Source organism: Pleurodeles waltl, chromosome 9 (genome assembly GCF_031143425.1).
Source record: "Pleurodeles waltl isolate 20211129_DDA chromosome 9, aPleWal1.hap1.20221129, whole genome shotgun sequence".
NCBI classification, from domain to species: Eukaryota; Metazoa; Chordata; class Amphibia; order Caudata; family Salamandridae; genus Pleurodeles; species Pleurodeles waltl.
The window spans coordinates 9849756-9920550 of NC_090448.1; the positions used below are offsets into that span (position 1 = coordinate 9849756).

The following is a 70795-nucleotide window of genomic DNA, read 5'->3' on the forward strand; positions in this document are numbered from 1 at the left end:
CCCCAGGTGGAGCTATCGACTTCAAGGAACTGTATTTTTTAGTAAATCTTGCATAATTCATATTTTTCTTACTCTATGTTGGATTCTTATCGTATTTGGTCTTGTTGTATATATATAAATATTGGCTATTTTTCTAAAACTGGTGTGGTGTCCTTTTGTAGTGTTTTCACTTATTACTGTGTGTTATGTGCAAATGCTTTACACATTGCTTCTGAGATAAGCCTGACTGCTGGTGCCAAGCTACCAAGGCGATGAGCAGGGGTTATTTGAGCGTGTATCTCCCTTATCCTGACTAGAGTGAGGGTCCCTAATTGGACAGGGTGCAAACCGACTGCCAACTAGAGACCCCATTTCTAACAGTTTGAAAAAAAAAAGATTGGAAAGTTAGAAATAAGGACCTGCTGTAGGGCAGAGAGAAACAGATATTGTCTTAGTGCAAACCCGTTTCCTTCCATTTTGTCCGTTGTATGGTTAGTTAGCTTCTGCAGTCCCCACTATGATGGAGGCCGAAGCTCTTTCGACTTCCTGGCTTGGGTAGACTGAATTCCCTGCACACATTTCCATTTCTGATATACTAGCGCCTCTGCTTTGTTTAGAGTGCAGACAGGAAACCCAGAAGAGGGCATTCTATTAAAAGAAACAAAATGAGTAACACAGTCTTAAGTGTTGGAGGTTTAAAGTGCACTCTTGCGGACAATATATGGTATATATGGGGATGTGCAGAGTGTAATATGCTGTTTATTACCCCTGTTGAGTGTGAAGTCGCTTCTCTTGGTGTCAGTCCTGCTCTCCACAATGTTAATAAAGAGAATGTTACGTATGGCGCTGCTAGGGAGCAGGGCCGGACTGTGAACCAAAGCAGCCCTGGCACTTTTGTCAGACCAGCCGCCAGTAAGAAAACAGGCCCCCACCGCTGAAAACCCACCCCCCACAGCTGCAAAACCAGCCCACAGTAAGAAAACCCACCCCCCACTGCTGCAAAACCGTCCCCCACTGCTACAAAACCAGCCCTGACCACTGCAAAACTGGCCCCCCCACTGCTGCAAAACCCGGCCCCCAATGCTGCAAAACTGACCCCCCCACAGCTGAAAACCCACCCCCACCACTGCAAAAGTGACCCCCCACTGCTGCAAAACCAGTCCCCAGTACGAAAACCCACCCCCCACTGCTGCAAAACTGGCCTCCCCACTGATGCAAAACCGCCCCCTCCTCCCGCACTGCTGCAAAATCAGCCCCGGCACTGCTGCAAAACCGCCCCCCACTGCTGCAAAACTGCCCCCACTGCTGCAAAACCAGCCCCCACTGCTGCAAAACTGACCCCCCCCCCCCACTGCTGCAAAACCCGGCCCTCACTGCTGCAAAACTGCCCCCTCCCCACGGCTGCACAACTGGCCCCCACATCTGCAAAACCCAGCCCCCACTGCTGCAAAACCGGCCCCCACCCTTCCAGCCTCCCGGGGAAATGCCCCCTGCAGCCAGCCCGGCTCTGGAAGAGTCACTAATGTGAACAAGCGGCCAGAAGGCTACCCCCTTACTCTTCTGCCCCTGTGTGATGAAAGCAGGGAGACATACATAATCTGCCCCAGTGTGGTGAAAGCAGGGAGACATACATAAAGTTATAGATGAGTATAAATTAAATTATGGGGATGTTTTTCACCTCAGGACTCCGAGTGACAGAAACAACCTGAGTTTTGAGGTATTTAAACGAAAATAGGATAAGTTACATTTGTAATGCCTGGTGAAAGCACATTGAAGACACCCAGTGGCACTGTTTTACTGTATGTAGTATTTGCTGCATGCCATCTGCATGGAAGTACAAATGGTGGTAATAAACTGGAATCTGACATTTTCTTTGAGTAATGTGTGAATGTATGTTTAGTTGTAAAGTTGCTGCAAATAACGTGCGATTGGGCCTTGTTTAATTTCACTGACATTGCATAAACCACGACTATATCAGAGCGGACTTTTTATAGAAAGAAACCACAGGTTGCAGCAGAATTCACAGAAACAGCTTTAGAAAAAAAAGGGCTCCCCCCCCCCCCAACAGCCCGGTGCAGGAAGCGCTCCTTGCAGGTTATACACTCACGTGCACCGGGGTCGGGCACTGGTGTTTCACAAACGTGCAAGCTCTGGACAGTCAAGACCATTGCTCAACCTTTGAAGAGAAGCTGTGGTGGGGCCCGTGCCCACAGCACCCCTTGCAACACTGCCCGGGCGTGCAAGGCGAAGGGAGGTCTGTTGTGCAACACCCAACTGCCAAAGTGTGGGTGGGAGCAGACCAGGGGAGGCGCCCAGCGGTGCTTCTGGGCGCTGTATGGAGCCTTATTGTGGATTCTTGCTCTCTCTGTTGCACATGCGCCTGTTTGCACAACCTGAATACTAAGATGTCACAACGTCAAAAGTAATTCATGTAATTCAGAGACATTGCATCTTTGAAAACTATAGTTATAGGCAATTATCTTCCTTTAACTAGCCACACCTCCTTAAAGGAGAGCCAGATCGCATGAAGGTACCCCTCATTATGTGGTACTGCTTTACCATCAGCACTGCAAGTGTTGTAACTCTATCAAGTGGATCAGTGTGTGCATGAACAAAACACATCACCACAAAGTGTTGTTACACCATTCAACAGTCACAACACATTGTCTACGTCCAGAATAACGTAACATCCAAGGTTAGCAAGAGTCCGGGCAGGAAGGGCGTGAACCTGATCCATCCTCCATAGAAAGACTTGGAAGTGTGGCCCACGATGGAACAAGGTCACTCTCAAACAATGGCTGGTGATGCTAACCCACAAACCTTGTCTGACCCAACTTCTAGGCGACATGACATGCAGTCTGGTGCTGCGTAGCTGCTAAGAATATCAGGATCATTCGGACACCCGTAATGAAATCAGGGTCACATGAGAGGCATGCTGGTCCTGCAGCAGCAAGCATGATCAGAAATCCAACATCATTTCAGCGGAGGGGTTGGAGAGCAGCGTAAATAGCTACAGGCATGTCGACTGAAAATGAATATGCACCTAGAAGAGCTCAGAGTAGAATGAGACACTCCATTACAAATTAGAGAAATCAGTTGGCACAAGGGCAGATGTCCCTACTGCATGCAATTAATCATATTTTGGAGAGGCCCAAGTGGCAGCCAGTGTCTGGGAGGCCACTCACTATCCTGCCTAGAAATGGTCGTACACCCCACCACTGCCTCCATCTACTATCTCAGTTCTAGTCTCCTCGGCAGAAATCTCAAGACCACAGACACGTAATATGGACTTTCTTCTGGAAGACAAAATGGTACCAAAAAATAAACGCTTAGACATGTCTATAGAACAGTGTGTTTATAAAGTATAATAGTGTTACCTCTTTTTCTGTTTCTTACTAAGTGTTGTAGAGTTTAACCCCCTGGGTGCCTGGGACGAGCTGGTCTCGTCCTCGGCCATGGCTCCCATGTTACAGGGACAAGACCAACTTATCCTGCACCCAGCCCACAGACCCCCCAGGGGAGGCCCGCGATCGTGGAGCAGGAATCCACCACTAGGCACCAGGGATGTTCTCTTTATTTTGGGGAGCGACCCCTTGGGCAAGGGCCGCGTCCCTGGGGGCATTACAGTTTCAGTGTTTCGGCCTTCCCTGGGGGCTAGATCGGCCGTTTGTATTGGCCGATCTGCCCCCGGGGTGTCAAACCCACTAGGAACCAGGGATTATGTTTATTATAATGTTTTAGGGCAGTGACCCCTTAGGCAAGGGTCGCTGCCCTGGGGTTAATATTTTTTTTAATATGTTTAGGCCCCTCCCCGGGGCTAGATCGTCCAGGGTCGAAACCCACTAGGCCCCAGGGATTGTGTTGCATGTGTGTGTGTTTTTTGTGTCTTGGGGGGCGCCCTCCCAAAAGGGGCACATTAGTAATGGCCATTTCTGCCCCCCTAGGGGCAGATCGGCCTATTTGTTTTAGGATACTTCTACACTGGAGTGCAGTTGTTCAAGGAATTGTTCAGAGTGGACACTGTTGGTTGTGGCACAATCCGTTCTAACCGGAAAGACTATACAAGGGAGCTTGTCTATAAAAAACTTGAGGGGACAGTGCAGTGCCTTGCATAATAATGAGCTGCTAGCTCTGAAATTTGCAGACATGATGGATGTGTACATGCTTACCACCATCCATGAGGAGTACTTCTCCTGTGACTGGGTCAGGTTGCGGAACTCCGCAAACCTGCGTGCATTCTGGACTACAATAAGCACATGGGTGGTGTTGTTAGAGAGTAGATCAGAGGTTCAAACCTTACACTGGTCTTCGTAAGTCTTACCTGTGGTATAAAAAGTTGGCTATCCACTTGTTTCATTTGGCAACTTTTAATACTTTTATTGTGTTCAAGGATTGTTCCCCTGAGTAAAGGATGACATTTGTTAAATTTCAGGAGTCAGTGATCGAGAGCCTTATTGTAGTGGAACAGGCAAGAGTTCCTAGAGTATCAGTGGTGGAGGATGTGGTGAGGTTGAAAGATAGCCACTTTCCTGATCACATTCCTCCCACTCCGAAAAAAGACTTGCCCGAAGAGGTATCCAGAGGGACAGCCAGATGTACTGCCTGGACTGTCCTTCAAAGTCTGGGCTGTGTTTGGCTGGCTGTTTCAGGAGTTACCACACACAGAAGAATTACTGGGAACTACCGTGAGTGACAACTGCCATTTTATATTTTCAAATGTTCAATTTCACGGTTGCCATTACTGTTATGTATTCAGTTGGAGCGTTTGTTTTTGTAGTTTTGTACTTATTTATAATTAGTTAGCGTTTTCTTTGTTTTTTACAAACAGAAATTAAGTGATGGCGGTGTGCGTGGAGTGATGCTTGGCTTGCAGTGTGTGTGGCGTGGCGCTTGGCTGGCGGTATGCGTGGAGTGGCGCTTGGCTGGCGGTGTGCGTGGCGCTTGGCTGGCTTGCGCGGGAGGGCACTTGGCTTGTGGTGTGCATAGAGTGGTGCTTGGCTGGCGGTACCAGCCAAATGCCAGTCCACACACTCCCATCAGCTGGTGTGATTGCTATATCAGGCATGTGGGCGTATGAAAGTGATGGGCCCTTGACTGGCACTGCCTGTTGAAGCGAGTGCTGTAATGTGCTGGGCCCACGGCTGGCGGCGTGAATGGTCTTGTGCATGTCATGTATGAAAGGTGTGTGAATGGATGGTAAAGCGGTTAGGGCCTTGACGCGGCTTTACAGCTCATGAGCTGTGAGTCATTGGTTCAGTTTTTTGGCCTTCCAGTTATTAACATTGCATTTCATTTTTGTGAAATCCTTTAATAAAATTTGATCTACTGAACCATCACTCGGCTTTGTGCCAAATCCAACCAGTATGTGTGGTAAAAACGACAAAGCCTGCTCTGCTGTAATCAGGCGTCGCAACACACCTGTGACTTGCTAGCTGTCTTTTTAACATAACCTAAATGCGTTTCTTTTCACAATTTTTGTATTTGGAACATCACAGAAGTACATGGACACACCAAAATTATCTATTACAAAACTACCTGTGTTTCAGACGGGGGTGGGCACCTACGTTTTTGGTCCCGGGTGTGGCCTTCATCCAGGGAAACCTACCAAACCCAGACATTTTTTGAAAACTAGACACCCGGAGGAGTCCAGGGAGGTGTAGCTTGCGTGCATTCCCCCAACATTTTCTTACCCAGACTCCTCAGCAAACCTCAAAATTTGCTTAAAAAAGCATACTTTCCTCACTTTTCTTTGTAGGATCACTGTGCCGGCACAAATTTCCTACCGCCCAGAGTTCCACTCAGTCTCCCAAGTAAAATGATACCTCACTTGTGTGTGTCCCAAAGCAGTCAGCCTGACTATGTATAAAAGAAAAAAATGTGCTCATCAACTCGCTGTGCTATCCCCTCAATCTCTAAACGTTTTTGACCTTTTCCTGTTGCAGGCAGCTGGGCCACCCACACAAGTGAGGTATCTTTTATTGCCAGACCGAGGGGAACACTGGGTTGTAGGAAATGTGTACCGGCACAGAGATCCTACAAAGAAAAGTGTGGAAAATTTGATTTTTTTTGCTATATTTGAGGTTTGCAGAGGAGTCTGGGTAAGAAAATGTTAGGGGATCCATGAAGCAACACCTCCCTGGACTCCTCTGGGTGTCGTTTCCAAAAATGTCTGGGTTTGGTAGGTTTCCCTAGATGACCGCTGCACCTTTGACCAAAAAAGCAGGTGCCCACCCCCTGCAAAAACAGGTAGTTTTGTAATAGATCAGTTTGATGTGTCCACATTTTTTGGGGGGCATTTCCTGTCGAGGGGACTAGGCCTTCACACACAAGTGAGGTACCATTTTCACCGGCAGACTTGGGGAAACGCTGGGTGGAAGGAAATTTGTGGCTCCTTTTAGATTCCAGAACTTTCCATCACCAAAATGTGTGGAAAAAGTGTTTCTTTTGCCAAATGTTCAGGTCTGCAAAGGATTCTGGGTAATAGAACCTGGTGAGAGCCCCACAAGTCACCCCATAATGAATGCCCCTAGGTGTCTAGTTTTTAGAAATGTCCAGGTTCGGTAGGTTTTCCTAGGTGCATGCTGAGCTAGAGGCCAAAGTCCACAGCTAGGCACTTTGCAAAAAACAGGTCAGTCTTCTTTAGAAAAATGTGATGTGTCCGTGTTGTGTTTTGGGGCATTTCCTGTTGCGGGCACAAGGCCAACCCACACAAGTGAGGTATCATTTTTTATCTGCAGACTTGGAAGAATGCTGGGTGGAGGGAAATTTGTGGCTCCTCTCAGATTCCAGAACTTTCTGTCACCGAAATGAGAGGAAAAAGTGTTTTTTTGGTCACATTTTGAGGTTTGCGAAGGATTCTGGGTAACAGAACCTGGTCAGATCCCCTCAAGTCACCCCATCTTGGATTCCCCTAGGTGTCTAGTTTTCAGAAATGCGTTGGTTTGCCAGGTTTACCCAGGTGCCTGCTGAGCTAGAGGCCAAAATCCAAAGGTAGGCACTTTGTAAAAAACACCTCTGTTTTCTGTGAAAAAATGTGATGTGTCCACGTTCTGTTTTGGGCCATTTCCTTTCATAGGCGCTAGGCCTACCCACACAAGTGACGTACCATTTTTATCGAGAGACTTGGGGGAACGCTGGGTGGAAGGAAATTTGTGGCTCCTCTCAGATTCCAGAACTTTCTCTCACCGAAATGAGAGGAAAAAGTGCTTTTTTGGTCACATTTTGAGGTTTGCGAAGGATTCTGGGTAACAGAACCTGGTCAGATCCCCTCAAGTCACCCCATCTTGGATTCCCCTAGGTGTCTAGTTTTCAGAAATGCGTTGGTTTGCTAGGTTTACCCAGGTGCCTGCTGAGCTAGAGGCCAAAATCCACAGGTAGGCACTTTGTTAAAAAAAAAAAAACTGTTTTCTGTGAAAACATTTGATGTGTCCACGTTGTGTTTTGGCCCATTTCCTTTCGTGGGCGCTAGGCCTACCCACACAAGTGAGGTACCATTTTTATCGGGAGACTTGGGGGAACACAGAATAGCAAAACAAGTGTTATTGCCCCTTGTCTTTCTCTACATTTGTTCCTTCCAAATGTAAGGCAGTGTGTAAAAAAGATGTCTAGTTGAGAAATGCCCTGTAATTCACATGCTAGTATGGGCACCCCGGAATTTAGAGATGTGCAAATAACCACTGCTTCTCAACACCTTATCTTGTGGCCATTTGGGAAATACAAAGGTTTTCTTGATACCTATTTTTAACTTTTTATATTTCAGCAAATGAATTGCTGTATACCCGGTATAGAATAAAAACCCATTGCAAGGTGCAGCTCATTTATTGGCTCTGGGTACCTAAAGTTCTTGATGAACCTACAAGCCCTATATATCCCCGCAACCAGAAGAGTCCAGCTGACGTAACGGTATATTGCTTTAAAACATCTGACATCGCAGGAAAAAGTTACAGAGTAAAACGTGGAGAAAAATGGCTGTTTTTTTCACCTCAATTTCAATATTTTTTTATTTCAGCTGTTATTTTCTGTAGGAAACACTTGTAGGATCTACTCAAATGACCCCTTGCTGAATTCAGAATTTTGTCTACTTTTCAGAAATATTTAGCTTTCTGGGATCCAGCATTGGTTTCTCACCCATTTTGGTCACTAACTGGAAGGAGGCTGAAAGCACCAAAAATAGTAAAAATGGGGTATGTCCCAGTAAAATGTCAAAATTGTATTGAAAAATTGGGTTTTCAAATTTAAGTCTGCCTGTTCCTGAAAGCTGGGAAGATGGTGATCTTGCCATCGCAAAACCTTTGTTGGTGACATTTTCAGGGAAAAAACCACGCGCTGCCAACCACGCGCTGCCTTCTGCAGACCTTTTTTCCAATTTTTTTTTTAAAAACTACATTTTCGCTGTATTTTGGCTAATTTCTTGGTCTCCTTCAGAGGAACCCACAAAGTATGGGTACCTCTAGAATCCCTAGGATGTTGGGAAAAAAGGATGCAAATTTGGCGTGGGTAGCTTATCTGAACAAAAAGTTATGTGGGCCTAAGTGCGAACTGCCCCAAATAGCCAAAAAAAGGCTCGGCACAGGAGGGGGAAAGGGCCTGTCAGCGAAGGGGATAAGGTTTGGGCTGTTTGCTTAGGAGCTACCATTCAACTCTAACTCCTGTGCGGCTGCTTCATAGAATGCTCACACGTGTGCTAGGCTTTTTTCCAGTGTCTCATTTCTACCCTAGAGGTCCCCAAGATGGTGCTGTTTTGCACCACCAAAGGAATCTGTTAGGCGTGGCACGGCCTGACAGAGCACCCAGAGATATAAGGAGGAGGAACTGCCACCGGAGGGAAGTCTTCCTGCGGGGGTTGACAGGATGCTCACCCAAGTTATTTCTAAAGCTCTTGCGTCCCTGCAGAAATAGACAGATCAGCTGATTAGATACATAGGGAATAGGGGAAACCAGAGACTTAGGCGCAGCACCTAGTGGTCTGTCTTCCTCGGGGTCAAATAAGTCCCAAAAACATGAAGCGGGCACCAAGAAGGCTAAGACAGATTGAGAGAAGCCTTCAGTAAGCGTGCATGTGTTGAAACACACCCTAGTCGGAGCGGATCATGGTGCCGGGGTTCTGCCGCCCCTGACACTATGGATGGAGAATCTAACCAAACAGACATGTTTGAACCGCAAGGTATTCACCACTCTAGGTCGTCGGAATTAACCCAAGATCAAAAAAAGGTGAACTATGTAGCCACCAAGTTGTCAGCCCCTCAAAAATTACATATCGACTGAAGGCGTGGTGCCCAGACCCTCACTAGGTGGTAAGTTGGCGTCAACTCCCGAAATAGACACAAAGATGTGCACCTTTTTTAGTAAATACATGAACGACCTGAAGGGCACTGACAGCTCCTAGAGGGAGAGTCAAGATAAATAACTGGATGTTGCATAACCCCTCACCAAAAAGCTGAACTTGTTGAGCAATCCAGTCAGGGACCCCCAGGCTGACATTGTGGGAAGCTGGGCCCAGATGACGGTCTGTTTCGCAACACAAAATGTGCGTTGTCAGCTGAGAGGTGTACGTCCCTTCTCACAAAACTCAATGCTAAGTTAGGAGAATTAGCCACCTCTGATGCAGTGGCTATATAGTTCAGGGAAATCTCTTCGGAGAACCATTCGTAAAGGAGTTGGGCAAGTTTGTTGGCACGTTTTCTGCACAAATTTGAAAGACTTCAAGGGATGGTGGTGTACTGTCACTTCAATATGGAAGGTATCCATCTTTTGAGGGCTATCCTCTTGGCAGAGGATTGGACGGTAAGGCTGGACCTAAAGAATGCGTATTTCACTGTCCCCATACACCCTCTGCATCGAAGATTTTGCCATTTGTATTGGAGGGGACAGGTAAACTGGTTCCAAGCCCTCCCTTTTGGCCTATCATCGGCCTTGCGATGCTTCACTTAACTCCTCTAACAGGTGGTATAGCTTCTCAGGACAAAGGGAGATATCTACCTGGATGACATCCCTCGGATGTATCAACCTCAGCCCCAATTGATATTGAACTTGAAAATGACTATTGCGCTCCTACAGGACTTGTGCTTCGTCATCAACTAACAAGCCAGAATTGATCCCGTCAAAGAGAATGACATTCCTAGGGTTTCTTATAGACTACAATTCAGCTACTCTGAGTCTGCCAGAACAGAAGCTATCCTAGACAAAGAAGGAATTAATGGAAGTTTGAGATGAGACAGGAACTCTCTGCCAGTTATCCAGGACTGTGGGACTATTATTCTCGTCGATCCAGGCCTTTTTCAGGGGTCCGTTATACCCAGTGCCTGAAATGGAAAAATAGAAGTGCAGGTACTCTGTATCAGAGTACCTGCTTGTTTCTGAAAAGTGACGGTACTCTCCAATGAAAAGTATTATGTTTTTCTTGAGAAGCGCAGGTACTCTCCCTCTCAAAATAAAAAAGTGCTGGTACTCAGTACAGGCCCATTTAAAGCACTGGTTAGACCACAGAGTACTCCAGCAATTTAAGGCAATGCACCTCTGGAGAGGCCTTATCCGGACCAGATTTCTCTATTGCGCAAGACCAAGTCAGAACTCCCCTGGTGGATAGATCACATGTAGGCTTGGAATGGTAGGACGATGTTCAGATCCACTCCAAACTAGATTATAGAATCAGATGCCAGCCGCTAGGGCTGGGGAGCCAGATGTGGCAACGTTTCCATGGTAGGCAGATGGACCGAGGAAAAGCTGAATTTGAACATCAATTGCTTGGAGTTCTTTACTGGATCGTTTGCAAACAAGTACCTCACGAGGGACAACGTTTCATGCTGCATTCTTCTGCCAATGGACGTGTCAGCAGTCCTACAGTACATCAACTGCTTTTGGGGAAATACATTTGTTCAAGAGCCCTGCTAGAATTAGCGTAGGACTTCAAGCATTACTGTCAATGTCAGATTTCAGTGACAGCAGAGTACGTGCTTGGGATCCAGAATACAGTAATGGATTGGATTTCTATATCAGGACCGGAGGCGAGGATTATGCAGTCCTTTCTTCACTTTATTAACAACAGCACGTTCAAAGTTCAAACATGTTCAAAACCAATACACTTCAAACCCCATGAAGCCCACAGGTAACCATGACAACCCATAACCAATCCACTGTCCATAACAAGGAGTATATATATAACTGATGGGCGAAGTCCTTCCTTTTTCTTCACTGCTGCACATCAGTTAAGTCCCCGCTCCTTCTCGTTTTTTGGGGGGATCGGGGATTGACTTGTGCTTTTGTGTGCTTAGCGTTTCGGTTTCAGTGACTTGTGCAAGGAACGCTTCTCGCATTCGACATATTTTCTCTGTGTTAATGCGAGGAACGCACTTGCATTCCTCGCATTCTTCTCAGTGTATTTCCGCGAGGTAGGCTTTCGCCCGAGCACGTTGTGCGGTTACGGTCTGTCACCACTGGGGGGGGGGGGCGCATATCGCGCACATGATCGGAGAACGCAGCGCTTCGCACGCTGGGTTTTTCCAATCGTTTTGAGCCTGGCAGGTGCCTGCCCTCAGGGTTTCTTGCCATTTTGAGGCTCCCAACCCTTGCCGACACCGCGTGGCGGTAAGAGCAGGTCTCCTGCATTTCTATTTTCCCTTTGGGGGACCCTCTTAGGGGACTATGTTTATACAAATATAATTTGTGCTGACATTCCATTTCTGGAGCAGGGCAAGGGGGCTGCCGAGTTAAAGTAGGTTAGGCATTATCAGTTAGTGCTCTCACCCCTTTTCATTGACGCCCCTTGGTGGGGTAAGTGGTGCTTTTGTTCTGACCCTGGGTCCTTCCCCTGTGCTGTTTTTAGTGCCGAGTTTTGTTATTTTTTGGGTGTGATGTCTTCATCTACCCCTTCAGTGGATTCTTTCCTGGACCATGCCTACGCCCCATCCTTGGGGTCGGAGGAAGTTTGGCCTCCTCAGCGCCATCTTCCTGAGGGTATGGACAGTCTAGTTTCGCAGGCGGTGGCGAAAGCCTTGGCACCCCTGCAAGATAGGGTGGATAAGCTGATGCATAAAGTGTCCCACTCAGCGAGTGTTTTGGGGGATATGGACCCTCAGGCCAGTACCTCTAAGGCTCCTTCTTTCTCCAGGAAGCGTGATGCAGGGCACCTAGAAGGTTTCGCCCAGTTATGGGAGGCCTTCTCCAAGAGTGTGCGAACGCTAGTTCCTGTACCCTGCCGGGAGGATGTATCCCCCAGAGAGCATGGCAGCTCTGCTGCCCTGGCACTGGATCCCTTCGTGGGATCACCCCATTCGGGGGGGGGGGGGGAGGGTGACTCCGATGACGAGGGCACATCAGATGAGGGTCTCATTGTGGGTAGACCTTGGCGCCCATCTGCGAACACCTCTAGTGTTGAGGAAGCAGGTTGGGACTCAGATATGTTTGAGTCAGAGGACATCTATCATCCTCGGTCCTCCGAATGGGTCCCCAACCCCAAGGTGGCAGCTTATGTGGCTAAAGCTATCCGCCATCCTTTGGAGCAAGAGGTTCGGGCCCACTTGCGGGCGGAATGTCCCAGGCGGGCGCTTGGAGACAAGGTGGCGGCAACGCACGTGTTGGACCCTAAGCTATGTTCTTTCTTTTCAAAGTACATGCGCGACCCTAAAAAAGGGATCGATCGATCGTTCTTGGCGGTCTTGCCAAGATAAACTTTTGGATGCGTTGGGTCCTTTGACCAAGATTATTGAGTTGGCGGATTCTGCCAAGGCTTCGGGGGAACCCTTGCAGGCGGATCTGGTTGCAGGATGGGCACAAAGAGCGATTTGTCTCTTGGGCAACGCCAATTGTGCCATCTCTACAGAGAGACGGTGTTCTCTCCTAATTAAGATTGACCCTAAGTTGGGGGAACTGGCAACATCTGAGGCTGGCGCGATAGCTCAGGGCAATCTCTTTGGCGATCCCTTCGTGAAGGAGCTTGGGAGATTTGTATCCACTTTCTCCACCTTGGATAAAGCACAGTCTTCCAAGCGCAAGATATTTCCCAGGAAGGTTTTTGGCGGGGCCGGAAGAGGAAGGGGTCGCTCCTCCGGCCGCTCTCAGCAGTCAGGCCCCACCGGAGCATAAGGCAAGCGGAATAACAGCTGGAATGATGGCTGCCAGGGAACCTTCTTTCCCAACAGAGGTTCTGGCCGAAGGCGCTCCTCGCGGTTCCGTCCGGTGATAAACCTCAAGGCGTTTATCGTCATTTCAAGAAGGAGGGAATCCATCTTCTCAGGGATCTTTTGTGTCAAGGGGACTGGATGATCCATTTGGATCTCAAGGATGCGTATCTTACGGTGCCCATTTATCCTCCTCACCGCAGGTTTCTGCAGTTTCCATGGAGGAATCAGGTCTACGAGTTCACGTGTCTCCCATTCGGCCTTTCGTCAGCACCTTGGTGCTTCACGAAACTGCTGAAGCCGGTGGTCGCGTTTCTGCGGACTCAGGGTGTAAAACTGATTATTTACTTGGACGACATCCTTTTGATGGACTAGTCCAAGTCGCAGCTGTTCTCTTACGCGAACAGGACTATTACATTGCTGCAGGACCTGGGTTTAGTGATCAATTCAGAGAAGTCCTCTCCGTGCCCATCTCAATCCACAACGTTTTTGGGGTTTGTGGTGGACATGACGTCCGCAACGCTGAAACTTCCGGAACACAAGGTCTCCAAGATCAAGAAAGAGATTTCCAAGGTGATCCGCAGGGACAGGACCTCCCTCTGGCAGATTGCCAGGATTGTGGGGCTTCTTTCGTCTTCTATCCAGGATATATTTCCGGGTCCCCTCCATTACAGGGCCCTGCAACGTCTGAAAGCTTTCATCTCCGGAAAGGTCATACCTATACAGCTCTGGTGGAGCTCTCTTTGGAGGCCCGCTTGGAGATGCAGTGGTGGTTGAGCCACATGGATGCATGGAATGGCAAGCCAATTTTTGTTTCTCTCCCCGACCTGGTGATAGAATTGGATGCCAGCAGACTGGGCTGGGGAGCCAGGTGTGGTCAGATCTCTATGGGAGGTCAGTGGACTTCGGAGGAGCTGAACCTGTACAAAAATTGAATGGAGCTTCTTGCGGGGTCGTTTGCGATTCGATCTTTGACACAAGACAAGATTTCCTGTTGTGTCCTTCTTCGGATGGACAATATCTTGGCTGTTCAGTATATCAACAGACTGGGGGGCACTCTGTCCAAGGTCTTGGCGTACCTAGCAAAGGATTTCTGGAATTACTGTCTTCAGAGACAGATTTCGGTTACAGCGGAATATCTTCTGGGGATCCAGAATCAGGTGACGGATTGGAATTCCCATTACCTCAAGGATTCCAGTGATTGGCGTCTGGATCCGGAGATCTTTCGGTCTCCGATGGATCGTTGGGGTCCTTGCTCTGTGGACCTGTTTGCCTCCCGTGGAATGCTCAGCTTCCGACTTACTTCAGTTGGAAGCCCGATCCAGGGACGAGCGCAGTGGATGCATTCTTGCAGGACTGGTCAAACGATCAATGCTATGCTTTCCCTCAGTTTCTGTTAATCTCCAGAGTGGTGGCTCAGGTCAGACGCCAGCAGGCGCCGCTGATCCTGATATCTCCGATCTGGAAAGCTCAGCCGTGGTTCCCCACTCTTCTGGAGTGGTCTTGGATGGCTCGTCTCAGACTTCTGTGTGTGTCTGGAGTGATCCAGGACCTGCTGGGTCCCCATCATCCTCTGGTGCTTCAAGATCACCTTGATCTCATGGCTTGGAGGATTTCAGGGGACGCTCAAAAAAACACCTGCCTTTCACAGGAAGCTACAGCCCTTATCAGACAGTTGTGGGCTCAAGGTACTATCAAGCGATATAGATCGGCCTGGAACAGATGGGCTCGTTGGTGTCTGGAGAGGGAGGTGGATCCTGTGGGGGCCCCCATTGAGTTAGTAGTCAATTTTTTGGCAAAACTTTTTACATCTGGTCTGAGTTACTGTAGTATTAACTCATTTTGTTCTGCGATTTCAGCGGGACATAATACCATCAATGATGCCCGGGTGGGGGAACACCCCTCACCCCTGGGTAAGTAAGCTCTTGAAAGGGGCTCATTTATCCCGACCTCCTGAACCTCGAGACTCAGGGTTATGGGATGTTAACAAGGTTCTCAATTTTCTCTGGTCTTGGCCAGACAATCGTTATCTATCCAGAAAGCAGATTTCTGCTAAATTGGTGATTCTTTTGTGCCTTGTTTCTTGCAAACGTGTTTCCGACGTGCGGGCTTTGGATGTGTCAGCCCGGGTCTTCACCCAGGAAGGGGTTACTTTCACTGTTTCCAGACGGACCAAAACAGGTACCAGGTGTGTATTGTATCCTAGTTTTGATTCTCATCCTAAGTTATGTGTGGTAAGATGTTTACAGACTTATGAAGCGGTCACGGAGGAGGGTAGGCCTCCCGGGGAGAGGCAACTTTTGGTTGCTGTCAAGAAACTATTTAAGGCTGTGTCTTCCCCCACCATTGCTAGGTGGGTTCGTTGGGTTATGTCAGAGTCTGGCATTGACATTTGGCGTTTTGGGGCTCATTCCACTAGAGGTGCAGTGGCTTCCAAGGCCATTATGGTCGGTGGGGGATTGGAGGACATCATGAATTCAGTAGATTGGTCCTCGGAGTCTGTTTTTCAGAAATTTTAAACCGCTCCATGAAGCTGCTTCGTTGGTGGTAAGTAAGCTTTGAACTTGCATAATCCTTGCCTCCGGTCCTGATTTAGAATGAAAAATGTCGTAGCTACCGTGAAAGAAACTTTCAATTCTATTAAGGACAAGGAGGCGAGGATCATCCCTCCCTTATACTGTAACAGTATCATCCACCCGAGGTTGAGCTACCTGTTGTTCCTGTGCGATCCTTCTTTACAGGTCTATGGTATTTTTCTTATCTGTGACGTTTGGTTATTTTATGCATTTTTCTGATGTCTCATTTTGGCTGCTCGTTATGCATTATGTTGCTTTATGTATTTTATTGTTTATTAACATGATTGGACACTGTGGCATGAGTAGTGTATGAAGTATGTCTGTTCCTGTGTCTGATCTCTTTCTTGTTTTGTAGGAGGTGACTCTTAAGGAGATTGAAGTCACGAGTTCCTTAACTTCCTTCAGTGAAGAAGAAGGACTGCGCCCGTCAGTTATATATATTCCTCGTTATGGACAGTGGATTGGCTATGGGTTGTCATGGTTACCTGTGGGCATCGTGGGGTTTGAAGTTTATTTGTTTTAATCATGTTTGAACTTTGAACCTGCTGTTGTTAATAAACTGACAAAAGGACTGCATAATCCTCGCCTCCGTGTCCTTAATAGAATTGAAAGTTTCATTTGCGGTAGCTAGGACATTTTGAATTCCAGAAACATCAAGGAGAACAGCGATTGGCAGGTGGATCACAGGGTATTTCTAGCTCTAATAGACAGATGGGGGCCATGCGAAATAGATCTGTTTGCTTCTAGGCTGAACTTTGGAATACACTGGTGCGCAAGTTCGTGACCCAGAGGCAATGGCAGTTGCTCTTTTCTTCAGGATTGGGCAACAACTGGTTGTGATGGTTACCTATTCCCTAGAGTTCATGGGAAATGGAGTGAATGTTTTTAGGGTGGAGCCTGCGTTGTATGTGCTCGCGCATGCGTAACGCAGGGAGACTCTTTAGTATATAGAAAAGGGCTCCGAGCCCTGTCAACTTCACGTCAGTGCTTTTTATTGGTTCGTGGGCTTCCCTAATAAAATCTTCTTGCTTTCATTAGTCGAAGGCACCCATATGTCATGCCTTTTCCGGTGGCTAGCCCTCCTCCAGCGTAGCGACCAAGTACAGAAAACATGCGAGGCTCGCTGTTTTCCATCGGGCTCGTGGACTTTTTTTTTCTCTAATTTAGAGCACGATCTCGCTTGGCAGAAGTTGAGCGCTTTACATACTTGATTTCACTTTTTCGGGTTATGTAGATAAATACACTTTTGCCCGATAGGTGAAAAGTCGGGTTAAGAGTTTACAACGCGATCAGCTCTAACATGAGCAAACGCGAGACCCGTCGCATTGTAAATGCTTGTTTAAAGATGTTCTTTGAAGCTGCTGCATAGAATAAAGTGAAGAAAGAAACACATAATCCTCACCTCCGTGTCCTTAATAGAATTGAAACTTTCCTTCTCAAAAAGCTCTGTAACTTTTCATTTAGACACTTCAGAGAAAGCGCGAGGCAGTAATAGCACTGCTTGTACAAGCGTCGTTGTTGTTGCAGCGTAAGGTCGGCCGTCTCGCCGCTAGGGGACTGCGCTGCCTCGGGAGGGGACGGTATGTGCGCGCCCGAGCGGTTAATGAAGTCACGAGCGCCTCCCTGCCCTCCTCCTAGGCGGCCTCAGCCTCCAGGCGAGGTCTCTGGCCCGGCCTCGGAGTGCCGGGCCGGCGGCCTCGGTCACAGGCCCGGCCTCGGAGTGCCGGGCCGGCGGCCTCGGTCACAGGCCCGGCCTCGGAGTGCCGGGCCGGCGGCCTCGGTCACAGGCCCGGCCTCGGAGTGCCGGGCCGGCGGCCTCGGTCACAGGCCCAGCCTCGGAGGGCCTGGCCGGGGCCCGGGGGCCTCGGCCACAGTCCCGGCCTCGGAGGGCCTGGCCGGGGCCCGGGGGCCTCGGCCACAGGCCCTGCCTCGGAGGGCCTGGCCGGGGCCCGGGGACCTCGGTCACAGGCCCGGCCTCGGAGGGCCTGGCCGGGGCCCGGGGACCTCGGTCACAGGCCCGGCCTCGGAGGGCCTGGCCGGGGCCCTCGGTCACAGGCCCGGCCTCGGAGGGCCTGGCCGGGGCCCGGGGACCTCGGTCACAGGCCCGGCCTCGGAGGGCCTGGCCGGGGCCCTCGGTCACAGGCCCGGCCTCGGAGGGCCTGGCCGGGGCCCGGGGACCTCGGTCACAGGCCCGGCCTCGGAGGGCCTGGCCGGGGCCCTCGGTCACAGGCCCGGCCTCGGAGGGCCTGGCCGGGGCCCGGGGGCCTCGGTCACAGGCCCGGCCTCGGAGTGCCGGGCCGGCGGCCTCGGTCACAGGCCCGGCCTCGGAGGGCGCTGGGGCAGCCTCCCCGCCACAAGGGCACGCTCGGGAGCACCGAGGCGTACAGAGACCCCCGCCGCCCGGAGACACCACCGGAGGACAACCCTCTGAGGAGACCAGCGGCGCCCGCCCTGCGTCACACCGCACGCACTGACGTCCTTTAGCCCGCCTCTTATCAGCAACGTCACCGTTTCTCGGAGTCCCATTAGTTAGGGGGTTTGACGTCATCTGAAAGGGCGGAGACCTGTCGTGTGCATTAGTTGACTGAGGTGCCTAGGGCGGGTTTTGCGTAGATCTGACTTTAAACCTGCAAGGAGAGATCGACGTAGAATCGGACCAATGGAAAGCGGGGGGCGGGCTGTGTGTGGAGTTTGGACGGATACCAGCGCTGTCTAAAGGAGGCTGGAACCCCGTCCAATAGGATTGCGGGGGCACGCAGAGCACTGAATCACGGTCCAATCACAGGGCTCGAGCTGGCTCGGGGTAGGGATGGAGCCAATGGCTGCGCAGGGGCGTGTTTCTGGTTGGTCGGTACAGCGGAAGCGGCCTCGCTGAGGGTCAGTCTCCGCCGCGGACGCACAGGGTCAGTGTACAGCTTCGTCCTCTGGCGCTCCCTCCTCACAGCCCGACCAGCCACTGACCAGCATCTGTACTGATAGTGCACAGGTGAGGGTGTGTGACGTCCGGAGGCCAGGAGCACTGGTACAGGCGGGGGTGTCTGACGTAGGGGAGGGTGTGTGACACGGGGGGGTGTCTGACATAGATGGGGGTGTCTGACAGGTGAGAGTATGTGACACTATGAGCGAAGGATCACTGGTACAGGCGGGGGTGTCTGACGTAGGTGAGGGTGTCTGACAGGTGAGAGTATGTGACACCATGAGCTCAGGATCACTGGTACAGGTGGGGGTGTCTGACACGGGGTGGGGGTGTCTGATACAGGTGAGGGTGTGTAACACGGGGGGTGTCTGACATAGATGGGGGTATCTGACAGGTGAGGGTATGTGACACTATGAGCGAAGGATCACTGGTACAGGTGGGGGTGTCTGACATAGGTGAGGGTGTCTGACAGGTGAGAGTATGTGACACCATGAGCTCAGGATCACTGGTACAGGTGGGGGTGTCTGACACGGGGTGGGGGTGTCTGATACAGGTGAGGGTGTGTAACACGGGGGGTGTCTGACATAGATGGGGGTATCTGACAGGTGAGGGTATGTGACACCATGAGCGCAGGATCACTGGTACAGGTGGGGGTGTCTGACATAGGTGAGGGTGTCTGACAGGTGAGAGTATGTGACACCATGAGCTCAGGATCACTGGTACAGGTGGGGGTGTCTGACACGGGGTGGGGGTGTCTGATACAGGTGAGGGTGTGTGACACGGGGGTGTCTGACATAGATGGGGGTATCTGACAGGTGAGGGTATGTGACACCATGAGCGCAGGATCACTGGTACAGGTGGGGGTGTCTGACATAGGTGAGGGTGTCTGACAGGTGAGAGTATGTGACACCATGAGCTCAGGATCACTGGTACAGGTGGGGGTGTCTGACACGGGGTGGGGGTGTCTGATACAGGTGAGGGTGTGTGACACGGGGGTGTCTGACATAGATGGGGGTATCTGACAGGTGAGGGTATGTGACACCATGAGCGCAGGATCACTGGTACAGGTGGGGGTGTCTGACATAGGTGAGGGTGTCTGACAGGTGAGAGTATGTGACACCATGAGCTCAGGATCACTGGTACAGGTGGGGGTGTCTGACACGGGGTGGGGGTGTCTGATACAGGTGAGGGTGTGTAACACGGGGGGTGTCTGACATAGATGGGGGTATCTGACAGGTGAGGGTATGTGACACTATGAGCGAAGGATCACTGGTACAGGTGGGGGTGTCTGACATAGGTGAGGGTGTCTGACAGGTGAGAGTATGTGACACCATGAGCTCAGGATCACTGGTACAGGTGGGGGTGTCTGACACGGGGTGGGGGTGTCTGATACAGGTGAGGGTGTGTAACACGGGGGTGTCTGACATAGATGGGGGTATCTGACAGGTGAGGGTATGTGACACCATGAGCGCAGGATCACTTGTATAGTTGGGGGTGTCTGACATAGGTGAGGGTGTCTGACAGGTGAGAGTATGTGACACCATGAGCTCAGGATCACTGGTACAGGTGGGGGTGTCTGACGCGGGGTGGGGGTGTCTGATACAGGTGAGGGTGTGTGACACGGGGGTGTCTGACATAGATGGGGGTATCTGACAGGTGAGAGTATGTGACACCATGAGCTCAGGATCACTGGTACAGGTGGGGGTGTCTGACATAGGTGAGGGTGTCTGACAGGTGAGAGTATGTGACACCATGAGCTCAGGATCACTGGTACAGGTGGGGGTGTCTGACACGGGGTGGGGGTGTCTGATACAGGTGAGGGTGTGTGACACGGGGGGTGTCTGACATAGATGGGGGTATCTGACAGGTGAGGGTATGTGACACCATGAGCGCAGGATCACTGGTACAGGTGGGGGTGTCTGACATAGGTGAGGGTGTCTGACAGGTGAGAGTATGTGACACCATGAGCGCAGGATCACTGGTACAGGTGGGGGTGTCTGACACGGGGTGGGGGTGTCTGATACAGGTGAGGGTGTGTGACACGGGGGTGTCTGACATAGATGGGGGTATCTGACAGGTGAGAGTATGTGACACCATGAGCGCAGGATCACTGGTACAGGTGGGGGTGTCTGACATAGGTGAGGGTGTCTGACAGGTGAGAGTATGTGACACCATGAGCGCAGGATCACTGGTACAGGTGGGGGTGTCTGACATAGGTGAGGGTGTCTGACAGGTGAGAGTATGTGACACCATGAGCGCAGGATCACTGGTACAGTTGGGGGTGTCTGACACGGGGTGGGGGTGTCTGATACAGGTGAGGGTGTGTGACACGGGGGTGTCTGACATAGATGGGGGTATCTGACAGGTGAGGGTATGTGACACCATGAGCGCAGGATCACTTGTATAGTTGGGGGTGTCTGACATAGGTGAGGGTGTCTGACAGGTGAGAGTATGTGACACCATGAGCTCAGGATCACTGGTACAGGTGGGGGTGTCTGACACAGGTGAGGGTGTCTGACACAGGTGAGGGTGTCTGACACAGGTGAGGGTCCCTGGCATGGGCTGAATATTGAGAGATCTTACCCTGTAGGGGTCCTGGTTTACTGGTACAGTTGTGGGTGCCACCATGAGCTCAAGTTTACTAGCACAGGCGTGTCGTCATGAGTATCTATAATAGTTCTACGTTTTACCTCCCACTACCTTCTTACTCTACTCTCTCTTTTGTCATTCTTTGCTTTTTTGTAACTTCTCTAATTATGTACGTGGTAAATAAGTAACTCTTGCCATGAGTAACTGTAGTCGCTATACATTTTGTCTCCTACTGCCATGTTACTTTCAACTTTCTGTTGTAACTTACTTTGTTCTGATGTAAATCGCTCTGGCACCTTTGGGTAAAGTCCGCTCTATTAAAATAGCATAAATCAATAACTAGCTGTCTGACACAGGTGGGGGTGTCTGACAGCACTTAGGGTGCCTGGCATGGACAAGATACAGAGCGATTTTACCCTGGAGGGGTTCTGGATCACCTGTACAGGTCTAGATGTCTGACCCAGGTGATGATGTTTGACAAGCTCTGGGTGCTTGGACTGGGACATGATACTGGGGAGTCCGATCCTGGAGGGTTCTGGATCACTGACACAGGCGTACTTGTCTGACACAGGTGGGGGTGTCTGAAACACAGGCCTTGTAGAATCATAAAAATGTTACTAGACCTGCAGGTCGAGTATCTTGAATAATCTACTTGACCCGGAAACAGGTCTCGAATTGTGTCATCGTAGGAAAATATTGTATTTTACAGTCGCCTTTTTCTTCTTTCTCACTTATGAGTGCACCTTCAAAAATGTGAGTTCAGCATTTCTGCTTTAAATAAATCCTCTTTTGTTTGATTAAATACACTAAACATTTGCTCCATGTATAATAGCTCTAGCCCACATTTAAGCTACACATGATCTTTGCATGTCTTGCCTCTTAGTTTACTAACAGCTTTGTCATCAGGGCAGGAGTGTTTCTCCGTCTGTTTAAACACTCACTTTTAATAAATATATTACTAAAGCATGATGTGGTGGTGCACTGTCATTTACAGACAGTAAATGTCCAAGAAATGTCCAAAAACCTTCCCAATAACTTGCAGGTTTACTGATAAAACTATATAGCGCATTAACAATAATCTGTGAAAATTGGGTTTCAGACAACATTTATCACCAAGTAATGTGTTCTGACTTTTTTTTCCAGAGTGTATTAAAATATTTTTTTCATCACACAGAAGTGGAAAAAATAGTCTTTCACAGCTACTGAAATATATTTGTAAAGTTGACTTAGTTATATAAATGTTGGGTGTTTTTGTTAAGAAAAAACATACCAAAAGCCTTTCACTTCACATAGGTCAGACAGTTCACCTTACAACATCCTGGAACTCTGCAGTCACAAGGAAAAGTATTTGCATTGCAAGAAGACAAACTAACTTTTGACCTCTGTCTCTGAACAAATGTGACAAGATAGCTCTACCTCATAAAATAAAACTCGCCAGAGGGAGTGGTCGAGTAGATTTTTTGAGCCCTGTCACATGTGTAGATGTCTGACACACCACTGGGTCCCTGGCACGGGGCATAACAGGGAGTGACCGGACACTTTAGGGTTCTGGATCACAAGTGAGGGTACCTGCTACAGGTGTAGGTGTCTGACACAAGTGGCGGTGTCTGACACACCTCTGGGTGTCTGGCCTGGGCAGTATACTGAAGGATATCACAATGGAGGGGTTCTGGATCATCAGCACCGGTGAGGGTGTCTGACACAGTTGAGGGTGTCTGTCATGGTCAGGACATCGAGGTATCTTCCTCCTGGAGGAGTTCTGGGTCACTGGTACAGGTGTAGTTTTCTGACCTGGGTAGGATACTGAGGGATCTGACCCAGGAGGGATTATTGGATCACTGGCACACGTGTGGGTGTCTGCACAGGGTTGCTTACCATGGGCAGGATACTAAGGGAGCTGACGCTGGAGGGGTTTTGATCACTGGCAACAGGTGTGGGTTTCAGACACAGCTCAGAGTGTCTGACACAAGTGGGGGTTGTCTAACACCTCTCATGGTGCCTGGCACGGGCAGGATACTGAGGGAGATCTCACACAAGAGGCTTCCACATATCTGACACAGATGAGAGTGTCTGACATATTAAAGGGTGCTGGGTGTCTGACCCGGGTGGTGATGTCCGGCATTAGGTGTGGCACTGACCGACCTGACAAGAGAATGATGGTACTTTTGGGTGGCAGGCACAGATAGATTGTCTGCTGCAGGCGAGGGCAGCAGCCCAGGGCTGGTACAAGAAGGGAGACAGTCACAGATTGGAGTGCTGCGTGTCTTGAGCATGTGAGGTGTCTGAACAAGGTAAATGCACCCATTGTTGGATGTCTTCTACAAACAGGAAACTAGAAGATCTGACATTGGAGAGCTGGCACTAGGGAGGGCATGAGAGCGAGGCTGGCATAATGAGCCCAGAAGACATCGACGCTGTGTGTCTGACACTGGCCACGATGCCTGGTGCCTGACATAGACCGAGGAGTCTGACACGAGCTGGTCTGCATCTCTGGCACATGTGAGGGTGCTGGGTGTCCTGCTGAGGTCGGGGTGTCTGACACGGACTCGTGTGTGTGTGTGCTGTTTGTTTTTAATTTGAATGAGGTCCAGCACGGGTGATGGTTGCTTGTGGTGGGTGGGATATTGGATTTCTGCCACTGGTGTGGGAGGCGCTTGTTTAGCACGGACGAAGGTGTCTGGCACAGGCGCGCGTGGTGATTGGTTGGCACAATGGAGGGTGTGGCTTGGTATGTGCTGAGAGAACTGAGACAGAACTGGTTCTGGATGTCTGTCTCAGTTCAAGATGCTGATGGTTAGGCACAGGTAATCGTGCATGGTGTCTGCTGTGGCTGGCATGTCGGGTGTCTGTGGCTGGCATGTCGGGTGTCTGTGGCTGGCATGGGGAACTAGCCGTTAATTACATAGGGCAGCACCTGGCACTGAATTAAGACCAAAAATGAAGAAAAATTATAATGAAAAAATCAGATATTTTAACTAGACTTAGAACATCTGTATTCGCTTTATAATATTGCTGTGTTTCGCAAAACGTTTGTAAACGAAACGTGCTTCCACGGCAGCTTAACCTTATCCGAGCTATAATACAACTTAAAAAAAAAAGCGCTGGCTGTTAGGCATGGGTGAGGGTGTGTGGCACGCGGAAGGGTGCTGGTATGCATGGGTGAGGGAGTGTGGCATGTCTGTGGGTGCTGGTATGCATGGGTGAGGGTGTGTGGCACGCGGAAGGGTGCTGGTGTGCATGGGTAAGGGTGTGTGGCATGTCTGATGGTGCTTGTATGCATGGGTAGGGGTGTGTGACACATGGAAGGGTGCTGGTATGCATGGGTGAGGGAGTGTGGCATGTCTGTGGGTGCTGGTATGCATGGGTGAGGGAGTGTGGCATGTCTGTGGGTGCTGGTATGCATGGGTGAGGGAGTGTGACACGCGGAAGGGTGGTGGTATGCATGGGTATGGGTGTGTGGCACGTGTGAGGGTGCTGGTCGTTGTGCATGTGTGATGCGGCTGCTTGTTTTCTACAGATAAGAGTGATGGGTTCAGGGGGAGCTTCAATTGGTCCGGATTCTGGGAGATGTGATGGGTTCAGGGGGAGCTTCCATTGGTCCGGATTCTGGGAGATGTGATGGGTTCAGGGGGAGCTTCCATTGGTCCGGATTCTGGGAGATGTGATGGGGTCAGGGGGAGCTTCCATTGGTCCGGATTCTGGGAGATGTGATGGGGTCAGGGGGAGCTTCCATTGGTCCGGTTTCAGGGAGATGTGATGGGTTCAGGGGGAGCTTCCTTTGGTCCTGATTCTGGGAGATGTGATGGGTTCAGGGGGAGCTTCCTTTGGTCCAGATTCGGGGAGATATTATGGTTTCTGGGAGAGCTTCCTTTGGTCCGGATTCTAGGAGATGTGATGGGTTCAGGGGAAGCTTCCGTTGGTCTGGATTCTAGGAGATGTGATGGGTTCAGGGGGAGCTTCCGTTGGTCTGGATTCTAGGTGATATGATGGGTTCAGGAGAAGCTTCCGTTGGTCTGGATTCTAGGAGATATGATGGGTTCAGGGGGAGCTTCCATTGGTCTGGATTCTGGGAGATGTGATGGTTTCTGGGGGGGTTCCATTTGGTCCGGATTCTGGGAGATGTGATGGTTTCTGGGGGAGCTTCCATTTGGTCCGGATTCTGGGAGATGTGATGGTTTCTTGGGCGGTTCCATTTGGTCCGGATTCTGGGAGATGTGATGGGTTCAGGGGGAGCTTCCAGTGGTCCGGATTCTGGGAGATGTGATGGGTTCAGGGGGAGCTTCCAGTGGTCCGGATTCTGGGAGATGTGATGGTTTCTGGGGGAGCTTTCATTGGTCCGGATTCTGGGAGATATGGCTGGAAACTGTTTTAAGTGTCTCACCTGTGAGGGCACACCTGTCATGCTTGATGCTGATATGGTTGGGGCGCTGGGAAGTCTGGCACGTGGGGGGGGTGGTATTCTGAATGTAGAGCACAAATGAGGTGCCAGATGTGCCTTGAAGGTGATTGGGGGGGCCTGGCACAGGTCAAGGCGCTCAGTGTGGCATAGGTGGGCTGCTCGTGTTGGGGGGGTCTGCCCCTGGGAGTCTAGTATTCGTGGGGTGCTTGCGCTGGTAAGTATAGCTCGAGTAAGGTGGTCATTCTGGAAAGGTTGGCATAGATAGAGGGTGCATGCTAGGAGGACTGGCATACTCCAGGGCACTGGGAGAGACCTCCGACTCGAAGTGAGGGCCTGGCTTGATTAGGGTGTTGTGGGGGGCTGCTGGGGTGTCGCCCTGGGCGGTGTACAGGTGGTTCTGGGGCACGAGGTGCCCTGAGCTGTGCCACAGCTGGCAGGAGTTCTAGTTGTGTGCTAAGGGGGTCTGGCATAGTTGTGGGCACGGGAGAGAGAGAGCTGTGGCTCGAGGTCAGGGCCTGGCTTGATTAGGGGGCTGTGAAAGGGGTTCTGCCTGGGTGTCGCCCCAGTCTGTGTACAGGTGGGTCTGGTGCACGAGGTGCCCTGAGCTGCCCCACAGCTGGTAGGAGCTCTATCGTGGGCTGAGGAAGAGTCCTGGCGTGCTTGTGGTACCTGGGGTGTGGTGGCATCTCAGTGGGGGTACTGTGGTTCCAGGGAGGCTCTGTCCCTGGCCCGGTGCTAGCGGTGAGAGGCTGCTTTAACGCCATGCTTTGTCCCCCAGGATGGAGGCCCTCGCCCGCCGGTGCCCCTTTCTTTCCCGGGTGTCCCAGTCCTTCCTGCAGAAGGCCGGCCAGTCACTGCTCACCTATGCCCAGAGCTGCCCAGTGATGATGGAGGGAATGGGATCGCGCGCCCTCCGGACCTCGGCCGCGCACTGCCAGGAGGCCAAGGAGGCCAGCCCTGTGGGCAAGGAGGCCAAGGAAAGCAGCGTGCCACCCCAGGGTAAGTGTTGGAGGGAGACCGGGGAATCCCCTCTGGGCAAGGAATGCTGCATGCCACCCCAGGATAAGTGTCGGCGGGAGACCGGGGAATGCCCTGTGGGCGGTGGGGAGGGACGGGGGGGTGGGGGGGCAGGAATTCTGCATGCCACCCCAGGATAAGTGTCGGCGGGAGACCGGGGAATGCCCTGTGGACGGTGGGTGCGAGGTAAAGTCCAGTCCAAAAACCTGTCTCCCATGGGCAGTGCGCCTGGCAAACAGAGGGCGAGGGGTAGGAGACCACCGGGAAGGGGCATGTGGGGGCACGGCGTATACCCCACCCCAGAGGGTACAGGTCTGTGTGCCCCTCTGTATCCGCTCTCAGGGTCCTTTGTTACTGGTCAGGTTACTGGTTCACTGTCCTGACCTTCAAACCGCAGTAAAGCTAATGTAATAAAAACACCGACCGGACCTTTGCCCCCTGACCCCGCGTGGGGCCGGCGCACTTTACCCACGAAACCACTTTACAAAGCTTGTGCTGTGTCACTAATCTGGGTGTCATTCACTCCTTCATTCCCCTTCAAACAAAGGATCCAGGACTTTAAGTGGGTTTAAAAGAAGTGGGGGCGGGGGACCCTGTATAATTTAGCGCGTGGCTTAAACATCTGCGCTGAAAGTGGCCTTTGCTCTGTGCGCTTTGCAGAGAGGCCAAGGCGCGTAGTTTAAGCGCTAGGTTTTGAAACGCATCAGTTAGGAGCTAGGTTTCAGGCATACATGAAATGTTGATGAGTGAAATCTGAACCTTTTCTGTTGGTGTTCACAGGGACCAGCGCCCCGCCCAGCGGATCCCACTCGCCCCCGGGGCTCTCGACGGCTGATACCACCCCCAGGACCGCCACCAAGTGCCCCTTCCTGGCAGCAAAGATGAACCCCGACAACAGCAGCGTGTTCCGCACGGCCAGCCCGGACCTGCAGGAGGATGTGCGAGAGATGCAGGCAATCAGGCAAGGTGCGTGGTAATCCGGGGGGGCCTTTCTGGGTGTGGCCGCCCCCAGCAGGAAGCTGCCCATGAAATCCTGTCTGCTGTGTCACGTCAGGAAACCTGCCCCCTGGGGTAGTTTCTAAACCCTCCCGGTGGTAGCTGAAGTTTGCTAACCGCTGCTGTTGAGCAATGCACGGTTTACAAAGCAGTTCTGTGTTCATATGTGCCTTGCAACACACGTGTTTCAAGAGTACAGGCGCCCCTTAAGCGCGTTCCAAGAGTACTCGCGCCCCTTAAAACACATTTCAAGAGTTCTTGTGCCTGTTACACACATTTCACGAGTTGTTGTTTGGTCCTTACATCATGTGATGTAGCTGTTTTCTGTGGAGATCTGAACTGACTGGTCCACTTCTGTTTTTCTGAGCAGAGTTGGCCGAATCCCCCATGACCCCGACTGTGGTTAAGATTCAGACCGATGGCAAGGAGCAGCCTGGCTTGTTGAAGAAGTTTCAGGATGTGGTGCGGAAGCAGAGACCGGAGACCGTGTCCCACCTCCTTCAGGACAACATGCCCAAATGTAAGGATGCTGAGCCTTCGCGGGGCTGCTCTCAGGTGTGCTGACCTGTCACCGCACCTGCCTGGCCTGGATGCGGAAAGGTGTAGAACTTACGTAGAGCTGGCAGAAACTGCTTTTTTATTAGTAGTATTTCACTGATTAATTTTGTGCTCCTAATGTTGCAGAAATATTCAACACTAGGGCTAAACGTCGAGAGGGTTTTGCCAGAAGAATAACAAGAATTGGCAACGCCTGTAGATGTGGTGTTTCCCTCCAGCCTTTTAGCAGTTCTTGTTTTGTCATGGTTTTTACATTTTACAAGAATTCTACTGTTCGGGAAGCAGCCGGGCCCTCAAAGGACCATGACCTAAGGACACTTGGGTCTCAAAACGCAGACATGAGCGTAGTATTCCCTGGCACTGAAGGGCCTACTTTGTGTGTGGATGTGTTCCTTGTGGCAGGGCAGCATGCCATAGCTCATCAGCCAATGGCTCAAGTGGGCAGACTTATCGCCCCTTCATGGATGCTAGAGTGGGTGGAGAAACATGTGATTGACACAACCACCGACCAATGGATGACGTCTGGCTGAACACCCTTGTAAGCAACTATTCCTAGTTCTAATCAGCTCAAAAGGTCTTGGATAACACTGACTCGGAACGGCTAACTGGTCTGGCAGCTTCTTGCCTTTGAGAAAGAAAGTAAAACGAGTAAAATTTAAGAGAGAATAGAACAAAGGCAGGCAAAAAGGAAGGGGTGGTTGGAAGGTGTAAAAAAGGAAGGGGGTAAAGGAAGGAAGACCAAAATGGGAGGAAAAGGTGAAGGAGAGCGAGAAAGAAGTAGGGAAACATTAAAATGCAAAAGGAAAGAAAAAGAAAGCAGGCAAGAAAAAAGAAGACAGGAAAGAAATAATCAAAGCAAGAAGGAAAGACAAAGAAAATAGGAAGTGAAAGCAAAAAAATACAAAAAAAGGAATGAAAGAAAGCAAAGAATGAAGGAAAGATAAAAGAAAGTAGGCAAAAAAGGACAGAATGAAAAGAAGGCAGAAAGAAAAAAGGAAAGCTAAGGCAAGAAGTAAAAGTAAAGAAGGCAAAAAGGACGGAAAGAAGACAAGATAGGAAAACGGGAGAGAAGGAAAGAAAATGAAGAGAAGGCGACATAGAAAGAAGATGGAGAGAAGGCCGGAAGCGGGGTTCACAGCAGGAAACTTGGATACTAAAGTCCAAATGACACCAGCTATTTTTAAATCCTAGTTTTACGAGTGTGCTACAAATTAAAGATGATAAAGTTTGTTTTTCTTCATGTGCAAACTTTATTCAAGAAGCATTGGTAACTCTAAGTCCAGGAGCATAGTATGCTATGCTGTGAAATAGTTTTAGTCAGATAAAGGCCCCTCCAAAAGGAATTTACAGCAGCGTTGGCAGAAGTGAAGTGATGAAGCTGGAACGTGGCCTGTGTTCACTTAAAGGGCGTCCTGGTACTGGAGGGAACTACCTTGTGAGCAGATGTCCACCTCGCGAGAGAGCAAAATGCTGTCCCTCAAAGTGAAGGTGACCAGTGGCTGAAGGAGTCTGACCCACATGTGAATGACACAACTACAGACCAGTAGTTGAAGAGAGGTGTCTGAAAGACCTTTAAATAAGTATATTATATGTATTATTTTGTAAAATCAAAAGGACCTAAAGTGGCAGAACTCTTTGAATCTGGCATGTCCCACCCTTCACATGCTCTTCTCTGTGGCCTTTTGAGGGCCCTGGGTTCTGAAAAGAGGGCTCTTTCCAGGTCATGCTATACATTGGTGGCTACTTCAGTGGTTGGAGACTTTACCAGTTGGGCTGCTCAATGTAGCTCTTATACCATTCTGTCTCCATTGTGGTTGTGATGATTGTGGGGGAAGGGGGGGGGGGGGGGGGTGAAGATACTAAATGAAGGAGGCGGCCGGTGTGAGCCACTCAAACATCAGTGAAGACACTGATTGGTTAACTAGAAACTTACCAGTTGAGTATATTGGTTTATGGACTCGCTGTAGAGATTTTGAGGAAGGGCACTTCGTGGTACAAACTGAAGGCTTAAGCAAAAGTCTTCTCTTTATACCACTGCACATCCTTGGGGTGAATGGGCACTGCTAATCAAATGCGTTGTTGGCATTGCTTCTGAAATGCCATGCTTGTGGAGGGAAGGGGTGCCTTGTCCCGGCGGGGGTTGAGGTGCGGCAGTGGCACTGGGATGCCTTGCGTGTGTGGGGTGCACTGGGGTGCCTTGCGTGTGTGGGGTGCACTGGGGTGCCTTGCATGTGTGGGGTGCACTGAGATGCCTTGCGTGTGTGGGGTGCACTGGGATGCCTTGCGTGTGTGGGGTGCACTGGGGTGCCTTGCGTGTGTGGGGTGCACTGGGGTGCCTTGCGTGTGTGGGGGGGGATGCCTAGCACATGTGGGGCTGGGATGCTTTGCACCCTGGGGGGAGGAGGGGGTTGCAGCTAGTATGCCTTGCGCACACACGTGTGGGGCTGGAGGGGGGAGGGTGCAGGCACGCTGGCAGTGGGGTGGCTTGCATGCGTGGTAGAATGGTGGGGCACTGGCAGTGGGAGGAAGGTGCACGTGAGGCAGTGGGATACCTTGTGGTGGTGCAGATGGGTACTGGCAGTTGGATGCCTTGCCCGCATTGGAGGGGTGGCACACTAACATTCCTTGCATGGGAGGGCCTGGGCACTTGCAGTGGGGTTCTTTGGTGGGCGTGCATGGGCACCACCTTTGGGATGCCGGGGGGGGAGGGGGCATGCATGGGCACTGGGATGCCTTTGAGGGGGGGGGCATGCGTGGGCACTGGTAGTGGGATACCTTACAGTATAATGCATGGGCACTTGCAGTGGGATGCCTTTGGGGGAGTGCGTGGGCACTGGCAGTGGAATATCTGATTCTGGGGGGGGGGGGGGGGGGGGACATGCGTAGCAGTGGGATATCTTACGGGGGTCATGCTTGGCCACTGGCTGTGGCATATGTGGGGGCGTGCATGGTGTAGGAAAGTACCATCTTGCCTGGCATGTTACCCCCATTTTTCACTGTATATATGTTGTTTTAGTTGTATGTGTCACTGGGACCCTGTTCACCAGGGCCCCAGTGCTCATAAGTGTGCCTGAATGTGTTACCTGTGTAGTGACTAACTGTCTCACTGAGGCTCTGCTAATCAGAACCTCAGTGGTTATGCTCTCTCATTTCTTTCCAAATTGTCACTAACAGGCTAGTGACCAATTTTACCAATTTACATTGGCTTACTGGAACACCCTTATAATTCCCTAGTATATGGTACTTAGGTACCCAGGGTATTGGGGTTCCAGGAGATCCCTATGGGCTGCAGCATTTCTTTTGCCACCCATAGGGAGCTCTGACAATTCTTACACAGGCCTGCCACTGCAGCCTGAGTGAAATAACGCACACGTTATTTCACAGCCATTTTACACTGCACTTAAGTAACCTATAAGTCACCTATATGTCTAACCTTTACCTGGTAAAGGTTAGGTGCAAAGTTACTTAGTGTGAGGGCACCCTGGCACTAACCAAGGTGCCCCCACATTGTTCAGGGCCAATTCCCCGGACTTTGTGAGTGCGGGGACACCATTACACGTGTGCACTACATATAGGTCACTACCTATATGTAGCTTCACAATGGTAACTCCGAATATGGCCATGTAACATGTCTATGATCATGGAATTGCCCCCTCTATACCATCCTGGCATAGTTGGCACAATCCCATGATCCCAGTGGTCTGTAGCACAGACCCTGGTACTGCCAAACTGCCTTTCCTGGGGTTTCACTGCAGCTGCTGCTGCTGCCAACCCCTCAGACAGGCTTCTGCCCTCCCGGGGTCCAGCCAGGCTTCTGCCCTCCCGGGGTCCAGCCAGGCCTGGCCCAGGATGGCAGAACAAAGGACTTCCTCTGAGAGAGGGTGTTACACCCTCTCCCTTTGGAAAATGGTGTGAAGGCAGGGGAGGAGTAGCCTCCCCCAGCCTCTGGAAATGCTTTCATGGGCACATTTGGTGCCCATTTCTGCATAAGCCAGTCTACACCGGTTCAGGGACCCCTTAGCCCTGCTCTGGCGCGAAACTGGACAAAGGAAAGGGGAGTGACCACTCCCCTGACCTGTACCTCCCCTGGGAGGTGCCCAGAGCTCCTCCAGTGTGCTCCAGACCTCTGCCATCTTGGAAACAGAGGTGCTGCTGGCACACTGGACTGCTCTGAGTGGCCAGTGCCACCAGGTGATGTCAGAGACTCCTTCTGATAGGCTCCTTCAGGTGTTGCTAGCCTATCCCCTCTCCTAGGTAGCCAAACCCTCTTTTCTGGCTATTTAGGGTCTCTGTCTCTGGGGAAACTTTAGATAACGAATGCAAGAGCTCATCCGAGTTCCTCTGCATCTCTCTCTTCACCTTCTGCCAAGGAATCGACTGCTGACCGTGCTGGAAGCCTGCAAAACTGCAACATAGTAGCACAGACGACTACTGCAACTCTGTAACGCTGATCCTGGCGCCTTCTCAACTGTTTTCCTGGTGGTGCATGTTGTGGGGGTAGTCTGTCTCCTCTCTGCACTAGAAACTCCGAAGAAATCTCCAGTGGGTCGACGGAATCGTCCCCCTGCCACCGCAGGCACCAAAGAACTGCATCACCGGTCCCCTGGGTCTCCTCTCAGCACGACGAGCGAGGTCCCTTGAATCCAGCAACTCTGTCCAAGTGACTCCCACAGTCCAGTGACTCTTCAGTCCAAGTTTGGTGGAGGTAAGTCCTTGCCTCCCCACGCCAGACTGCATTGCTGGGAACTGCGACTTTTGCAGCTACTCCGGCCTCCGTGCACTTCCGGTGGAAATCCTTTGTGCACAGTCCAGCCTGGGTCCACGGCACTCTAACCTGCATTGCACGACCTCTTAAGTTGTTCTCCGGCGACGTGGGACTCCTTTGTGCGACTTCGGGTGAGCACCGTTTCACGCATCCTCGTAGTGCCTGTTTCTGGCACTTCTCCGGGTGCTACCTGCTGCTGAGAGGGCTCCTTGTCTTGCTCGACGTCCCCTCTGTCTCCTGACGCAATTTGCGACATCCTGGTCCCTCCTGGGCCACAGCAGCGTCCAAAAACCCTTACCGCACGATTTGCAGCTAGCAAGGCTTGTTGGCGGTCTTTCGGCGGGAAAACACTTCTGCGCGGCTCTCCACGGCGTGAGGGATCCGTCCTCCAAAGGGGAAGTCTCTAGCCCTTGTCGTTCCTGCAGAAACCTAAGCTTCTACAGTCCAGTAGCAGCTTCTTTGCACCCGCAGCTGGCGTTTCCTGGGCATCTGCCCATCTCCGACTTGCTTGTGACTTTTGGACTTGGTCCCCTTGTTCCACAGGTACCCTCGACTGGAAATCCACCGTTGTTGCATTGCTGGTTTGTGTCTTTCCTGCAGAATTCCCATATCACGACTTCTATGTCCTTTGGGGAACTCTAGTGCACTTTGCACTCACTTTTCAGGGTCTTGGGGTGGGCTATTTTTCTAACCCTTACTATTTTCTAATAGTCCCAGCGACCCTCTACAAGGTCACATAGGTTTGGGGTCCATTCGTGATTCGCATTCCACTTTTGGAGTATATGGTTTGTGTTGCCCCTATCCCTATGTGTCCCCATTGCATCCTATTGTAACTATACATTGTTTGCACTGTTTTCTAAGACTATTACTGCATATTTTGGTATTGTGTATATATATCTTGTGTATATTTCCTATCCTCTCACTGAGGGAACACTCTGAGATACTTTGGCATATTGTCATAAAAATAAAGTACCTTTATTTTTAGTATAATTGTGTTTTCTTATGTAATTGTGCATATGACACTAAGTGGTACTGTAGGAGCTTCACTCGTTTCCTAGTTCAGCCTAAGCTGCTCTGCTAAGCTACCATTATCTATCAGCCTATGCTGCTAGACACCCTATACACTAATAAGGGATAACTGGGCCTGGTGCAAGGTGCAAGTACCCCTTGGTACTCACTACAAGCCAGCCCAGCCTCCTACACATGGGCACTGGCAGTGGGATGCCTTGCAGGGGTCTTGCGTGGGCACTGGCAGTTTGATGCCTGGGCCCAGGGTTGTAGATGGGCACTGGCAGTGGGATGTCTTGGAGGAGGCGTGCATGGGCACTGGCAGTGGGTATCTTGTGTGTGTGGGGGATGCTGCCAGTCTTGCGTTGCATCTTGTGGGGGAGAGGGTCCCTTGTACTCTGCTGTTGTGAATGAGTTGAAGTGAAAGCAGATCTTTGACAATCCTTGTGACATCCTTTTCAGCCCCAGGTGATTGAAGTTTCTGTCCCTTTCTAATTGTCAGCTGTTAGCACCTTCCTGTACGACCAGTTTTTTGAGAGAAAGATTGACGACAAGAAGAAGGATCACACGTACCGTGTCTTTAAAACCGTGAACCGGAGGAGCCGCGCCTTCCCCATGGCGGACGACTACTCCGACTCCCTGGTCAGCAGGAAGGAAGTGTCCGTCTGGTGCAGCAACGACTACCTGGGGATGAGTCGCCACCCCCGCGTCGTGGGGGCCGTCATGTAAGTGCTGGTGTTTCTTAAACTGTCCAGAAGTGTGGCAACCAGGAGGCCTGGCAAGTCCTAATGTGGGGCTCCTAATACCCTTTGGAGTAATGGTACTGCAGAAGTATGTCAATGTTGCTTCGTGGTGTTTCCCACACTGCTGCCCTTTTCTAGCAGCTCTTGGTTGAAGAGCCTACTAGGAGGATGGTTTTACTCCAAAGCCTGTTAGTGCGCCCTCCCCTCACTTTAGATTTATGAAGGTTTAAAGCAGCTGTGCCCTGGTGGACAAAGACCGTCCTAGAAGACAGGTGGTTTCTAGGTGGGTCACTAGTATTGCACCCTCATTTGAATAGGTGGAACTGAAGCCCACAATATTGCAACATTAGTTTTTCAGCAGCACATGACCATGAAGCGTGGTTGGCCTTGGATGTCTCCCTCATTTCCCATGAGCAAATGGGCTGCATAGTACATCACGTCTCATCTGCGCTTGAGACGTGGGTCATGTTATTTACATTCTCCATCATGGGTTCTTCCCTGGCTTCATAAACACAACATGTCTGCATATGCACATTTTCACAGGAAGCATATACAAGGGAATCTGTTTCTTAAATCCAGATGCCTGGGTAAGAAGATGTTCTCTTGATATATTTATTTCTTTATTTTTTTTTCTTTATTTAAAATGAGAATGGGAGGGATGTGGCTTTTTGAGCAAAAAAAGAACAATAAATATTACAAATCTCAATTCTTAATAAAAAAAAATATATATATATATATATATATATATATATATATATATACTGGGCAGATAAGTAGAAGACACTGCTGTGCCTCTCACATCACCAGTGCCCCGGAAAGAAATGGAGAAACCATTGTATTGCTCAGTTGGAGACCAGTTTGATTTTTTTTTTTCTCCTCTGAGGGGGAAGAAACCTGAGCACTGGTCTCTTCCCATCTGTTTTTTCTAAATCTTCTTAGTTAAAATATATTTAATATTCTTGAGCTATGGAAATTAATATTTTCATTTGTTTTTAAATAAATTTATTATCGCAAAATATGGAAAGAACTTAGACTTTTAGAAAACACAGACGCCCTTAGTTAACTTACTTGTTTGCACGCGTGGTGCATCGTGACGCAAGCGAGGACATTGCAAAACACAGCCAATGCTGTCAGAGCCGGAGAGCTCAATGTAGAACTGCAGTCAAATCAGTAAAAACAAACTTCTTAGGAAACCAAAAGTGTTTGGAGGCCACAAGAAGTTTGCATTCTGGACCTCCCCCAAACAAGCCTGGCTCGCATCTTCGTACATGAGATTGGAGCCAGGCGTTTGGCTGAACCCTCCAGTGACATGGCCTCCCTTGGTGGTTTACGCCCTTTATTAAATGGCAAACTGGAGGGGTGTCTGTCTGCCCCTAAGGTTTATAGAGCCACTAAATCCTTATCTGACTCGTTTTTAAGTTCTTGTTCTCTGGTCCAGCAACTCCCAGATCCCTCTTGTTACCTTCAGTCCCACAACCTACATTCCAACAAGAACATTGAGAGCAAACCACAGTTAACAGTTGGCTTCCGCTGCAATCCTTGTCATGGCTGACTCTCCAGGTCTCTTTGACCTGTTTCTTTAATTTTCCTGCACATAAACTACCTTTGTGTTGATTGTGGTTGGACAGTTTACCACCGCTTTAAGTGGGGCACCACCAGAACCCATCATGCTGCTCTTCATAGGATCACGACAGGTTGACTAATGGTTCCCTTCGATCGTGTTTACTAACAGGGAAACTTTAAAGAATCACGGTGCCGGAGCAGGTGGGACGAGGAACATCTCTGGAACCAGTAAATTTCATGTCGATCTGGAGCACGAGCTGGCCGACCTCCATGGCAAAGATGCTGCCTTGTTGTTTTCGTCCTGTTTTGTCGCAAACGACTCAACTCTTTTCACTCTTGCTAAAATGTTACCGGGTAAGTGACTCCAGATGCAGTCTGTACAATGCCACAGGTGACCTACTAGTTTCTTGCTAGGATGCATGAAGACAGCAGCCTTCTCCGTTTACGCCCCTAGGATCTGGAACCATATCCATGTACCCGCCAGGAGCACCCCAACTCCGCTCCAAGAATCGCCCCTTTAAATGCTGATTTACAGCCTGGCGGATGGGGTTATGCCAACACAAACATGACAGATATCCCATCCGCCGTATTGGGATTCCATTATATCCTGTGGAAATCGTAACATGGCGGGCAGGTTATCCGTCACACTTGTGACGGAGAAACGCATCCGCCAAACTCTAAATCAGGCCGTAAGTCACAAGAAAGTAGTGGTCTGCTTTGGTCCACATAACAGCCTCTCCTCCATTAACTGCGTATCTTTACCTTAGACCCTGTACAGGATTCCGCCACCTTTAGGCTAGGCTTGCAATTGACGTATACCATATATACATATGTAGGAATTTAGCCGCTGTTTTATATCGTGCATCTTGCTTGAGCTGTGAGGAGCTCACCTCAGAAGGGTCGCAGCATGACTTATGTGGCTGTTATTTCTCTGAGTAACTAAAGGGGTTTATAACTTGCGCTGTCCATCTGCACTTTCCACTGAAACACAGAGGTTATATTTTTCTGAGTGTTATTTTTTTATATCCCAAGAATGATGAAAATGTACTTATGTTTTTGCACTGAAAATAATCCTAGTGTCTTGTTTTAAGGCTGTGAGATTTATTCTGATGCTGGGAACCACGCCTCCATGATACAGGGGATTCGCAACAGCCGAGTGCCCAAGTACATCTTCCGCCATAACGATGTAGACCATCTCCGTGAAATCCTGAAGAACTCCGATCCGTCCATCCCCAAGATTGTAGCTTTCGAGACTGTCCACTCCATGGATGGTAAGCTCCTTCTTAGGACACTTTCATGAGGTGTTACTGATGTTTGCTTCCCAGGGTGAAACCTGTTTGTTTAGGGCATGTACAGATAACAACTCGTAGGTCTTGCTTCATCGGTACCCAGGAGTAACCTGGGTCTCCTGTGACGCTATCTGAAGTATCATTGGAGCCGAGCCGAGCTGCAGTTTAGTCTACAAACTGTTGGGGGACGCCTGGTCAGCCTTACTAGTTGAGCAGCAGTAAGTATGCTGATTAGTTGCTTTCAGTAACCTGGACATAAAACCCAGACAACACACAGCTAACTAGCATTGAGTTAAGGTTAGGAGATGATTTAATAGCAGATCGAGTAAACCTAGTAGGTTTCTGAAAGCGAGTATAGGCTGGAGGAGCAGAACCAAATGTCAGAGATGCCTTCAAAGAGCGGCTCTGTCGGGCAGTTGGGGGCGCTTAGCAAAGAGCCAGATCATCCGATACCTTCCCAGAAAACCGAAGCGTTTCGCGGATTGAGGATCTGTGAAAGACGCTTCGGGTGTTAACAGGCGGGCAGATTGATCTTGGGTGCAATGTCAGGGTTATTGTAACAGTGCAGGTGCCTTTTCAGGGTACTTGTTGCTTCTCAACTGGTAAAGCTAAGCCTGTGACCCCTTCTGTGTGACCACCATCCGTCCCCTGGTGGGTCTGAGCGTTGGGTTGTGCTGCCAGTAATTTGAATCAAAAGTATGTGTGGTAAGGCTACTCATACGTAACCAGCTCCTACCGGTCTCCAACTGATTTCAAACGTTACAAGTTACTGTTTTGTGGACGCTGAGACCCCTGCAGATGAGCTCTGCATTGTATCTAATCCTTGCTGATGAAGACCCGCGCGCCCACTGAGCCTCTGTTGTGGCTGGGAATCCCCCCACTGCCTGTTTCTCGTCGATGAGGATCGTCCGCTCCCCCACAGTGCCTGCTTGTAGCTGAGGACCAGGCATTCCCTCGGTGTCTTCATTTCTTGCACAAAAGGCCCACTCACTCGATTAGTCTGTCAGGTTTCCAGCTAATCCTGAATTACCCAAGGCTCTTCTTCCCCTGTTTTTACCCACATTCAGAAATCCAGATTCATGGTAGCAAGTATGGTACTCCGTAGACAAGAAGCAATACTCTGGTTTTGTTGTGTCTCTCCCTCCTCTTTCCTCTTCAGTCTGCATTAACCGCTTCTTCTGCCTCAGGTGCTGTCTGTCCTTTGGAAGAAATGTGTGACGTGGCTCATGAGTATGGGGCGATCACCTTTGTCGATGAAGTGCATGCTGTTGGACTGTACGGTGCCCGCGGAGGAGGCATTGGAGACCGAGATGGCGTGATGCCCAAAATGGACATCATTTCGGGAACATTAGGTATGTGCTGCTCAACGAGGAGTGGGCTCTGTTCACTGCACAAACCTTGCGAGCACCAGACTTCATTAGGCGTGTATGAAAGTGTTATTTTTTTATGTTTAGATTACATTCTGGCGCCTGTGTATCCTACATCAAATACATTGTGTTTGTTTTGTATAAACATTGAATCACAATAAGTCTGTGTCAGTGTGGCTTGTCTGAAGCTCCAGCTACGCGCAGAACTAGCACGTTTCCCCCTAGCAATCTGCTGCTGGCGGAAGGTCCTTGTTGCTACTTGGTCCTCCAGTGACCTTGGGTCACCCATTAGCTAGTAGTAACTGTATCAGTCCTCGGAAAATGTCAGTGTGCGTTGAATGCAACAATGATATTGTTATTGACAATGTTTATAAAGCGCTTGAATGTCTTAAGGCGTCTTGGCACTGGCATTCGTAATTTAAAAAAAAAAATAATAATAGATCTATATGCACAGATAGTGGTATTACAGAGCCTGATTTTGAGCAAAGAGCCATGTTTTAAGTTGTTTCCTAAACTGCAAGAGGGTGGTTGATGTAATTCTGCTACTTTTTGGTCTAGCCATAGATTTAGTAAGGTCACGACTGTCACCGGGGGCGCAGGTTGCGGCGGCTGTCGTCACCGGGGGCGCAGGTTGCGGCGGCTGTCGTCACCGGGGGCGCAGGTTGCGGCGGCTGTCGTCACCGGGGGCGCAGGTTGCGGCGGCTGTCGTCACCGGGGGCGCAGGTTGCGGCGGCTGTCGTCACCGGGTGCGCAGGTTGCGGCGGCTGTCGTCACCGGTTGCGCAGGTTGCGGCGGCTGTCGTCACCGGGGGCGCAGGTCGCGGTTGACCAGTGGAATAAAGTGCAACCTGCAGATTGCAGCACCTGCAAGAACGTCTGGAAATCTCCCCAAGGGTCGCAGTGCGTTAGCTTTATGGCAGTTTTGTGTAGGATGTATGTATCCAAAGGAGGGGAGCGCTTTAGCATTAAATCGAAGTTGCAAGAGAAGAGTAATCTAGTAATATGCATACATGATTCATCACTGATATATCATAATCACAATTGTACAGGAAAAAGACGAAGTAACAATATAAAAAGTAGAAGTATGAGAAAAACAAGTGAAACTAAAGAAAGTACCTGATGAAACAGTATTAAAGTAATTCTGTTTCATAAGCGAACTTTAACAGAATGTAAGAGTTACTCAGACATAAGGGTGAAAACACAGCAGTGAGTGGGCAACATAAGAGGTGTTGCAGGAAGCCAGACCTTCGTGATGGACAGGAGGGCCTGAATCCAGGTAACTGACGCTGAGGAAGTGAATGAGCAGTTGCTGTGACTGAGTTCTGTGTGAAAGGTCTGGTGTTCTGACACATGCTTCGCCTGGGGCTTCTGAATGTTGTGGTAAGTAGGCCCCCTCTGCCATCCATCCCTCCGCCAGGCTGCCCATCACGCGGTTGGCCATCTAGATGGGTGGCGTCCGAGAACACATGAGCGGTGTGGATTCTAACACCCTAGTCCCTTGACGACTGGTTTCAGCCTGACGATGACTTCAGTCATAAGCTTCAGTGGCAATGGTAATCCTGCCGACTGCACGTTTCACAGCTTGGATAAAACCCAAAGACTCAAACCTTCACCTGTTTCTCTACTTTCAGGCAAAGCCTTTGGCTGTGTTGGAGGATACGTGGCCAGCACCAGCTCCTTAATCGACACTGTCCGATCCTACGCCGCTGGCTTCATTTTCACCACCTCGCTGCCCCCCATGCTCCTGGCTGGAGCCATGGAGTCCGTCCGAACGCTTAAGAGTACGGAAGGCCAAGCCCTGCGTCGCCAGCACCAACGCAACGTAAAACTCCTGCGGCAGATGTTGATGGACGCAGGCTTTCCCGTCGTGCACTGTCCCAGTCACATCATTCCTATCAGGGTAACCTTCACTCACCCTCCTCAATTTTTCATCATCTCTTGTTTCATTAATTTTTGAGTTTTCCTGATACAGTTGGTTCTCATTTCCTCTCCTCCTGGTTGAAGACCTTAATGCATTTGTTTGTAGTTTTGCTGTTCTTGTGTCACCTGAGCGTTTAGCAGTTTCTGTTATCCTGGCAAACAAAGGGCTTGTCTTATAAATCCCGCTAGTCACCCCCATCTGTGTGCACTGCTCGGCCTAGTGCTTGAGGGGCAGTTTGATTTTAGGAGATGCTTGGCTTCAAGACCCATGTTCACTTACTGCTTTGTTTGCCTTTCGGTAAAAAGACAGACTTCTAACAGGACGGCAGTAGGGGTTGGGTGAAGTACAGAATAATCAGCCCAGGATGGACACTGTGTACTGATCACTGAAAGCTTTATGTTCTGCTCTTTGCTGGTGGGTGAAACACAGAATAGACCTAGGATGGAAACTGTGTACTGGTCACTGAAATATTTACAGTCATCTCACTGGGTGGGTGAAATACAGAGGAATAGGCCTCATTAACTGTGTACTGGTCAGTGAAAGATTTAAGGTCATCTTCTCACTAGGTGGATGAAATACCGACGAATAGACCTAGGATGGAATCTCTGTACTGGTCACTGAAAGCTTTACGGTCAGCTCCTCAGTAGGTGGGTGAAACACAGAAGAGTAGACCTCGGATGGACACACTGTACTGATCACTGAAAGCTTTACATTCTCCTCCTTTTTCCCAGACCATTGGAAACCAGGAGAGAGGTGGGGCCAGGGTGGGTTGTGAAGACTGAGCTCCTTTATGTTGATGGTCCCAAGTGACAACTTCTGGGTACTGTCATTGAAGTCTGTTGTCTTTTACAGAAAATATAAACATGTCAACAATCCTCCTTGTCTGCTAATGTAAAAAGTGTATTGTGTAAATACGAACAGCATCTTCAGGTGGAGGGAGGGAGGGAGGGAGGGAGGGAGAGCCAGATGGCTGTGTGACCACATAACAGAATGATGCCTGATTGCTGATGATTTGATGTTTTGCTTATCTAGGTTGCAGATGCTGCTAAAAATACCGAAATCTGTGATAAACTGATGAGCAACCACAACATCTACGTCCAAGCAATCAATTACCCTACAGTTCCTCGTGGCGAAGAGCTCTTGCGGATCGCCCCGACTCCTCATCATACCCCTCAGATGATGCGTTACTTCCTAGGTAAGTTATCTCGCCTGACTCTGCCAGTACGAGCAAATCATCCAAAAAGAAAATCTTTCTTCTTGGTCATTTTAACTCTGTAATTTGATTTCTTGCTCAGTCCTTGTGCCTGAAAGACCAGGGTGTGTTCTTGAACACAGGCACAGTCATGGACGTTGCCTTGACCTCTGCACTCTCCTAGTGGCAGCTTGGTGACTTCTGTCCTTTGACTGAATTCCCATCTCAGTGTGTGAATGGTTGTTCACTTATTTGGCATGCCTGGGTGTAAGACACAGAATTACAGTTTTTCCTCTACACCGTGGTGGGTATCCTGGCGTCCATGAGATGAAGACTTTGGTGTAGGCCTCACCTGTGTCCAGCGAGCACTGACTCCAGTCCTCTGTATCCCTGGTTCAAACCTTGGGATCTGTTGTGAAGTTCACTAAATGTTAACCTTTGTTTATAGCATGCATGGCTGTAGATACCTGTTCTAAGTCTTGCTGCCATCTAGTGTTCGGTTTGGACTGTTTTTCTTCGAAGAAGTATCTTGAATCACGAGGGATCGGTAACTCCTACCCTGGTAGTGAATGCGCATAACATGGCACCGCTCCACTGTTATTGTTTTTCTCCTCCGTTGGGTTTGGGCGTGCATCTACGTTGCTCGCTTACTGAACATCGTGGTCATGCTTCCCTTCCTATTGATGAGAAGAGTTCTACTCCGATGTTCGTTCTGTCTTCCTCTTTATTGCTTGACCCACTCCAGACATTGTGGTTGAAGACTGGACCTCCCAGCCCTCGAAGCGCCCCCACACCTTCCTCATTGACTCTGAAGAATGAAGATGCATAGAGGGTGATAGAAGCCCTCCTGAGCTGTCCTCTGTTCCACTCAAAGTATCCCTATACCGACCGCCATGCCGTCTCTAAGTTTTGTGCCTCTCCCCAGAGCTTGCTAACAACCGCTGTGACTCCTGCTTGGCCTTCAGGAAAAGAAGATCCTTGGGCAGCGGTGAGATGAGCTGGTCCCTCTGCAAAACGTGCCGCTTATCATCTAAGTTGAAGCAGACCCGCTGGGTGCCGGAGAGGAGGAATATGATGAGCTGTCCGATGTTCCGGCCCATCAGACCAGCCCAGAAATCATTAGCTCAGATTCACCTGAGCCGGAAGAGGAGAAACTTCAAAAGGAGGATGAGATGCTTGAAGATGCCCGTCTACCTCAGATGTCGAGCCCCAGGCAGAGACCACTACCGCCTGCAGGTCCGCTGCAGCCCTTGGGTTCCAGTTGACACCAAGACAAGGTGCTGCAGCCAAGACAGGATCCAGCCAAAAGTCTCGAACAACACCTCCCCACACAAACACACACACACACACACTCCCCAATTGGCCTTAGAGTCCAAGAGCACACATTGGGGCGAGAAATGGAACCTGCCAACTCTGTTGCTGATTAAATCAGTGACCACCCACAGTCATTTCCGACAAGAGGTCCGTCCTCGTGAAGCTCCTACAGGAGCTCGATGATGGGACGTGAGGCATCTTCTGGCAAACCCGACCTGACAAGATCCCTGCCACTAGAAACGCTTTACACTGCCCCTAAGAGAGCAGCAGCCCAAGCCACTGGAGACGTTCCCCCTCCTGATAAGGAGAGTAAGCTCACTGATGTGGCTGGCAAAAGAGTAGCCGTTTGCACCGCCACACACCAGTGCTTTGTCAATTCCGTAGGTCTCCTGTCCCAATATGATGGGGCCCAATCAGAAGAAATCTGGGCCTTGCTTCAACATCTCCGTGACCAATATCGGAGGAGAGGGAGTAGAAATTGTTGAGGAGGGGAAAGCTATATCAAACACTGTAGAAAAATGGACCTTGTTGCAGGTAACCCCACCCCTTTTTTGCCTGATATTGATGTTGACTTAACTGAGAGTGTGCTGGGACCCTGCTAACCAGGCCCCAGTACCAGTGTTTTCTTTCACTAAAAATGTACCATTGTTCTACAGTTAGTACACCGATGAGTCCCTTGTAAAAGGTACCAGTGGTACCAAGGGCCCTGTGACCAAGGATGGTCCCTTACGGCTGCAGCATATGTTGTGCCACCCTAAGGGACCCCTCACCTAACACATGCACACTGCTATTGCAGATTGTGTGTGTTGGTGGGGAGAAAAAGGCAAAGTCGACATGGCATCCCCTCAGGGTGCCATGCACACAAAAAGGCAGGGTGCACTATACCACAGGTGAGGGCATAGCTGCATGAGCAATATGCCCCTATAGTGTCTGTCTATTCTTAGACATTGTAAGTACAGTGTGGCCATATTAAGTATATGGTCTCGGAGTCTGTCAAAACGAACTCCACAATGGCTACACTGAATACTGGGAAGTTTGGTATCAAACTTCTCAGCATAATAAACCCACACTGATGCCAGTGTTGGGTTTATTAAAAAATGCACACAGAGGACATCTTAGAGATGCCCCCTGTATTTCACCCAATCCTTCAGTGCATGACTGACTGGTCTGTGCCAGCCTGCCACTGAGACGAGTTTCTGACCTCCTGGGGTGAGGGCCTTTGTGCCCTCTGAGGCCAGAAACAAAGCCTGCACTGGGTGGAGGTGCTCTGCAGGAACTGTAACACCTAGCAGTGAGACTCAAAGGCTCATGCTTCGTGTTACAATGCCCCTGGGCACTCCAGCTAGTGGAGATGCCCAGCCCCTGGACAAAGCCCCACTTTTGGTGGCAAGTCCAGATGGATAATTAGGAAAAACAAGGAGGAGTCACCTCCTCGGCCAGGACCCCCTTAAGGTGCCCAGAGCTGAAGTGACCCCCCTCCTTGAGAAATCCTCCATCTTGCTTTGGAGGATTAGGACCAATAGGGATAGGAATGTGCTCCCCTCCCCAAAGGGAGTAAGCACAAGGAGGGTGTAGCCACCCTCAAGGATAGTAGCCATTGGCTACTGCCCTCTGACCCCTAAAATGCCCCTAAATCTTGTATTTAAGGGGTCCCTGAACCAAGCTAGCCAGATTCCTGACGACCTCATAAGAATAAGAGACTGCTTAGTGGAAACCCCAGCAGAGAAGGAAAGGAAACAACAACTGACTTGTCCCCAGCGCTACCGGCCTGTCTCCTGCTTCGAAGAACATGCAGACGAAAAGCAACGCGTCCTGCAGGTCTAGCGAGGTCTGAAAAACCTCCAGAGGGCTGCCTGCATCACAGAGGATCAAGAACTCCCATGGACAGTGGCCCTGTCCAAAAGAATAGAAGAAGAAACCTCTTCTGAAGGACTGCCACCTCACTCTAGAAACGTGAGTCCTAACCACTCTGCACCCGACGCCCACGGCCCGAGTCCAGGTGGCCCAACTGACCAGAGAGGACCCCCAGGCAACGGCGACCAAGTGCCCACCCTGGGTTGACCTCTCCACGATGACGCCTGCAGAGTGAATCACAAGGACCCCCTGACCACGACTGCCCTGGACGAAGATAACTGACGCCAAAGGACGTACTGCACCCGCAGCCCCAGGCCTTGGAGAAATCGACCCTCTTTCCTGTCCGACCGGTGGTGTGCCCGAGAACCATTTCCTCCTCTCTCCCCCCACCCCGGACCTCACCTGTAGCACCTGAGTGACCCCTGGGGTCCCCTCATAGAGTTTCATTGGAAACCCGACACCCTGTTTGCACCAGGCCACCCCAGTGCCGCTGAGGCTGTGGGAATGGTGCCTCCTTGGGGCCCCTCCAGTGCTCCTCTAATACCCAGTCTTCCCTCTGAGCCGCAGGTGCTTACTTGTCGGCAGACAGAATTCCTAGTACCCCCTGTCTCCATAGGAACCGACGTTAAAATTGCTCAGCTCTGACCTCTGCACCAGGCCGGCCCCGTGTTGCTGGTGGTGGGTGTTTGGGGCTGACTTGAACTCCCAACGGTGGACCACCTATAACCCGGAGAATGGAACTGTAAGTCGTGTACTTACCTCTAAAACTGTACTTTTTTTTTTTTTCTTCCCCCAGAAAATGTTCTGAAAATGCAGTGTCCACTTTTAAAATAGTTATTCTCTGTTTTCTTAAAAACTGTTTACTTGACTAAAGTGAAACAGTTACATTGATGTCTATGCTAAGTGCTTACCTGCAACAGTATTTACTTCTGAACTGAGTCTCGTGGTTATAGCAATAAAGTAACAAAGATATTTTTCTATTTAAAATCGTATTGGCCTGGAGTAAGTCATTGAGTGTGTGTTTCTTCTATTGCCTGTGTGTGTACAACAAATGCTTAACACTACCCTCTGATAAGCCTAACTGCTCGACCACACTACCACAAAATAGAGCTTTAGTATGATCTATTATTGCCTCTGTCGAGCCTCTTGGGGAACCCCTGGACTCTGTGCACACTGTATCTCATTTTGATAGTCTACACAGAGCCAACTTCCTACAAACACCACCGTACATCAGACTCAGCGGATACAGCCGCCGGGGGGTAAATACCTCTTATCCTCCCCACCACTCATGGCTGCACATTTCTGGCTTTAAGCGAGCGGTCCAACAGACTCCTCAATCTGCGGGTTCACGGAGAGCACCTCTTTGGCACACAGTTTGATGGGATTTTGGCAAAAGGATGGAAGGCTACAGATACCTGTCTGGCTATGGGTATCACCTTTCGGATATCCCTTTGGAGGCAGCAGGCACAGGTTCCATCAAAAGCTACCTCCCCATACCCAGCACAGTCATACCAGCGACAGCTTATCACCAAAGGGGGATAGAAAATACAGACTGACACCTTCTGGGGTAATAACTCCAAGGGTCGAGGCAGAGACACTCGCCTGCAAGGTAGGCTTTACCTCCAAATGCTCAGTTGTCCTGCAGCCCCCTAAATCACATAACACCTGTCGGGGGAAGCTCTAAGGATTTCTTCTCTGTGGGGAGGAAATCGTACAGACTGGTGGGCTCTACTATGAAGCATAGTTACTGCCTCAAGGTCACCTCAGCTGCACCAAACACACCACCATGGACCTACACACCCTCAGCCCACATCACCTTGCCCCACTGTAGGAGGATGTCCAGGCTCTCATTCTCAAGGGGACCATAGAGCCCGTGCTCCTCCAGTGCCAGGGCAAGTGCGTCTACTTCCACTTCATCATTCTCCAAAAGAGACAGCTCCCATTGGCCAATCCTCAGTCTATGGTCGCTCAGCAGATCCTCTCTAAATGTTCCAACATGATCACCTTACGTGACGTCATCCCTGCTACAGCAAGGCAACACTAGTTCTGAAGGACGCCCACTTTCGCACACCGATCCATCTGGCCATTCTCTCTGCTCTAACCATGGTTTTGTACATGGATAGCACTACCAATTGGTGGTCCCCTTCTGGGTCAACACAGCCACAAGGATCTTCACCAAATGACCCGCAGTGGTAGTCGTCAATCTCAGTAGGAGCGGTTAGGTGGGTGGTGGGGGACTGACTTCTTCTCCTACTTAAACAATTGGTTGATCAGGAGTGCAGACAGAAAGCAGTGCCTAGCAGACACCCAAGCTGCCGTCTCCTTGGTCCACAGCCTGGAGTTCCCATTCAACACTACCAAGTCCCATTTCTACCCACTTCACATCCATTCCTTCCTGGGGTGAGTCTTAAAGGCCGTCTCGGCCAAGCCTATTCAAGCAACAAGATGGCAGTGGAATTTGAGCAGCAACTTCCTTTTTTCATCCACTCCTTCTTCTTGCGGTTGAAACGGTGCTATACCTCCTCATTATGCTGACCTCGTGTGGCCATAGTGCCTTCTGCAGGGCTTCTTATGCATCCACTCCAACAGTGCTTCCCTGCACAGTAGCTGCAAGCAGAGGGCCACTGGGAAGATGTAGTGTTGGTAGGGTCCAGCACTCTTCGCTTTCTGCAGTGGTGGAACACCAACAACCTGTTGCGGATAGGCCACTTGCAGACCCGATTCCTCAAATGTCCATCACCACAGACTTGTCACTTGCCGGGCTAGAGGCTCGTCTAGAGGAGATGAAAGTACAGAGTGTGGCTATCTCATCAATGGGGTCTCTACATCAACCATATGGAACTCTTAGCCGTACACCTAGTCCTCAAAGCGTTTCTCCAAGAACTACAGGGTAAATAAGTCTTTGTGCAGACAGACAACATGTCCGCCATATTTTACCTGCAAAAGCTAAGTGGTACACACCCTCCTTAATGGTTGTCACTATCACAGTGATTTTGGCGTTGGGCTATCTACCACCACGTGCATCTCCTAACCGAGGACCTCTCATGGGTGCACAACAACTTTGCAGGCCTGCTCAGCAGGACATGCAACAAGTCCATGTGTGGGAATTCCAGCTACAAGTACTCCCACCTTACTTTCATTGGCAGGTGTCTCAGTAATGAACCTCTTCGCCACTTGCAAAAATGCAAACTGCCTAAACGTCACCTCCAGGTTTCCACATCTTTGCACGTAGTTTTCCTCATCTCTGACTTCTACCATACATGGTGATGAGGAAACTCCAGCAAACATCCCTCACATTTCCTGGTGGTGCCCACATGGGCTACACAATCTTCATTCTCAACTCTCCTAGGGAGGTCCATTGCCTCCTGAGAAGCTCCCCCAACAGGCTGGACCTTCTGACACAGAACCAAAGCTGAGTCAAACACTGGGACTCCAGGCGGCTGAACCCAGCGCACTGGTTCCTGAGGTCCTTGAGTTTGGTTACCTTAACTTGTCAAGAGTGTTTGGAGATACTAAAGGAAGCCCGTAGGCCCACCATGCGCACGTGCAATGACAAAGTGGGAGAAGTTCATGCCTGTATCTTGAACTGCGTGAACCCTCTTACAACAGTCCAAGACATCATTTGTTACCTTTTACCTGTGCAGAAGTCTAAACCTCCGTTTAAAAATCATGATTTTTTTTTTTAGGGTTGTGGGTGGGGGGGGTGTTGGGTGGGGTCGGGGTGCGGTGGAAGTGAAATTACTTGATCTGCAACCAAAGATGTGACCTGAGTTTTTAACTGTAAGAAAACATTGATGGGCACTTCAGTAGTTTGTGTTGTAGCTATCGCGTTCCTGCCAGCCTTTCCATTACAGAGGTCTGCGCTAGCCCCAGTTAAGCTGATCAATATATGCCCCAGACAAGGTGATCAATATACGTTTCTACTGACTGAGAGTTGGCTTTGCCACCAGTTGAGCTGTAGAGCCCACCGTTTGCTGAAACTAAGTTTTGTCATATATAGGACTGTTCTCTATCTCCTGGTAGAGATCTGAATGACTGTGGGAGACGCCCCAGACTCGTCTGAGGTTTTGGGGTATCTGGAGCCCTCTAGGTTCTGGGTTAGGATGAGGTGAAAAGCCTGAGAAGTGACATTCGATAGCTCAGGTAATGCAAATAAATACGAATGAAGGAGGTTTGCAAGACCAAAACATTTCTACGCAAAGTGGGGTACGAAAGTTCTCAAAATGGCGGGTGCAATGAAACCTGGTGCTGGTGTTTGACGGTGGGACAGGAAAGGGGTTGGAAGTGGTCTGAGATGCGACCATGGACATCTTGGATAAGACTGCATTACCAAGAGGCAGAAAGCGGCCATTGCCAGATGGTCAAGTGCTCTCGACTCTTCGTCCAGTGCTTGGAGGAGCTGTTTGTGACACATCAGCCTTCAAGCCATAGAGAACGGATACTGGTTGATCCTGCCCTACAATAACCGTACGGTTTGTTGTACATAGTAACTTTGTACCTTCACAGAGATGGGTGGATCACAGTAGGTCTGAGCTAGCATGCTTTTGTTAGAAACAATGTGGTTGTTCATATGAAGAATGGGACGTGCATGGCTTTTTGTTGTTTTTTTTCCACCCTCCAGCTTGGTCTACCTGCAATCCTGTTTGCATTACCTTAAGTTTAAAAACGTATTGAAGCAGATACATGATGATTGCTGCAAAGGGTGGGCTTCTGATCTCTCCACCTTTCATTCAACAGAAAAGCTTCAGCAGACCTGGGACGGCGTCGGCCTACCCCTGAAGCCACACTCGTCAGCGGAGTGCAACTTCTGCCAGAGACCGCTGCACTTCGAGGTGATGAGCGAGCGAGAGAGGTCCTACTTCAGCGGCATGAGCAGGATGGTGTCGGTGCAGAGCTGAGGGAGCCCACGCCCCTCCGCCGCGGGCCTGTCCACAGCAACAAGTCTTTTAAGGCGTATTTTAAATATTTTATCAAATAATGGATACATTAATCGACCAAAAAAAGAATGTGGAAATAAATTCCTGAACTACATTGTTTTGTCTTCTATTGGAAGTATGTGATGTGTGTAGAGGAACAAAGACTTCGAAAGGGTGTAAAGCCTGTACCTGAGGACCCACCATTGGTGTCCGGTGGATGTGTGACTAGTGTGTGGCGAGGTGCTGCTTGTAAAGGAACAATGACTTTAAAAGGGTGTGAAGGTCTTATCTGAGGACCCACCATTGGTGTCCAGTGGATGTGTGACTAGTGTGGGGAGGTGGTGGGTGTAAAGGAACAATGACTTTAAAAGGGTGTGAAGGTCTTATCTTAGGACCCACCATTGGTGTCCGATGGATGTGTGACTAGTGTGGGGAGGTGGTGGGTGTAAAGGAATAAATACTTTAAAAGGGGGTGAAGGTCTTATCTTAGGACCCACCATTGCTTTCCCTTGAATGCCTGTTATGGGTGCGCGGGGCGATGGTCGGTGTTCGGGGTGCAACGACTTTGAAAGGGTGTGAAGCTGGCATCACAGGGCCCAGTATTGCTCTCAGTTTGGCGTGTGTTGTGTGGGGTGTTGGTGGGTGTGAAGCTGGCATCACAGGGCCCAGTATTGCTGTCAGTTTGGCGTGTGTTGTGTTGGGGGTGTGAAGCTGGCATCACAGGGCCCAGTATTGCTGTCAGTTTGGCGTGTGTTGTGTGGGGTGTTGGGGGTGTGAAGCTGGCATCACAGGGCCCAGTATTGCTGTCAGTTTGGCGTGTGTTTTGTGGGGTGTTGGGGGTGTGAAGCTGGCATCACAGGGCCCAGTATTGCTGTCAGTTTGGCGTGTGTTTTGTGGGGTGTTGGGGGTGTGAAGCTGGCATCACAGGGCCCAGTATTGCCGTCAGTTTGGCGTGAGTTGTGTGGGGTGTTGGGGGTGTGAAGCTGGCATCACAGGGCCCAGTATTGCCGACAGTTTGGCGTGTGTTGTGTGGGGTGTTGGGAGTGTGAAGCTGGCATCACAGGGCCCAGTATTGCTGTCAGTTTGGCGTGTGTTGTTGGGGGTGTTGGGAGTGTAAAGCTGGCATCACAGGGCCCAGTATTGCGGTTGGTTTGGCGTGTGTTGTTGGGGGTGTTGGGAGTGTAAAGCTGGCATCACAGGGCCCAGTATTGCTGTCAGTTTGGCGTGTGTTGTGTGGGGTGTTGGTGGGTGTTGGGGGGTGTGAAGCTGGCATCTCAGGGCCCAGTATTGCTGTCAGTTTGGCGTGTGTTTTGTGGGGTGTTGGTGGGTGTTGGGGGTGTGAAGCTCGCATCTCAGGGCCCAGTATTGCTGTCAGTTTGGCGTGTGTTGTGTGGGGTGTTGGTGGGTGTTGGGGGTGTGAAGCTGATATCACAGGGCCCAGTATTGCCGTCAGTTTGGCGTGTGTTTTGTGGGGTGTTGGTGGGTGTTGGGGGAGGGTGAAGCTGGCATCGCAGGGCCCAGTATTGCTGTCAGTTTGGCGTGTGTTGTGTGGGGTGGGGGATGTGAAGCTGATATCGCAGGGCCCAGTATTGCCGTCAGTTTGGCGTGTGTTGTGTGGGGTGTTGGGGGTGTGACGCTGATATCACAGGGCCCAGTATTGCCGTCAGTTTGGCGTGTGTTTTGTGGGGTGCTGGGGGGGTGAAGCTGGCATCGCATGGCCCAGTATTGCGGTCGGTTTGGCGTGTGTTGTGGTGGGTGTTGGGGGGGTGAAGCTGGCATCTCAGGGCCCAGTATTGCCGTCAGTTTGGCGTGTGTTTTGTGGGGTGTTGGTGGATGTTGGGGGGGTGAAGCTGGCATCACAGGGCCCAGTATTGCTGTCAGTTTGGCGTGTGTTTTGTGGGGTGTTGGTGGGTGTTGGGGGGGTGAAGCTGGCATCACAGGGCCCAGTATTGCTGTCAGTTTGGCCTATGTTGTGTGGGGTGTTGGGAGTGTGAAGCTGGCATCACAGGGCCCAGTATTGCTGTCAGTTTGGCGTAAGTTGTGTGGGGTGTTGGGGGTGTGAAGCTGGCATCACAGGGCCTAGTATTGTTGTCAGTTTGGCGTGTGTTGTGGGGGGTGTTAGGGGTGTGTGAAGCTGGCATCACAGGGCACAGTATTGCTGTCAGTTTGGCGTGTGTTGGGGGGGGGTGGGGGGGTGTGAAGCTGGCATCACAGGGCCCAGTATTGCTGTCAGTTTGGCGTGTGTTGTGGGGTGTGTGAAGCTGGCATCACAGGGCCCAGCATTGCCGTCAGTTTGGCGTGTGTTGTCTGGGGTGTTGGTGGGTGTTGGGGGTGTGAAGCTGATATCACAGGGCCCAGTATTGCTGTCAGTTTGGCGTGTGTTTTGTGGGGTGTTGGGGGTGTGAAGCTGGCATCACAGGGACCAGTATTGCTGTCAGTTTGGCATGTGTTTTGTGGGGTGTTGGTGGGTGTTGGGGGGGGGGGTATTGAAGCTGGCATCACAGGGCCCAGTATTGCTGTCAGTTTGGCCTGTGTTGTGTGGGGTGTTGGGGGTGTTGGGGGGGTGAAGCTGGCATCACAGGGCCCAGTATTGCTGTCAGTTTGGCGTGTGTTGTGTGGGGTGTTGGTGGGTGTTGGGGGTGTGAAGCTGGCATCACAGGGCCCAGTATTGCTGTCAGTTTGGCGTGAGTTGTGTGGAGTGTTGTGGGTGTGAAGCTGGCATCACAGGGCCTAGTATTGCTGTCAGTTTGGCGTGTGTTGTTGGGGGTGTTAGGGGTGTGTGAAGCTGGCATCACAGGGCACAGTATTGCTGTCAGTTTGGCGTGTGTTGTGTGGGGTGTTGGTGGGGGGGTGTGAAGCTGGCATCACAGGGCCCAGTATTGCTGTCAGTTTGGCGTGTGTTGTGTGGGGTGTTAGGGGTGTGTGAAGCTGGCATCACAGGGCCCAGTATTGCCGTCAGTTTGGCGTGTGTTGTGTGGGGGTGTTGGTGGGTGTTGGGGGTGTGAAGCTGGCATCACAAGGCCCAGTATTGCGGTCGGTTTGGCGTGTGTTGTGTGGGGTGTTGGTGGGTGTTGGGGGTGTGAAGCTGGCATCACAGGGCCCTGTATTGCCGTTAGTTTGGGGTGTGTTGTGTGGGGTGTTGGGGGGGGTGAGGGGTGAAGCTGGCATCACAGGGCCCAGTATTGCTGTCATTTTGGCGTGTGTTGTGGGGGGTGTTAGGGGTGTGTGAAGCTGGCATCACAGGGCCCAGTATTGCTGTCAGTTTGGCGTGTGTTTTGTGGGGTGTTGGTGGGTGTTGGGGGTGTGAAGCTGATATCACAGGGCCCAGTATTGCTGTCTGTTTGGCGTGTGTTGTGTGGGGTGTTGGTGGGTGTTGGGGGTGTGAAGCTGATATCACAGGGCCCAGTATTGCTGTCAGTTTCGCGTGTGTTTTGTGGGGTGTTGGTGGGTGTTGGGGGGGGGGGGGGTGAAGCTGGCATCACAGGGCCCAGTATTGCCGTCAGTTTGGCGTGTGTTGTGTGGGGTGTTGGGGGGGCTGGGGTGCGGGGGGGTGAGGCTGGCATCACAGGGCCCAGTATTGCTGTCAGTTTGGCATGTGTTGTGTTGGGTGTTGGGGGTAGGATGAAGCTGGCATCACAGGGCCCAGTATTGCTGTCAGTTTGGCGTGTGTTTTGTGGGGTGTTGGTGGGTGTTGGGGGGGGTGAAGCTGGCATCACAGGGCCCAGTATTGCGGTCGGTTTGGCGTGTGTTGTGTGGGGTGTTGGTGGGTGTTGGGGGTGTGAAGCTGGCATCACAGGGCCCAGTATTGCCGTCAGTTTGGCGTGTGTTGTGTGGGGTGTTGGTGGGTGTTGGGGGGGTGAAGCTGGCATCGCAGGTCCCAGTATTGCTGTCAGTTTGGCGTGTGTTGTGTGGGGTGTTGGTGGGTGTTGGGGGTGTGAAGCTGATATCACAGGGCCCTGTATTGCCGTTAGTTTGGCGTGTGTTGTGTGGGGTGTTGGGGGGGGGGGGGGGGTGAGGGGTGAAGCTGGCATCACAGGGCCCAGTATTGCTGTCAGTTTGGCGTGTGTTTTGTGGGGTGTTGGTGGGTGTTGGGGGTGTGAAGCTGATATCACAGGGCCCAGTATTGCTGTCTGTTTGGCGTGTGTTGTGTGGGGTGTTGGTGGGTGTTGGGGGTGTGAAGCTGATATCACAGGGCCCAGTATTGCTGTCAGTTTGGCGTGTGTTTTGTGGGGTGTTGGGGGGGTGAAGCTGGCATCACAGGGCCCAGTATTGCCGTCAGTTTGGCGTGTGTTGTGTGGGGTGTTGGGGGGGTGGGGGGGGGGGGTGAGGCTGATATCACAGGGCCCAGTATTGCCGTCAGTTTGGCGTGTGTTGTGTGGGGTGTTGGGTGTTGGGGGGGTGAAGCTGGCATCGCAGGGCCCAGTATTGCGGTCGGTTTGGCGTGTGTTGGTGGGTGTTGGGGGGGTGAAGCTGGCATCTCAGGGCCCAGTATTGCTGTCAGTTTGGCGTGTGTTTTGTGGGGTGTTGGTGGGTGTTGGGGGTGTGAAGCTGGCATCACAGGGCCCAGTATTGCTGTCAGTTTGGCGTGTGTTTTGTGGAGTGTTGGTGGGTGTTGGGGGGGGGGGGGGGGGGGGAGTGAAGCTGGCATCACAGGGCCCAGTATTGCTGTCAGTTTGGCGTGTGTTGTGTGGGGTGTTGGTGGGTGTTGGGGATGTGAAGCTGGCATCACAGGGCCTAGTATTGCTGTCAGTTTGGCGTGTGTTGTTGGGGGTGTTAGGGGTGTGTGAAGCTGGCATCACAGGGCCCAGTATTGCTGTCAGTTTGGCGTGTGTTGTGTGGGGTGTTAGGGGTGTGTGAAGCTGGCATCACAGGGCCCAGCATGGCGTCAGTTTGGCGTGTGTTTTGTGGGGTGTTGGTGGGTGTTGGGGGTGTGAAGCTGATATCACAGGGCCCAGTATTGCCGTCAGTTTGGCGTGTGTTGTGTGGGGTGTTGGTGGGTGTTGGGGGTGTGAAGCTGGCATCACAGGGCCCAGTATTGCGGTCGGTTTGGCGTGTGTTGTGTGGGATGTTGGTGGGTGTTGGGGGTGTGAAGCTGGCATCGCAGGTCCCAGTATTGCTGTCAGTTTGGCGTGTGTTGTGTGGGGTGTTGGTGGGTGTTGGGGGTGTGAAGCTGATATCACAGGGCCCTGTATTGCCGTTAGTTTGGCGTGTGTTGTGTGGGGTGTTGGGGGGGGGGGGGTTGGGGTCATGAGGGGTGAAGCTGGCATCACAGGGCCCAGTATTGCTGTCAGTTTGGCGTGTGTTGTGGGGGGTGTTAGGGGTGTGTGAAGCTGGCATCACAGGGCCCAGTATTGCTGTCAGTTTGGCGTGTGTTTTGTGGGGTGTTGGTGGGTGTCGGGGTGTGAAGCTGATATCACAGGGCCCAGTATTGCTGTCTGTTTGGCGTGTGTTGTGTGGGGTGTTGGTGGGTGTTGGGGGTGTGAAGCTGATATCACAGGGCCCAGTATTGCTATCAGTTTGGCGTGTGTTTTGTGGGATGTTGGGGGGGGGGGGGTGAAGCTGGCATCACAGGGCCCAGTATTGCCGTCAGTTTGGCGTGTGTTGTGTGGGGTGTTGGGGGGGGGGTGTGGGGGGGGTGAGGCTGGCATCACAGGGCCCAGTATTGCTGTCAGTTTGGCGTGTGTTGTGTGGGGTGTTGGGGGTAGGATGAAGCTGGCATCACAGGGCCCAGTATTGCTGTCAGTTTGGCGTGTGTTTTGTGGGGTGTTGGTGGGTGTTGGGGGGGTGAAGCTGGCATCACAGGCCCAGTATTGCGGTCAGTTTGGCGTGTGTTGTGTGGGGTGTTGGTGGGTGTTGGGGGGGGTGAAGCTGGCATCGCAGGTCCCAGTATTGCTGTCACTTTGGCGTGTGTTGTGTGGGGTGTTGGTGGGTGTTGGGGGTGTGAAGCTGATATCACAGGGCCCTGTATTGCCGTTAGTTTGGCGTGTGTTGTGTGGGGTGTTGGGGGGGGGTGAGGGGTGAAGCTGGCATCACAGGGCCCAGTATTGCTGTCAGTTTGGCGTGTGTTGTGGGGAGTGTTAGGGGTGTGTGAAGCTGGCATCACAGGGCCCAGTATTGCTGTCAGTTTGGCGTGTGTTTTGTGGGGTGTTGGTGGGTGTTGGGGGTGTGAAGCTGATATCACAGGGCCCAGTATTGCTGTCTGTTTGGCGTGTGTTGTGTGGGGTGTTGGTGGGTGTTGGGGGTGTGAAGCTGATATCACAGGGCCCAGTATTGCTGTCAGTTTGGCGTGTGTTGTGTGGGGTGTTGGTGGGTGTTGGGGGTGTGAAGCTGGCATCACAGGGCCCAGTATTGCGGTCGGTTTGGCGTGTGTTGTGTGGGGTGTTGGTGGGTGTTGGGGGTGTGAAGCTGGCATCACAGGGCCCAGTATTGCCGTCAGTTTGGCGTGTGTTGTGTGGGGTGTTGGTGGGTGTTGGGGGGGAGAAGCTGGCATCGCAGGTCCCAGTATTGCTGTCAGTTTGGCGTGTGTTGTGTGGGGTGTTGGTGGGTGTTGGGGGTGTGAAGCTGATATCACAGGGCCCTGTATTGCCGTTAGTTTGGCGTGTGTTGTGTGGGGTGTTGGGGGGGGGGGGGGGTGAGGGGTGAAGCTGGCATCACAGGGCCCAGTATTGGTGTCAGTTTGGCGTGTGTTGTGGGGGGTGTTAGGGGTGTGTGAAGCTGGCATCACAGGGCCCAGTATTGCTGTCAGTTTGGCGTGTGTTTTGTGGGGTGTTGGTGGGTGTTGGGGGTGTGAAGCTGATATCACAGGGCCCAGTATTGCTGTCTGTTTGGCGTGTGTTGTGTGAGGTGTTGGTGGGTGTTGGGGGTGTGAAGCTGATATCACAGGGCTCAGTATTGCTGTCAGTTTGGCGTGTGTTTTGTGGGGTGTTGGGGGGTGTTGGGGGGGTGAAGCTGGCATCACAGGGCCCAGTATTGCCGTCAGTTTGGCGTGTGTTGTGTGGGGTGTTGGGGGGGGTGAGGCTGGCATCACAGGGCCCAGTATTGCTGTCAGTTTGGCGTGTGTTGTGTGGGGTGTTGGGGGTAGGATGAAGCTGGCATCACAGGGCCCAGTATTGCTGTCAGTTTGGCGTCTGTTTTGTGGGGTGTTGGTGGGTGTTGGGGGGGTGAAGCTGGCATCACAGGGCCCAGTATTGCGGTCGGTTTGGCGTGTGTTGTGTGGGGTGTTGGTGGGTGTTGAGGGTGTGAAGCTGGCATCACAGGGCCCAGTATTGCCGTCAGTTTGGCGTGTGTTGTGTGGGGTGTTGGTGGGTGTTGGGGGGGGTGAAGCTGGCATCGCAGGTCCCAGTATTGCTGTCAGTTTGGCGTGTGTTGTGTGGGGTGTTGGTGGGTGTTGGGGGTGTGAAGCTGATATCACAGGGCCCTGTATTGCCGTTAGTTTGGCGTGTGTTGTGTGGGGTGTTGGGGGGGGGGGGGGGTGAGGGGTGAAGCTGGCATCACAGGGCCCAGTATTGCTGTCAGTTTGGCGTGTGTTGTGGGGGGTGTTAGGGGTGTGTGAAGCTGGCATCACAGGGCCCAGTATTGCTGTCAGTTTGGTGTGTGTTTTGTGGGGTGTTGGTGGATGTTGGGGGTGTGAAGCTGATATCACAGGGCCCAGTATTGCTGTCTGTTTGGCGTGTGTTGTGTGGGGTGTTGGTGGGTGTTGGGGGTGTGAAGCTGATATCACAGGGACCAGTATTGCTGTCAGTTTGGCGTGTGTTTTGTGGGGTGTTGGGGGGGGGGGGGGGTGAAGCTGGCATCACAGGGCCCAGTATTGCTGTCAGTTTGGCGTGTGTTGTGTGGGGTGTTGGGGGGGGGGGTGAGGCTGGCATCACAGGGCCCAGTATTGCTTTCTGTTTGGCGTGTGTTGTGTGGGGTATTGGTGGGTGTTGGGGGTGTGAAGCTGATATCACAGGGCCCAGTATTGCCGTAAGTTTGGCGTGTGTTGTGTGGGGTGTTGGTGGGTGTTGGGGGGGTGAAGCTGGCATCGCAGGGCCCAGTATTGCGGTCGGTTTGGCGTTTGTTGTGTGGGGTGTTGGGGGGGTGAAGCTGGCATCTCAGGGCCCAGTATTGCTGTCAGTTTGGCGTGTGTTTTGTGGGGTGTTGGTGGGTGTTGGGGGTGTGAAGCTGGCATCACAGGGCCCAGTATTGCTGTCAGTTTGGCGTGTGTTTTGTGGGGTGTTGGGGGTGTGAAGCTGGCATCACAGGGCCCAGTATTGCTGTCAGTTTGGCGTGTGTTTTGTGGGGTGTTGGGGAAGTGAAGCTGGCATCACAGGGCCCAGTATTGCTGTCAGTTTGGCGTGTGTTGTGTGGGGTGTTGGGGGTGTTGGGGTGTGAAGCTGGCATCACAGGCCCTAGCTGTGCTGTCTGCTAACTCTGTGCAGGGTGGACCCTGTTACCTGTGGAGTGAAGACAAACTTGCCCAAACTTGGATATTCGTAAGTTATCTATTGTTTAAGTTAACAGAGGACCTGATTTCGAGTTCCCCAAAGCCTGTTCTAGTGTTCACAGGCGTTGCGCTCTCTCTGAAACGACTTGCAGAGTTTTACCTGATTCTTAGGTCTGCCAGGTCTCCACACTCTTGGTTACCTGTCGATGACAATCCTGGCCTCTCCAAGAGGAGTGTGCACCCGTCTATTGGGTATCATTCCGCCTCGCTTTGATACACGCGAGGGACTATTTTTCTTAATAGTACTCTCAACGGGCACCCATTAAGTCCTTTGCTCGTGGATGCATCGTGTACAGAAATCACTCCTTTGTCCTTGTGTTTTCCACCACAGTAGTCTTTTCTAATGTTCTATCCCGTTTGTAAATAGAAGCCAGACCTACTGGTTTTGCCACTGCTTGTTGGCTGGGGTCTCCACTCAGCCCCCAGTGCCACCCTCTCCCCACAGCCCAGCAGAGCTGCTCTGAGGGAACGGTCTGAATTAAACTGTAATTGTTTTGAAAAACGGATCTATTGGAAATAGGATTTTTTCTAAACTCTTTTTTTCCTGCGCACAGGCTCAGTAGCAGATGTTAACTGGGGACATTTATACAATGCGGATTTATAAAACCACTGTGCTTGGAGCATTTGTAGACACGAGGCCTGCAGTTTTGGCCGCCACCCCAAATGCACCGAGGTTACTTGGGGCTAAGAGCTCCCTCCCCCCTGGATGCTCTCCTTGGGCCCCCCGGCACTGTCCCTTGGGCCCCCCGGCACTGTCCTCTACTCCTTGCTGCCCCCTGGCACTGTCCCTTGCTGCACCCAGGCACTGTCCCTTGCTGCTCCTAGACTCGCGTACACTGTCCCTTGCTGCTCCCCGGGCACTGTCCCTTGCTGCTCCCCGGGCACTGTCCCTTGCTGCTCCCCGGGCACTGTCCCTTGCTGCTCCCCAGGCACTGTCCCTTGCTGCTCCCCAGGCACTGTCCCTTGCTGCACACAGGCACTGTCCCTTGCTGCCCCAGCCACTGTCCCTTGCTGCTCCTAGACTCCCGGGCACTGTCCCTTGCTGCACCCAGGCACTGTCTCTAGCTGGCCCCTGGCACTGTCCCTTGGGGCCCCCGGCACTGTCCTCTACTCCTTGCTGCCCCCTGGCACTGTCCCTTGCTGCACCCAGGCACTGTCCCTTGCTGCTCCTAGACTCGTGTACACTGTCCCTTGCTGCTCCCCGGGCACTGTCCCTTGCTGCTCCCCGGGCACTGTCCCTTGCTGCTCCCCTGGCACTGTCCCTTGCTGCACCCAGGCACTGTCCCTTGCTGCTCCTAGACTCGCGTACACTGTCCCTTGCTGCTCCCCGGGCACTGTCCCTTGCTGCTCCCCAGGCACTGTCCCTTGCTGCTCCCCAGGCACTGTCCCTTGCTGCACACAGGCACTGTCCCTTGCTGCCCCAGCCACTGTCCCTTGCTGCTCCTAGACTCCCGGGCACTGTCCCTTGCTGCACCCAGGCACTGTCTCTAGCTGGCCCCTGGCACTGTCCCTTGGGGCCCCCGGCACTGTCCTCTACTCCTTGCTGCCCCCTGGCACTGTCCCTTGCTGCACCCAGGCACTGTCCCTTGCTGCTCCTAGACTCGTGTACACTGTCCCTTGCTGCTCCCCGGGCACTGTCCCTTGCTGCTCCCCTGGCACTGTCCCTTGCTGCACCCAGGCACTGTCCCTTGCTGCTCCTAGACTCGCGTACACTGTCCCTTGCTGCTCCCCGGGCACTGTCCCTTGCTGCTCCCCGGGCACTGTCCCTTGCTGCTCCCCAGGCACTGTCCCTTGCTGCTCCCCAGGCACTGTCCCTTGCTGCACACAGGCACTGTCCCTTGCTGCCCCAGCCACTGTCCCTTGCTGCTCCTAGACTCCCGGGCACTGTCCCTTGCTGCACCCAGGCACTGTCTCTAGCTGGCCCCTGGCACTGTCCCTTGGGGCCCCCGGCACTGTCCTCTACTCCTTGCTGCCCCCTGGCACTGTCCCTTGCTGCACCCAGGCACTGTCCCTTGCTGCTCCTAGACTCGTGTACACTGTCCCTTGCTGCTCCCCGGGCACTGTCCCTTGCTGCTCCCCGGGCACTGTCCCTTGCTGCTCCCCGGGCACTGTCCCTTGCTGCTCCCCGGGCACTGTCCCTTGCTGCACACAGGCACTGTCCCTTGCTGCCCCAGCCACTGTCCCTTGCTGCTCCTAGACTCCCGGGCACTGTCCCTTGCTGCACCCAGGCACTGTCCCTTGCTGCACCCAGGCACTGTCCCTTGCTGCTCCTAGACTCACGTACACTGTCCCTTGCTGCTCCCCGGGCACTGTCCCTTGCTGCTCCCCGGGCACTGTCCCTTGCTGCTCCCCGGGCACTGTCCCTTGCTGCTCCCCAGGCACTGTCCCTTGCTGCCCCAGCCACTGTCCCTTGCTGCTCCTAGACTCCCGGGCACTGTCCCGTGCTGCACCCAGGCACTGTCCCTTGCTGCTCCCCAGACACTGTCCCTTGCTGCTCCCCAGACACTGTCCCTTGCTGCTCCCCAGACACTGTCTCTAGCTGCCTCCTGAGCACTGTCCCTTGCTTCCCCCGGCACTGTTCCTTGCTCCTTGCTGCTCCCCGCACACTGTCCCTTGCTGCTCCTAGACTCCCGGGCACTGTCCCTTGCTGCTCCCCAGACACTGTCTCTAGCTGGCTCCTGAGCACTGTCCCTTGCTTCCCCCGGCACTGTTCCTTGCTCCTTGCTGCTCCCCGCACACTGTCCCTTGCTGCTCCCTTGCACTGTCCCTTGCTGTCCCCTGGCACTGTCCTTTGCCCCTTGCTGCTCCCCGGGCACTGTCCCTTGCTGGTCCCCGGGCACTGTCCTTTGCCCCTTGCTGGTCCCCGGGCACTGTCCCTTGCTGGTCCCCGGGCACTGTCCCTTGCTGGTCCCCTGGCACTGTCCCTTGCTGGTCCCCTGGCACTGTCCCTTGCTGGTCCCCTGGCACTGTCCCTTGCTGGTCCCCTGGCACTGTCCCTTGCTGGTCCCCTGGCACTGTCCCTTGCTGCTCCTGGGCACCGACCCTTGCTGCCCTCTGTACTGTCCCTTGCTGGTCCCCGGGCACCGTCCCTTGCTGGTCCCCTGGCACCGTCCCTTGCTGGCCCCTGGCACTGTCCCTTGCTGCTCCTGGGCACCGACCCTTGCTGCCCTCTGTACTGTCCCTTGCTGCTCCCCGGGCACTGTCCCTTGCTGGTCCCCGGGCACTGTCCTTTGCCCCTTGCTGGTCCCCGGGCACTGTCCCTTGCTGGTCCCCTGGCACTGTCCCTTGCTGGTCCCCTGGCACTGTCCCTTGCTGGTCCCCTGGCACTGTCCCTTGCTGGCCCCTGGCACTGTCCCTTGCTGCTCCTGGGCACCGACCCTTGCTGCCCTCTGTACTGTCCCTTGCTGGTCCCCGGGCACCGTCCCTTGCTGCTTCTAGGCACTGACCCTTGCTGCCCTCTGTACTGTCCCTTGCTGGTCCCCGGGCACCGTCCCTTGCTGCTTCTAGGCACCGTCCCTTGCTGCCGTCCCTTGCTGCACCCAGGCACTGTCCCTTGCTGCACCCAGGCACTGTCCCTTGCTGCACCCAGGCACTGACCCTTGCTGCGCGCTGAGCACTGTCCCTTGCTGGTCCCCGGGCACCGTCCCTTGCTGCTCCTGGGCACCGACCCTTGCTGCCCTCTGTACTGTCCCTTGCTGGTCCCCGGGCACCGTCCCTTGCTGCTTCTAGGCACTGACCCTTGCTGCCGTCCCTTGCTGCACCCAGGTACTGTCCCTTGCTGCTTCTAGGCACTGACCCTTGCTGCCGTCCCTTACTGCACCCAGGCACTGTCCCTTGCTGCTTCTAGGCACTGACCCTTGCTGCCGTCCCTTACTGCACCCAGGCACTGTCCCTTGCTGCTTCTAGGCACTGTCCCTTGCTGCACCCAGGCACTGACCCTTGCTGCCGCCCCTTGCTGCTTCTAGGCACTGACCCTTGCTGCCCGCTGAGCACTGTCCCTTGCTGCTTCTAGGCACTGACCCTTGCTGCCCTTTTCTTAGTAAAAAAATAAGAGGCTGAGAGCAGAAGCGGCCCTTGTGATGTCCTCATCACGGGTCAGAGGGAGAATGATGTCACTTCCTTTACTCTGCGTTCTTGTGGTTCTCCAGCTGCGCACAGAGGCGGTCTAGCGCTCTCTACACCTTCTCAGGCGCTAGTCGTGCGCCCCGACCGTGTGCGGAGCTACGGTGGGGGCGAGGGGTGCTGGACGTGTGGTTTGTGGTGAAGTCCGAGCAACCACCGCGCGCCACGGTTTCCTCACCACAGGGCCCTCAAGTCCCAACAACCACTGTCTCTCGGATGCATTTAATTAGTTTTATAGCGCCACTCATACCAGTGTAGGGTGTCGGAGCACTTTATATCACACACACACTACACAGAGACCATGATTATAGGTGTATACATCCGTGTATAAGAAATGTCGCATAGTACAGACACCACAAGGCACAGGAGTCATGTCATAGTACAGACCCCACAAGGCACAGGAGTCATGTCATAGTACAGACACCACAAGGCACAGGAGTCATGTCATAGTACAGACCCCGCAAGGTACAGGAGTCATGTCATAGTACAGACCCCGCAAGGTACAGGAGTCATGTCATAGTACAGACCCCGCAAGGTACAGGAGTCATGTCATAGTACAGACACCGCAAGGCACAGGAGTCATGTCATAGTACAGACACCGCAAGGCACAGGAGTCATGTCATAGTACAGACACCGCAAGGCACAGGAGTCATGTCATAGTACAGACACCGCAAGGCACAGGAGTCATGTCATAGTACAGACACCGCAAGGTACAGGAGTCATGCCATAGTACAGACACCGCAAGGCACAGGAGTCATGCCATAGTACAGACACCGCAAGGCACAGGAGTCATGTCATAGTACAGACACCGCAAGGTACAGGAGTCATGTCATAGTACAGACACCGCAAGGCACAGGAGTCATGTCATAGTACAGACACCGCAAGGCACAGGAGTCATGTCATAGTACAGACACCGCAAGGCACAGGAGTCATGTCATAGTACAGACACCGCAAGGCACAGGAGTCATGTCATAGTACAGACACCGCAAGGCACAGGAGTCATGTCATAGTACAGACACCGCAAGGTACAGGAGTCATGTCATAGTACAGACACCACAAGGCACAGGAGTCATGTCATAGTACAGACACCACAAGGCACAGGAGTCATGTCATAGTACAGACACCACAAGGCACAGGAGTCATGTCATAGTACAGACACCACAAGGTACAGGAGTCATGTCATCCATATTGGACTTTGGTGGGAGTAACGAAACTTGAGCCCCCACCGCAAATGACATTGAGCACCCCCCGCCGCGGACTTATTCAGGAGCTCTCTGGTGCAGGTACAGTGTTGGCCCCCACTGCCCCCAGACACCGTGGGGGCCTTTGTTACGCTACTGGAGAGTAGACATATTTGCCTTGCTCTCCTATCCCGTTTCCCTTTCAGCAGAAAGATGTCTTCATCGGATTCAGATGAGCAGCCGGGGACACCTGCACCTACTCAGCTGTCTCTGCCATGCAAGGAATCCTTGGGGGGCAATTCTTTGAAATGAGGCCGAGTGCCAAGAAGGTTTCTTCAAAGTGTGTCACCTGTGAAGTTTGCAGCAAAGAATTCAGTGGGAGAGCAAAAATAAACAAAATAGCATGAGTTTAACAGGGATTTGGAAACCCCTGAGTTCTTAACATCATTTGCTTCAGCAGATACTGTACCTGCGCAAGGTCTAAGTGCACCGGCTAGCAGTAACCCTGCTAACTGGAATAAAGTGCTATTTTGCTGCTTGTGTTGTTATATATTTTTTTTCTTCAGAGACGAGCAGGTCTACCAAGGACAAGCTTGTCCAAGGGCGTAAGTGCCCCCCCCCCCCAGCAGTCATTTTAAAACACTTCTTTGTACATTTTTCTCCTTTTTGTTTTTAAGGAGATGGTGTTGGTGTTTAACACCTCAAGTTGTCTGTTGTGTACCCTTCTAAAAAAATTTTTTAAAAAAATTAAAATACTAAACAGATGTTGATAATGTTTGAAAACACAAAAAAATGGTAGTTGTGGGTAACTGTTAAAAAGGCTCTTTTCAGAAGAACACTCTACTTTAAAAATCCATATTGTTACACTATGGTTCCTTTTTTTGCCTTCTTGAAACCTCTTGCGAGAGCCGTAAAAGGCCATAATAATTGGCTCTTGCAAGCCTCTCACGAGCCTGGGAGGACCAAGGAGGCAAACCTGGGGTACAGTCGGAGGAGGCAGTGCTTCTAGGTTGTCTGTCACAAGATCACACTTTTTATAATGGAATATGCATTTACACTGGATATTCACTTTTGTGTAAAAGGTATTTACACCAGAATTCTTACAGTGTGTTCAGTTTAATTAAATGCAATCCATTATATCATTGTGGGGAAAATAAATCACTTAGACTTATGAACCCCCCCACACGTTTATGTGCATGAAACTAACAGTGATACATAGCACACACTGACATTTAAATCTATTTATTATTATTTGAAAAAGTTCAATCATTATATAGTTGTTTATATTAGTAGAGCACATAACGATAATGAAAATTAACTTTAATACCGATTTATATCTGCATACATGTTTGTAAATAATGTTTGTTCTAGAACTTTTGTTCTAGAAACATAAGACAGGAGCTTGGAAGTTTCCAGGGTAATCTCTCTGAAGCATCATGTGCAGCCAGATGATTTTTTGAGGTAGACTGTGTGGCCACCAGAGTTGACTGAGTGCCCTCGATGGAGAACAATAGCCACAGCAGTGTATGTTTTCTCATGAACTGATATCTGCCCAGCTGTAAAGTTGGTGATATCAGTATTGAGTCGGCTACCATCAGCTCTGCGTCTTTGTAGCATGAGAATGAGACATTTTGAACTGTGTCTTAAAACCAATGTGGACAACAGTTCTGATGTGTAGTCTGGACAGGAGTTCTGTACAGCTTTTACAAAACATTTTTCAAATAACGCGGACTTGCAAGCTGGTACCGTAAGGTCCACAAAGCGCTCTGATTGAATGTCTGTTCTGCCTGAATGGCGCCAGTTTACACATACATGGTTCCATGAATAGTTTGTTTTAAAGAAATCATTAATTGGAATTCCTTCACTTTCTAACACATTTAGCAGTACATTAAAACTCATGTGCATCTTGATGCGTGTTCAAAGTGAACTGTTTACCACCATTACAGTGGTCATCCATACAAAATAGAGATGCAGGTGACAAAGATGGGTATGCACATCAGAGTGTGTACATGGACTGCCCTCTGCTCTCAGCTCTGTCTCTCAAACGGTGGTTGTGTGGAGAGACTGCTATCTCCACTAAGACTTCTGCCTCAGACGACAGGCGTTCATTTTACGGTGGGTGGAGAGGGACTGGCCTCCTCCCTGAGACCTGTCTCAGATGAGAGGTGTGTGTAGTACGGTGTGGGAAGAAACACTAGCCTCTCTTTTGAGACATCTCTCATAGATGACAGATGTGTGCAGTAGTGAGTGGAGAGGGGCTGCCCGTTCCTCTGAGAACTCTCTCTCAGATGGCACTTGTTCGTACAAGGGAGTTTAAATGAACTGCCCTCTTCTGTCAGACCTCTCTCTCAGATGACAGTGTGTGTTTGAGGAGAGACTGGCCTCTCTGCTGAGACCTCTCTCTCAGATGACGGTGTGTGTTTGGGGAGGGACTGGCCTCTCCGCTGATACCTCTCTCTCAGATGATGGGTGAGTGTTTGGGCAGAGACTGGCCTCTCCGCTGAGACCTCTCTCTCTCACTCAGATGACGGGTGTGCATATTAAAGTGTGTACATGCACTGGCTTCACCTGCCGGACCCGTCTCCCAGATATCAGGTGTGCGTAGTAGTGAGTATCAAGGAACCGCTGACTCAGATAACAGGCGTGCACGTGAGTGTGGAGGGACTGGTCTCTCCTTTCAGACTTTTCTTACTCAGATGACAGGTTGCATAGTAGGATGTGTGGAGAGAGACTGGCCTCTCCTTTCAGACCTTTCTTTCTCAGATGACAGGTTGCATAGTAGGGTGTGTGGAGAAAGACTGACCTCTCCGCTAAGGCCTTTCTCTCACATGACGGTGTGCGAAGCAGGATGGGGTGTATGGTGAGGGACTGACCTCTCCATGAGATGCCTCAGATAACGGGTGAGTGGATGGACTGGCCGCCCCATCGAGTCCCCACTCTTTGATGATTGATGTGCCTAGTAGGGCGTAGGGAGAGACGGAACTCTATTCACAAATCTTCCCAAACCACTGTGATAAACATCATCTTGTGTAAGATTTCTTCCTTCAGTAACAAGTGTACATACCAGAGTGTAGTCAAATATCTCCTTCCTAATTTTCACGATCCAGCAAGTGTTGTGCAAGATCATAGCATTTAAAAAAAAAAAAAAAAAAAAAAGGATTAGCCTTCCACTCATCAACGTACTTATCTGTTATACACTTGCTCTCAATAACAAGGACCACAATATGCATTTCTTCCGGTAGAGTGTACTGGGAACTGACGTACTCCTTTTAACTCTGTACGATCCTGTACGAGGTCCCGCAAAATCGTACAAATTAATTAAAAACAATATACATTGATAATCTTCACAGTAGTTATCCCTTAGGCACCTCCTCTCTAAATCTAGGGGGCAGCATGCCCTCCTGCTGCCCCCTTACGTAGCTTTTTTTTACTTCATTTTCACAACACCTCCAGTTTTTCACAGTAAACAATAATGGCTGCCATGTCCTTTCTAACATACCAACAGCCAGCCAATCGGAGCATTGGTGGGACTCACGGGAGCCCCTCCCACACTTGAGAGCACGAAGGCTCATGGGGAAAATGGCCCTTTGGACCAATCATGGACCTCCGTTTGGTTGTACCCAGCTGGGGGGGGGAGAGATTGACTGCAGGGTCTGGCCACTGGACAGATGTTGCTGCTAACACATCTTCACAGGTGCCAATCCCTCCAACATGTTTTGCAGGTACTGCAGTACTCCCGCTGTACCTGCTGCTCAAGCATTACCCCAAGGGTACCGTGGTACTTTGCAAGCTTCTCCAAGAGAAGCTTGATGGTAAAGTGGGACCATGGGGTGAAGCTTAATTACCGGCTTCTGTAGGAGTACAGTGGAACCTCATGGGATGGCCTCAGAATCCACAGCACAATTTATTTTTTACATTTTGGGTCCCAGGGGTCATCCCTTCGAGGTCCATCTGGCACCACTCACCTCCCCAAAAGTGGCAGGAGGTCCGTGTCCCTGGTCTGCCCTCTTACACCTTAGTTTTACAATTGAGCCCAAAACAATTTCGGGACACATGGATGAGTCCCTGGGTCCTGTAAGGGCATCTGCAAGATTTTCCTGGGTTGAAGCTAGCCAGTCATGTCAGTCGGTACTGTGGGACCATTCCCAGTCCCGCAGTACCGAAAAGGCCCACAATAGAAAAAACTCTGTCAATCAGAGGGCCCTGTTTTCTAAATTTTCTGCATGAGGGCACACTGTAGATGTGCCTAACTTTCCTACCCTTTCATGCCCCCAGCTCCTCTTAAACATGAATTTCTCAATGGCTAATCAGATTCACACTAAATAACAGAAGGCAAGCTTTCTGAGTGGAGTTCCAACTTTTTTGCCAAATTTGGTGAAACTCCGTTAAGCCGTTTTGTTTGTATCAGAGAAAGTTTCTTGTGGCAATTGACATGGGAAAGCAGTGTTTTGTCAGCCCCCCTTTCCAGGAAGAAGGTGAGCTGGATGAACTTTCTTTGTTTTGAAAGATTTCTGTAGATTCATCAAATGGTGTCAAAGTTATTAGCAAATAAAAAAACTCTCTTCCTACAGAAACTCTAATCTAAGTATAACTACACAGTGGCAGCCCCCCCTGTGTAATGTATATTGTGACCGGTGCTGTCATTGCACAAAAGGCAGTGATATAAAACCCCTATTTCCTGGGGAAATCTGTTCCCAGTGAAATACAGTTTCCATCATGATAGTCCTCCAAACCACCCTGCAGAGCTCACCCATTGTCAGGTCCACTGGGGCCATGTTATGATGCAAGATCATATAAATTATGCAGCAAAAAAGCAAACCCTGCAACACATTCTCTGGCAGTAATAGTTCCATCCATGTCAGGTAGGAAGTATGTTTGTGCAATCTGCAAGACGTGGCAAATGTTGCAAATCCATAAGCATGTGGCAAAGGCTGGCGTTGCTGGATTGCATCAATCTGCTTTCAATCACCATTTTATCAACATCTATTCAGGAAGGGTAAACGTAAACAATCTAATTCCACTCAACGCCTATTGTTAGCTGCAATTTGAATTAAAGTTTTTTCAAGTCAACTGCCCCAAAATAAACATGTAATATAAAAAATTACATAGTGGGTAATGTGTAATATTTGTATTTGCATGTGTAAAGCACGTTAAACCTGAAGGCATCAAAGCGCTAACCTAGTAAAGGCCAGGCGCAACCACAGGGAGACACCCACCCAGTAGGGAAGAATAATCCATTAAATTGATGAAAACAACCAAGTCTTTATCAACCATCCAAAGGGCATGTAGGAGTCCATTTCTCTATTGGCGTCCGGCAGCTTATTCCATTACCTAGCTGCTGCTACAGAAAAAGCGCTTCCCCCCCACCTTGCTTTTCGAAACCTGGGAACGTTAACTCTCTTCTGACCAACCGAGCTCAGAGACCTGCGGGGGACTTACCAGGTCAGGACTGATCTAAGATAGTAAGGACCCGATTGATGGACGGTTTAGGACGCCAAGCACAGGGCCTTAAAGCTAATCCGCGTCCTTACTGGGAGCCAATGGAGTGTCCTCAGCCCTCCCTCACTGAGTGCATTTTTATAGTCCTGGGACTAATCGTGGTGCTTCATTTTGGATAATCTGCAGCTTGCTTAGAGAGTGCTGCGTTAGATTTAGGTAGAGAGAATTACAGTAGTCCAGACGAGAGATGATTAATGCCAGGACCACAGGCACCCTAAGCTCCAAGGGAATGAAGAGGAAGATCTTCCTCAGTAACCTAATCAGCCAGACACACCAGCTCACAAATTTATTGACCTGTTGCTCAAAGGTCAAGGCGTTGTCAAAAATATTTCCTAGATTCCTTGTCGCCTTTACTGGGACTGGCAGTGGTCCACAAGTCTCAGGCCACCGGCAGCTATTCCAGATGGAGTCGGTGTCTCCAAGATCAGTAGCTCAGTTTTTTCACCGTTCAACTTCAGCCAATTTAGCTGCATCCAGCTAATAAGTTCTGCCATACAAGATTTACATTTTCTGGCTACCTCTGTCCAGTCTCCCCCTTAGGACACGATGATCTGTGTGTCATCGTCATACGATGTCACAAAAAGAAACATGACTGTTTCAACCGTACCAATGGAGTGACATCAAGATTGAACAGTGTAGGGCTGAGGGAAGAACCCTGCGGGACTCCGTGAGGCAGTTGAAACGGGCGAGCTAATAAATCCCCACATCTGACGGTGCTATATCTGTGCACTAGGAAGGATTCTCTTAATAAGAACTTCGTCCCTCAGCTCAACCTGTCGCAGGCTAGTCACCAGATTAGAAGGAGAAATGGTGTCAAAGGCTGCCGACAGGCCCAACATTGCCAATATAGCCGCCCCACCTTGGTCCACCTGATAAAATCCACCACGGTGAGCAGCTTAGATTTGGTGCTTTGATGGTGACTAAAACCATGTTGGGAGGAGTCTAGGCAGTCTTTTTCGCCTACGAAGCGAGCATGTTCTTGATTAAGATGTTTCTCTAGTATTTTAGCTGGTACAGGCAGCAGTGAAATAGGTCAGCAAATGTTCACGTCATTAGCCTCTCCATTAGGCTTTTTCTTCAAAGGAATGCTGATAGTTTCTTTCCAACACAGTGTGTATATACCTGTGGCAAGCACCTGAGAGTAAACTCTCTTCTGTGCTTCTGCCATGACCTCAGAGATGACAGGGCTCATCAGGTGACCCCCCAACATCTTTGCGCTAGCAGGGACATTATCTTATCCTTAATAAGGGGTGAAAACTTGGCTAAAATGCCTCTATTATGGAGTTCTGCAAAGTTCTCCCCCGCCAGCCTGGTGCTTTGAGGATCCTCGACAACTGGGAATTCCACAGATCTATTCAGAATATTTGTCCCTAAAGTACGTGGCCACCTTGTCACAAAACTCCTGAGAGTTCACCAGCGCCGGCTGTGTTGGGG

General features: G+C 51.2%; 1 protein-coding gene across 2 annotated transcripts; it reads left to right on the forward strand.

Moving 5' to 3' along the window:
• Positions 1-18522: 18522 nt before the first annotated feature.
• On the forward strand, positions 18523-50192 carry ALAS1 (5'-aminolevulinate synthase 1). 2 transcript variants are annotated; one of them, XM_069206101.1, is made up of 11 exons: positions 18523-18656; positions 26354-26574; positions 27373-27558; positions 27959-28108; positions 34422-34644; positions 36395-36579; positions 37317-37496; positions 38702-38866; positions 40512-40780; positions 41834-41996; positions 49899-50192. In XM_069206101.1, exons 2-11 carry the CDS (start codon positions 26355-26357, stop codon positions 50057-50059), a joined length of 1902 nt encoding a protein of 633 aa, XP_069062202.1. In that variant the 5' UTR covers positions 18523-18656; position 26354; the 3' UTR covers positions 50060-50192. The 2 variants fall into 2 exon arrangements, with proteins under 2 accessions (XP_069062202.1, XP_069062201.1); XM_069206100.1 differs by lacking the exon at positions 18523-18656 and adding an exon at positions 23956-23980.
• Positions 50193-70795: the final 20603 nt, after the last annotated feature.

Coding starts and splice junctions, on each gene's coding strand:
- ALAS1 (XM_069206100.1), top strand. CDS start 23,961: ATGCTGATGGTTAGGCACAG. Junction 28,109..34,421: donor TCAGGACAACATGCCCAAAT/GTAAGGATGCTG, acceptor TCTAATTGTCAG/CTGTTAGCACCTTCCTGTAC. Junction 36,580..37,316: donor TCTTGCTAAAATGTTACCGG/GTAAGTGACTCC, acceptor TCTTGTTTTAAG/GCTGTGAGATTTATTCTGAT.